This window comes from Zea mays, chromosome 10, assembly GCF_902167145.1.
Source record: "Zea mays cultivar B73 chromosome 10, Zm-B73-REFERENCE-NAM-5.0, whole genome shotgun sequence".
NCBI lineage: Eukaryota > Viridiplantae > Streptophyta > Magnoliopsida > Poales > Poaceae > Zea > Zea mays.
In genome coordinates, this window is record NC_050105.1 from 88470354 (window position 1) to 88542442 (window position 72089).

Consider the following 72089-nt stretch of genomic DNA (forward strand, 5'->3'; position numbering starts at 1 on the left):
TTCTTTTTCTTCTTGATCAAATATGGTGTAGCATCCTTTTTGTTCACCTTTTTGATGTAGGTGTTTGAGATTTTGCTTGATGGCTTTTGCTTGAGCTTTTGTCTTTGTTTATCCCCGGTCATCGCCTTGCATTGGAAAGACTTGTGGCCTTCCTTGTGGCATAGCCTACAAATCACAGTTTCTCCCTCCATAGGCTTGTTCACTCCCGCAGTGGTGTTATCCTGTGGAGGTTGGATTTGTTTGGCTTTGCCTTTCTTGTCATACAAAGCCTTGCCAAGGCGAGCTACTTCTTGCTTTAATTGTTCATTTTCCTTTGCAACCTCATCCGTACATGTCTCTACAACAATATTCTCAACAACGACTTGGTTGCAGGGGTTAGAATCATCAATTAAATCAAAGCAGGAAGTAGAAGCATATTTCTTAATTATTTCAGGTATTTCAACTAAAGATGCTGCTGGGGTGCTACCAATGTTTTCTAGCTTAGTAGTTAGCTCATTGTTGTGTATGCTAAGAATTTCCATTTTCTCTAGCAAATTTTCAATAGCTTCTTGGGAGCTAGCTAACTTAGCCTTAAGTTTTTCATTCTTTTTAATAAGGCTATCATCGGTAGCAGTGGATGGAGCACTAGATTCTAATAGCTCAATTTTAGTTGATAGCTCACTATTTAAGTTTGCAAAAGTTTCAAATTTTTCTAGCAAACCTTTGTAATCATTTTGAGAGCTAACTAACTTATTTTTCAAAGTTTTAAGTTGAGCTTTTTGCTTAGTGCAAACATCCTGGAAAAATTCTACGGCTTCCGCAAGCTCATCTAGAGAGGGCTTTCCCTCACCTTCATCATTACTACTACTTTCATCACTAGAGGATGGAATGCTTTTGTTACCTCTTGCCATAAGGCATTTGTGTGATGACCGTGATGATCGTGATGAGGACCGGTGGCTGCGTGTCCTTGGAGGTTCATCTTCACTTGAAGAATCATCCCAAGTTCTAACACTTGTTAGCGCCTTGCCTTTGCTCCTCTCCTTTTTGGGTTTGGCCATATTTGGACAGTTGTCCCTGAAGTGACCCTTCTCCCCACATGCGAAGCATCCTCTCTTCCTTTGCTTTTTCCTGTCAATGTTAAAGAGAAGATCCTCGACCTGCAGGGGCACACCCATTAGATTAATCTTGCGGATCATCCCCATTACCTTTCCGACGCGTCGGATCGTTTCTTCGTCCTCGGAGGATGATGTGCATGGTTGATTATCTTTATCATCATCACTTTCTTCTTCTTCCTCTTCTTCACTTGAGGAACTTGGAGTGGGAGCCTTCTTTTTGCCCTTCCTTTCATCACATGCAAAAGCATATGGTCTTGAGGAAGTTGGCTCCTCTCCCCGACTCATTTTTCGCGACATCTCAAAGGCCGCGATTTTCCCAATCACAATGGTCGGGGTCATGTTGCTTAAGTCCTCCATGTTGTGAAGGATGGTGATGATGCTCCCATATCTTTGTTGTGGTAGCAGGGAGATAATCTTCCTCACAATGTCCGCATCACCTAGCTTATTAATGCCAATAGAATTGAGCTCATTGATAATTAGATTCAAGCGAGAATACATGTCTCTAACAAGCTCATCATCTTTCATAGCAAAAGAATTATACTCATTTAAGACTAGGCAATGTTTTTGCTCACGGACATTGGATGTGCCGTCATGGAGCTCATGCAATTTTAGCCAAATCTCATTAGCAGTTTTCAGGGAAAATACTTGATTGAAAATACCCATGCTAAGAGATTCATACAAGCAATTTTTGGCTCTAGCATTTAAATGAATTTCTTTTTCTTCACTCGTGGTGGGTTTCTCGGGATTCTTGAGGGGTTTCATCCCGTCACGAGTGACTCTCCAAACACCTAGATCAACGGCCTCTAGGTAACAAGCCATTCTAGCACTATAATATGGGAAGTTAGTGCCGTCGAAGTGTGGTGGCCTATGGGTATCCATCCCTTCCTCTAAAAAGCGTCGGCTCTTTTAGCGGTGAAGCTAAAGCGTTTCAAATGAGCCAAACCGGCCTCTGATACCACTTGTAGGAAACGGGTGACGCCTAAGAGGGGGGGGTGAATTAGGACTTCTAAAACTTTTACTAAACTAGGCCACAATTAAATCCCTAGAGCAAAACCTATGCAAATAATCAAAACTAGAATGTGCAAACTCGGTTTTGTCTAAGTGTTGCTATCTCTACCGCAAAGGCTAAGTTTCAATCTACACTAAATAAGTATGACAATAAGATTGAAACTTAAATGCTTAATATAAATGCGGAATGTAAAGAGCTAAGTAGAGAAGCAAACTCTCGTGGATGACGCCGGTATTTTTACCGAGGTATCCGGAACCACGCAAGGTTCTGACTAATCCTCGTTGGTGCCCCTACGCAAAGGGAAGCCCACGCGAGGGCCAAGCACCACGGTCGAGTAACTCCGTAGAGAACCACGGGCCTTCTCCACGCGCAAGTGGTGCTCCGCTTCCGGCTCCTCTCGGACGCTCCCCGCCGTCTCCACTATCGAGCTTCCGGCCGAAACGCCGCGGGCCTCGTTCCCTCCGGTACACGGTGGCGGCCGTGACACAAACGCGGTTGTCACGGTCTCGCAAGACTCTCGCCCCACTCGGTACAATTACAACGACTCACACAAGAGCCGAGGGGTTGTGTGGTTTTACAAAACTCACTCAACTAACTAGGGTTCACCTAGAGCAAGCGCTAAAGCGGTCTAACTAACCTAAGCACTTCGCAAAGCACCTACGCTAATCACCGAGTGATTCTATTAAGCACTTGGGTGTTTGAGCTCTTGGAAATGTGCACTATATGCCTTGGTATGTTGCTTGGGCTCCCACACATGAGAATGGCCGGTTGGGGTGGTATTTATAGCCTCCATACCCCCAACTAGCCGTTGGACAGAAAGCAGCAGCTTTCTGTCGTCGGGTGCACCGGACAGTCCGGTGCACCACCGGACACTGCACAGTAGATGTCCGGTGCACGCCACGTCAGCCGACCGTTGGCGCCTGTAGCAGTCGACTGTTGGATCCGACCGTTGTCGTCTGCCCGTTGGCACACCGGACAGTCCGGCGCACACCGGACAGTCCGGTGCTACAGCCAGAGAGCGCCTGACCGTGGCCTCTCTGCGCAGACTGTCCGGTGCCTCACCGGACAGTCCGGTGCACACCGGACACCAATGTCCGGTGCGCCACCAGGCGCTGGCGGACAGCCCTTATCTTGGATTTCTTTGCTGATTTCTTCGGGCTTCTTTGTTCTTGAGTATTGGACTCCTATGCATCTTTTTATGTCTTCTTTTGAGGTGTTGCATCCTCATTGCCTTGGTCCAATTCTCTTCGCATCCTGTGAACTACAAACACAAACACTAGAAAACTTATTAGTTCACGGATTGTGTTGTTCATCAAACACCAAAACTCAATTAGCCAAATGGCCCGGGGTCCATTTTCCTTACATGGTGGTTGGGGCTATAAATACCCCCAACCACCCACCATTCATTGCATCCAAGTTTTCACACTTTCAACCACTTACAAGAGCTAGGCATTCAATTTTAGACACAACTCAAGAGATCAAATCCTCTCCCAAATTCCACACAAAGCTTTAGTGACTAGTGAGAGAGATTTGCTTATGTTCTTTCGAGCTCTTGCGCTTGGATTGCTTTCTTCTTTCTTGATTCTTCATTGCGATCAAACTCACTTGTAATTGAGGCAAGAGACACCAATCTTGTGGTGGTCCTTGTAGGAACTTTGTGTTCCAAGTGATTGAGAAGAGAAAGCTCACTCGGTTCGAGGGACCGTTTGAGAGAGGGAAAGGGTTGAAAGAGACCCGGTCTTTGTGACCACCTCAACGGGGAGTAGGTTTGCGAGAACCGAACCTCGGTAAAACAAATCCGCGTGTCACACCTCTTATTTGCTTGCGATTTGTTTTGCACCCTCTCTCGCGGACTTAATTATATTTCTAACGCTAACTCGGCTTGTAGTTGTGATTATTTTTGAGAATTTCAGTTTCGCCCTATTCACCCCCCCTCTAGGCAACTTTCAATTGGTATCAAAGCCTGGTGCTTCATTAGAGCCTAACCGCTCGAAGTGATGTCGGGAGATCACGCCAAGAAGGAGATGGAGACCGGCGAAAAGCCCACTACAAGCAACGAGAAAGCTCTATCGGGAGAGTCCCGCAACAAGGAGAAGCGGAAGGAGAAGAAGAAGGAAAAGAAGACTTCTTCCCACAAGTCGCATCGAAGTGGCGACAAAATTAAGAAGATGAGGAAGGTGGTCTACTACGAGACCGACACTTCATCACCTTCTACCTCCGGCTCCGACGCGCCCTCCATAACTTCGAAGCGCCATGAGCGTAAGAAGTTTAGTAAGATCCCCTTACATTATCCTCGTACCTCTAGACATACTCCATTACTTTCCGTTTCATTAGGCAAACCGCCAACCTTTGACGGTGAAGATTATGCTAGGTGGAGTGATTTAATGAAATTTCATCTAACCTCACTCCACAAAAGTATATGGAATGTTGTTGAGTTTGGTGTACAGGTACCATCCGTAGGGGATGAAGACTATGACTCGGACGAGGTGGCCCAAATCCACCACTTTAACTCCCAAGCCACTACTATACTCCTCGCCTCTCTAAGTCGAGAGGAGCATAATAAAGTGCAAGGGTTAAAAAGTGCGAAGGAAATTTGGGACGTTCTCAAGACCGTGCACGAGGGAGACGAGGTGACAAAGATCACCAAGCGGGAAACGATCGAGGGGGAGCTCGGTCGCTTCATGCTTCACCAAGGGGAGGATCCACAAGCTATGTACAACCGCTTGAAGACCTTGGTGAACCAAGTGCGCAACCTCGGGAGCGAAAAATGGGATGACCATGAGATGGTCAAGGTTATTCTTAGATCCCTCGTATTCCTTAACCCTACACAAGTTCAATTAATTCGAGGTGACCCTAGATATAAGCTAATGTCTCCCGAGGAAGTCATAGGAAAATTTGTGAGCTTTGAGCTAATGATTAAAGGCTCAAAGAAAATCATAGAGCAAGGCACCTCCTCCACACCCGAAGCACAACCGGTCGCATTCAAGGCGACGGAGGAGAAGAAGGAGGAGTCTACATCAAGTAAACAACCAATCGACGCCTCCAAGCTCGACAATGAGGAAATGGCGCTCGTCATCAAGAGCTTCCGCCAAATCCTCAAACAAAGGAGGGGGAAGGACTACAAACCTCACTCCAAGAAAGTGTGCTACAAATGTGGTAAGCCCGGTCATTTTATTGCAAAGTGTCCTATATCTAGTGACAGTGACAGGGGCGACGACAAGAAAGGGAGAAGAAAGGAGAAGAAGAAATACTACAAGAAGAGGGGCGGTGATGCCCATGTTTGTCGGGAGTGGGACTCCGACGAAAGCTCTAGCGACTCCTCCGACGACGAGGACGCCGCCAACATCGCCGTCACCAAAGGCCTTCTCTTCCCAAACATCGGCCACAAGTGTCTCATGGCAAAGGACGGCAAAAAGAAGAAGGTTAAATCTAAATCCTCCACTAGATATGAGTCTTCTAGTGATGAGGAAGATAACTTACGCACTCTTTTTGCCAACCTCAACATGCAACAAAAAGAGAAACTTAATGAATTGATTAGTGCTATTCATGAGAAGGATGATCTCTTGGACACCCAAGAGGACTTCCTTATTAAAGAAAATAAGAAGCATGTTAAGGTCAAAAATGCTTACGCTCTAGAAGTAGAAAAATGTGAAGAACTTTCTAGTGAGCTAAGTTCTTGCCATGAAACTATTGACAACCTTAGAAGTGAAAATGCTAATTTGTTAGCTAAGGTTGATTCTCATGTTTGTAATGTTTCAACTTCCAATCCTAGAGATGATAATGTTGATTTACTTGCTAGGATTGATGAGTTGAATGTTTCTCTTGCTAGCCTTAGGATTGAAAATGAGAAATTGCTTGCTAAGGCTAGAGATTTTGATGTTTGCAATGTTACTATTTCTAACCTTAGAAGTGAAAACGATATATTACATGCTAAGGTTGTAGAATTAAAATCTTGCAAACCCTCTACATCTATCGTTGAGCATGTATCTATTTGTACTAGATGTAGAGATGTTGATGTTAATGCTATTCATGATCACATGGCTTTAATTAAACAACAAAATGATCATATAGCAAAATTAGATGCTAAAATTGCCGAGCATAACTTAGAGAATGAAAAATTTAAATTTGCTCATAGTATGCTGTATAATGGGAGACGCCCTGGCATCAAGGATGGCATTGGCTTCCAAAGGGGAGACAATGTCAAACTTAATGCCCCTCCTAAAAGATTGTCTAATTTTGTGAAGGGCAAGGCTCCCATGCCTCAGGATAACGAGGGTTACATTTTGTACCCTGTCGGTTATCCCGAGAGCAAAATTAGGAGAATTCACTCTAGGAAGTCTCACTCTGGCCCAAATCATGCTTTTATGTATAAGGGTGAGACATCTAGTTCTAGGCAACCAACCCGTGCTAAGTTGTCTAAGAAGAGAACTCCTAATGCATCAAATGATCATGACATTTCATTCAAAACTTTTGATGCATCATATGTTTTACCTAACAAATCCGGCAAGGTAGTTGCCAAGTTTGTTGGGGGCAAGCACAAGGGGTCAAAGTCTTGTGTTTGGGTACCCAAAGTTCTTGTTTCTAATGCCAAAGGACCCAAAACCGTTTAGGTACCTAAAGTAAAGAACTAAACTTGTTTTGTAGGTTTATGCATCCGGGGTCTCAAGTTGGATCATCGATAGCGGGTGCATTAACCACATGACAGGGGAGAAGAAGATGTTCTCCTCCTACGAGAAAAACCTAGATCCCCAACGAGCGATCACATTCGGGGATGGAAACCAAGGTTTGGTCAAAGGATTGGGTAAAATTGCTATATCTCCTGACCATTCTATTTCCAATGTTTTTCTTGTAGATTCATTAGATTACAATTTGCTTTCTGTATCTCAATTATGCAAAATGGGCTACAACTGTCTCTTTACTGATGTAGGTGTCACTTTCTTTAGAAGAAGTGATGATTCAATAGCATTTAAGGGTGTGTTAGAGGGTCAGCTATACTTAGTAGATTTTGATAGAGCTAAACTCGACACATGCTTAATTGCTAAGACTAACATGGGTTGGCTCTGGCACCGCCGACTAGCCCATGTTGGGATGAAGAATCTTCACAAGCTTCTAAAGGGGGAACACATTTTAGGATTAACAAATGTTCATTTTGAGAAAGACAGGATTTGTAGCGCATGCCAAGCAGGGAAGCAAGTTGGTGTCCATCATCCACACAAGAACATCATGACGACCGACAGGCCGCTTGAGCTACTCCACATGGATCTATTTGGCCCGATTGCTTACATAAGCATCGGCGGGAGTAAGTATTGTCTTGTAATAGTGGATGATTATTCTCGCTTCACTTGGGTATTCTTTTTGCAGGAAAAATCTCAAACCCAAGAGACCTTAAAGGGATTCTTGAGACGTGCTCAAAATGAGTTCGGCTTAAGGATCAAGAAAATTAGAAGCGACAACGGGACGGAGTTCAAGAACTCTCAAATTGAAGGCTTCCTTGAGGAGGAGGGCATCAAGCATGAGTTCTCCTCTCCCTACACGCCACAACAAAATGGTGTAGTGGAAAGGAAGAATAGAACTCTATTGGACATGGCAAGAACCATGCTTGATGAGTACAAGACTTCGAATCGGTTTTGGGCCGAGGCGGTCAACACCGCTTGCTACGCCATCAACCGGTTATATCTTCACCGAATCCTCAAGAAGACATCGTATGAACTCCTAACCTGTAAAAAGCCCAATATTTCATATTTTAGAGTCTTTGGTAGCAAATGCTTTATACTTGTTAAAAGAGGTAGAAAATCTAAATTTGCTCCTAAGACTGTAGAAGGCTTTTTACTAGGATATGATTCAAACACAAGGGCATATAGAGTCTTTAACAAGTCCTCGGGACTAGTTGAAGTTTCTTGTGACGTTGTGTTTGATGAAACTAACAGCTCTCAAGTAGAGCAAGTTGATCTTGATGAGATAGGTGATGAAGAGGCTCCGTGCATCGCGCTAAGGAACATGTCCATTGGGATGTGTGTCCTAAGGAATCCAAAGAGCCTCCAAATACACAAGATCAACCATCCTCCTCCACACAAGCATCTCCACCGACTCAAAATGAGGATGAAGCTCAAGTTGATGAAGTAGAAGATCAAGCAAATGAGCCACCTCAAGATGACGGCAATGATCAAGGGGGAGATGCAAACGATCAAGACAAGGAGGATGAAGAATCAAAGCCGCCACACCCAAGAGTCCACCAAGCAATCCAACGAGATCACCCCGTCGACACCATCCTCGGCGACATTCATAAGGGGGTAACTACTAGATCTCGTGTTGCACATTTTTATGAGCATTACTCTTTTGTTTCCTCTATTGAGCCACACAGGGTAGAGGAAGCACTACAAGATTCGGATTGGGTGGTGGCAATGCAAGAGGAGCTCAACAACTTCACTAGGAATGAGGTATGACATTTAGTTCCACATCCTAATCAAAATGTTGTAGGAACCAAATGGGTCTTTCGCAACAAGCAAGATGAGCATGGTGTGGTGACAAGGAACAAAGCACGACTTGTGGCCAAGGGATACTCCCAAGTCGAAGGTTTGGATTTCGGTGAAACCTATGCACCCGTAGCTAGGCTTGAGTCAATTCGCATATTATTGGCCTATGCTACTTACCATGGCTTTAAGCTTTATCAAATGGACGTGAAAAGTGCTTTCCTCAATGGACCAATCAAGGAAGAGGTCTATGTTGAGCAACCTCCCGGCTTTGAAGACAGTGAGTATCCTAACCATGTTTATAAGCTCTCTAAGGCGCTTTATGGGCTCAAGCAAGCCCCAAGAGCATGGTATGAATGCCTTAGGGATTTTCTTATCACTAATGGATTCAAAGTCGGAAAGGCCGATCCTACTTTATTCACTAAAACTCTTGAGAATGACTTGTTCGTATGCCAAATTTATGTTGATGATATTATATTTGGGTCTACTAACGAGTCTACATGTGAAGAATTTAGTAGGATCATGACACAAAAATTCGAGATGTCTATGATGGGGGAGTTGAAGTATTTCTTAGGATTTCAAGTAAAGCAACTCCAAGAGGGCACCTTTCTAAGCCAAACGAAGTATACTCAAGATATTCTAAGCAAGTTTGGAATGAAGGATGCCAAACCCATCAAGACACCCATGGGAACCAATGGGCATCTCGACCTCGACAAGGGAGGTAAATCCGTCGATCAAAAGGTATACCGGTCGATGATAGGTTCTTTACTATATTTATGTGCATCTCGACCGGATATTATGCTTTCTGTATGCATGTGTGCAAGATTCCAAGCCGACCCTAAGGAAGCTCACCTTACAGCCGTAAAACGAATCTTGAGATATTTAGTTTATACTCCTAAGTTTGGGCTTTGGTATCCTAGGGGATCCACATTTGATTTGATTGGTTATTCGGATGCCGATTGGGCGGGGTGTAGAATTAATAGAAAGAGCACATCGGGGACTTACGAGTTCTTGGGAAGATCCTTGGTGTCTTGGGCTTCAAAGAAGCAAAATTTTGTCGCTCTTTCTACCGCCGAAGCCGAGTACATTGCCGCAGGCCATTGTTGCGCGCAACTACTTTGGATGAGGCAAACCCTTAGGGACTATGGTTACAAATTAACCAAAGTTCCTCTTCTATGTGATAATGAGAGTGCAATCAAGATGGCGGATAATCCCGTCGAGCATAGCCGCACTAAACATATAGCCATTCGGCATCATTTTCTTAGGGATCACCAACAAAAGGGAGATATCGAGATTTCTTACATTAATACTAAAGATCAATTAGCCGATATCTTTACCAAGCCACTTGATGAACAAACTTTTAACAAACTTAGGCATGAGCTAAATATTCTTGATTCTAGGAACTTCTTTTGTTGATTTGCACACATAGCTCATTTATATACCTTTGATCATGTCTCTTTCATATGCTATGACTAATGTGTTTTCAAGTCTATTTCAAACCAAGTCATAGGTGTATTAAAAGGGAATTGGAGTCTTCGGCGAAGACAAAAGGCTTCCACTCCGCAACTCATCCTTCGTCGTCGCTCCGCGCATCTCTCCATCTTTTGGGGAGAGTCCACAGCAAAAGGACCCCATCTTTGGTATAATCTTCACTCATTTATTTATAACCAAAGGGGAGAGACTTCTTGAAAGGGCTCTAATGATTCCGTTTTTGGCGATTCATGCCAAAGGGGGAGAGAGTAAGAGCCCAAAGCAAAAGGACCGCACCACCACCAATTTCTAAAATTTTTAGTTTTTCAAAGAGTATTTTCAAATTGGTATCTTACTTATGATACAATTTCAAATTGGTATACCCTCTTCAAAATTAATATCAAAACCCTCTTGAACACTAAGAGGAGGATTTCATTAAGGGGGAGTTTTGTTTAGTCAAAGGAAAAGCATTCGAAACAGGGGGAGAAAATTTCAAATCTTGAAAATGCTTTGCAAAATCTTATTCATTTACCTTTGACTATTTGCAAAAGAACTTTGAAAAGGATTTACAAAAGAATTTGCAAAAACTAAACATGTGGTGCAAGTGTGGTCCAAAATGTTAAAAACAAAGAAACAATCCATGCATATCTTATAAGTATGTATATTGGCTCAATTCCAAGCAACCTTTGCACTTACATTATGCAAGCTAGTTCAATTATGCACTTCTATATTTGCTTTGGTTTGTGTTGGCATCAATCACCAAAAAGGGGGAGATTGAAAGGGAATTAGGCTTACACCTATTTCCTAAATGATTTTGGTGGTTGAATTGCCCAACACAAATAATTGGACTAACTAGTTTGCTCTAGTGTATAAGTTATACAGGTGCCAAAGGTTCACACTTAGCCAATAAAAAGACCAAGTATTGGGTTCAACAAAAGAGCAAAGGGACAGCTGAAGGCACCTCTGGTCTGGCGCACCGGACTGTCCGGTGTGCCACCGGACAGTGTTCGGTGCACCACCGGCAGTGTCTGGTGCACCAGAGGACTCCAAGTCAAACTCGTCACCTTCGGGAAAATCCAGAGGCGCTCCGCTATAATTCACCGGACTGTCCGGTGTACACCGGATAGTGTCCGGTGCTCCAAGGAAGAGCGGCCTCAGGAACTCGCCAGCTTCGGGAAAACGCAACGTCTAGTCCGCTATAATTCACCGGACATGTCCGGTGTACACCGGACTGTCCGGTGTGCCATCGAAGCAACGGATACTTCAGCGCCAACGGCTACCTGCAGCGCATTGAATGCGTGCCAGCGCGCGCAGAAGTCAGGCACGCCCATACTGGCGCACCGGACACTCTACAGTACCTGTCCGGTGCGCCACCGGACATCCAGGCGGGCCCAGAAGACAGTGCTCCAACGGTCGAATCCCAACGGCTTTGGTGACATGGCTGGCGCACCGGACATGTCCGGTGTGCACCGGACTGTCCAGTGCACCATACGACAGACAGCCCCACCAAACGGCTAGTTTGGTGGTTGGGGCTATAAATAGGGCTGGACAAAATGCTCGTGGCTCGTCGGCTCGCTCGGTTCGTGGCCAGCTCGGCTCGGCTCGGATCGGCTCGTTTGAATTTTTTCGCGAGCTGAGCTGACATCCTAGCTCGGTTCGTTAACGAGCCAGCTCGGTTTGTTAACGAGCCAGCTCGTGAGCTAAACGAGCTATCACATTTCAGCAAAACAAAACTATATACATATCATTTATGTAACAATTGATGAATATGTTATATGTATGTGTGGTGTTTATAACCTATAAGTTAAACTAATGATTGATGAATTATGTCTATGTATGAAATTGGTCTATACGAATATAAGTGTGGGTTAAACTGCTGAATATGTGTGTGAATAGTGAATTGATGAGTGATGAGTTGTGTTAATTTGGTGTTATATTGATATGGTCTGTGAAACTATGAGTATAATTACTATTTTCTGTTTTAAATTAGTTTGAAATTAACTAGAAATTGATTATTATACATATATTATTTTTTTCTGCTCTGGCTCGCGAGCTAAACGAGCCAGCTCGAGCTCGTAAACGAGTCGAGCCGAGCTGACTCTGTGGCTCGCTACCTTAACGAGCCGAGTCGAGCCAGCTCGTTAGCTTAACGAGCCAGCTCGAGCTCGAACGAGCCGAGCCGAGCTGGCTCGATATCCAGCCCTAGCTATAAATACCCCCAACCACCCACCATTCATTGCATCCAAGTTTTCACACTTCCAACCACTTACAAGAGCTAGGCATTCAATTTTAGACACAACTCAAGAGATCAAATCCTCTCCCAAATTCCACACAAAGCTTTAGTGACTAGTGAGAGAGATTTGCTTGTGTTCTTTCGAGCTCTTGCGCTTGGATTGCTTTCTTCTTTCTTGATTCTTCATTGCGATCAAACTCACTTGTAATTGAGGCAAGAGACACCAATCTTGTGGTGGTCCTTGTAGGAACTTTGTGTTCCAAGTGATTGAGAAGAGAAAGCTCACTCGGTCCGAGGGACCGTTTGAGAGAGAGAAAGGGTTGAAAGAGACCCGGTTTTTGTGACCACCTCAACGGGGAGTAGGTTTGCGAGAACCGAACCTCGGTAAAACAAATCCGCGTGTCACACCTCTTATTTGCTTGCGATTTGTTTTGCACCCTCTCTCGCGGACTTAATTATATTTCTAACGCTAACTCGGCTTGTAGTTGTGATTATTTTTGAGAATTTCAGTTTCGCCCTATTCACCCCCCCCTCTAGGCGACTTTCAGATCTCACATATATCGAATCGGTACGCAATCAGGGCCCCATGATCCTGGATCGACGCTCGCGATCCAACACCCCAGTCATTAATTCACACCCGCGGAACCCCGGATCGACGACCACGATTTAAAGCGCCAAGGGTTACACACTGGATCTAATCACGCCCGCCAAACTCCGGATCAACGGTGGACATGACTCCTCCCCAAGCCCGGCCGGATGCAGCAGCGTCGCTTGCGCCGAATGGCGGTGGCCCACCGGTGCACGAAGCCCAAGCGATTTAGCGCACCAAATTCCAATCCTACCGACGCCAGACGATGAATGGACGAAGACAAACAACATGGGGTCGCACTCACCTGGGACCCGGGTGAAAGTGAGACCCGTTGACAAGTATGGCGGCTCCATGACAGACCGCAGCCAAGGGAGCTACGCTGAGTACCACAGATGGCGAAGGCCTAGCGCGCGCGGCCATAGAGCTCGCGAGGGCACCCTGCACTTGGGCTTGAGGGAGCTCACAGGGGAAGGTCGGAGGCTCGTCCATGGAGGGAGCTCCGCTCGGTCGCCAAGGAAGAGGAGCAGGGGCATTGGGTGCCGAGCGCCATGGATGGGCATAAGGATAGGAGGTCGTGCGTCCTTGATTTATATGGCCCCGAGTCCCAGGGATCCGCAATAATCGGGTATGGCTGGCCGAGGAGGGTACTGGGGTCCGGCCTGTAGGGAGCCGTGAGAGAGATGACTGGAGGGAGCAGCAGAGTCGCCGGACCTATGCGCCATGGAAGAGCAACTCGGTGACCTGGGAGCTGCTGCGCCGGGGAAGAGCTCGGTCATGGGGAGAGGAATGGAGAGGAGAGAGAGGCAGCCGACGCGGTAGTTAATCACTAGAGCCGCGGATTTCGCAGAGTTTGGCGTTGAGGGACTCGACCGATCTCAACAACCCCGACGATCACGACTCAGTTTCCCGTGTCCACATTCTGTGGAGTTCACAGGCGCTAGAACAGAAGCCCATCGGCTTGAGGCAAAGAGGTGGTGCTGACTAAAGGGCCCCACACGCCATACACATAGGAGAAAAAGAAAAGCACGTGGGAATGATGGGCCGGCGGGGAAACAATTTTGAAGCTAGGCCGATTCTAGGCGATTTGGCCCAGGTGCCAACTGACTCCATTTTTACATTTTTTCAATTTATTTTCAGATTTCTTATTTTGAATACCCATTTAAATCTGAATTCAAAATTCAAGTTCATATGCACAAGTACAACAAAACTCCAGCATGTGATGTCACTATTGTTTTACCAATTTTCTCACCCTATTATTTGTGAAATTATTTCAAATATGCAATGCACCCATGAAATGTTTAAGGAGATATGGTGTTAGGTATTGTAGTTAAAATTTCATTTAAAGGTGAATATTCATTACTTAATTATTTTAGGAGAAAATATTGTATATTTGTTTTCTATATGAGTCACTTTACCACATAAAGGAATATTTTATATATAGCCTTAGAAGGGGTTAATCCATTCTAATAAATTGAAGCTATTCTCATTATTTCTTGAAATTTATAACTAAACTTATTATTTTAACTGTCATAAAAAAATCCATATTATAATTATTTATTAGGACACTTTTCTTTGATTTCTTTTACTAATTTCAAAAATCATAATTTTAGGTGTTACACCACTTAAGAAAACCGTCAGTGAAAATTTTGTTTTCAGATACGATTTTATTAAGTACCCCGCCAGTGCTTGTGTTATTTCCACTGTCGGACCGCTTAAGAAAACTACAAGTGAAAATATTGTTTCCACAGGTGGTTTTCTTAAGCAGCCCGACAGTGCTAATGTTATTTCCACTGGCGGGCTATTTAAGAAAACCGCCAGTGAAAATCTTGTTTCCACAGACGGTTTTCTTAAGCAGCCCGCTAGTGCTAATATTATTTCTACTGGCGGTTTGCTTTAGAAAACCGCCAGTGAAAATCTTGTTTCCACAGGCGGTTTTCTTAAGCAGACTGCCAGTGCTAATGTTATTTGCACTGACAGTTGCAAAACAACCGTCAGTGAAAAGGACGATTTCTACTGACCCTGGTGGCACTGAAAAACGTTAGTACAAATAGCTCTAGTACCACCACTATAGAGCTTCTGTGTACTGGATAAACGATTTATTTCTTAGATTTTACATTCAGTTTTACATCGGTGGCTACTACCACTTTATTTACATTGGAGCATGATCCTACACGTGTACGGCTACACTCTTTTACCTTGTCCTCTATTTCTGGGAGGGATCACACAACCGTTCCGAGCTGCGTTGCAGCTGAACTGCTTCGTCGTCACTAAATAATCTGACGCTACAAACATCACGGTCAGGGGGGCCGGCGGGGGCAGCCTTTCGTCACAACGCAACCAAAGGCGTCGCAGATCGTCTCTCCAACGCCAAGGCCAAGCCCGCGAGATCGTCGGCGACCGGCGGCCTCGTCCCAAAGATCTGGTCCATCTCGAGCACACCTAGGTCACCGCAGATCCTCTGACAGAGCTGCGGAGCACGTTTCAAGAAGCAGGCGGACCACTTAGTCGCTGGAACTGCTAGCCATGGCAGTGAGTCATTGACAAGTGCATGCATGCAGCTGTTCTTACCTGCCTGTACAGTGCAGGGTCGCCATGGGACTTGTTGAGCTCCACGACATACAAAGAGGGGCTAAGCTCAAAAACCTGGGATCACAGATGGCACAGCACTCCATCGTTAGCTCAAAAACCTGGGGGTGCATGCAGTTTAATTGCTGCGTTTTACCTCGGTGCAGACTAGAAACGACGACGACGACGACGACATAGGGTTCTTCTGATTCTTCGACCGGTCGCAGTTTCGCGTCAGCCTAAGCTGAAGAACCGGCCACACACGTCAACGTTGAATGTAATGGCAGTGCTGCGGTCGATGGAAAAGTCTGTACTGACTGACCTTACTATGCCCTCTGTGAACATGGAAGCCCATGTCAGTCGCAGAGCGTTCGATCTCGGCGAACAAATCCTCAGGCGGTTGTGCGGACGTGAACCTGATCTTCCTTTGGGACACGTCCTGCAGCAGAGAGTTAGAAGAACAGTTTACTCTGAGCTCAATTCAGTCAGTGTGTGATCTATGTATCAGTAGTAGTGCAGCGAATTGTTTTGAGCACACAAGAGGCAAATCGCTGTGCTGGAGGAGGAAAAAAAAAGAAAAAAAAGAAAAGGAAGTTCCCAAGATGTTGTCCACACACCACACCGTACCTCTTCCTCAAAAAACCCTGAGAGGTCTAGGGACGACGCCATTCCGATCAACTGAAACGCGTTGATGTGATGAGTGGTTTTACTACCCGCACCGATTTGCTTCACTGAATCGTGGTCGTCGTCGTCGTCGTACGGAGGAAGGACAGGGACGTAGTGCTCCTGGAACCATGGGTGCGCCTTGATCTCTGCCATGGCGATCCGCTCCGCCGGGTCGGGCTCAAGGATCCTCCGGAGAAGGTTCCGTGCGCCGGGAGAGAGCCACTCCGGGATCTGAGCATCGCCCTTGAAAATCTAGACCCGGCAAATTAAATTGTAAAGTAGCAAGAGCTACAAAACGATTTATCTGATTGATCCAGTACCTTCTGGTAGAGAACGACGATGTTCCGGTCGTCGAACGGGAGGTGCCCTACGAGCATCACGTAGAGAATCACCCCGCATGACCAGATGTCCGATAGCGACCCGTCGTACCCTCTGTTCTGCAGAACCTGCAGGCATTCGGCACAAGGAATTAGCACCTGGGGAGCTGTTTGGCCGCCTGGGAGTGATGAGTGAGTGAGTAGAGTAGTCAGGATTTCTTCACCTCAGGGGCAATGTAGTTGGGGCTACCGCAGGTCGTGTGCAGCAACCCATCGTTCTGGAAGTAAGTAAGAAAGAAAGAAAGACATCAGGCAGCACGATGAGCGATTTTGATGTTGCGAAAACCATTTGACAGAGAACTGTTTATCATATAGTAGTACCTACCCCGAGATGTTGCGGTAAAGCGCTGAGCCCGAAATCAGAGATCTTGATGTTTCCCTTCCGGTCGACAAGAACGTTCTCCAGCTGTGAACAGGTGGAACGTGGATTAGGGGAAAGGACCAGGGCCACGGACACAGCAAAACTTAACTGATAGGAGCGGAGCGGGATGAGGAACGTCCGGCCGGCACTGCACCTTGAGGTCTCTGTGACAGACGCCCTTTTCATGGCAGTAGCTTACACCATCAACCAGCTGCTGGAAGAGCCTCCTTGCCTCCTGCTCCGGGAGCTTTCCCTCACTGGCCGCCTGCTGGTCAGTTGCCGTTGCAGCAAAAGGGAAGCAATGGGAGGGGGATCAGACGCGTATGGGAGTGGTAACGGCATCGGACAAGGAGTGTAGCCTGACTGATCACAAGGGAGGAAGAACGAACGGCCGGGGCGGCTTACAATCCTGTCCAGCAGCTCGCCGCCGTTGACGAGCTCAAGCACCATGTAGATCTTCGTCTTGCTGGCAGCCACCTGGATCAAGAACACACGGTCAGGAACACTTTTGAAACTCAGTGGCAAAGAGATTTGAGACAGAGAGAAAGCGAGAAAGTGACTGTTGTGTATCTTTATTGCAGAGGGGATTCCCTTATATACAAGATTAAACAGTGTTCCACCTTTTAAAAATACGAATCATGTTTGCGATATGTCATTGTGGGGATCAGATAAATAGCATCGGTATACCCAATTAAACTAGGATCATTACTTCTTTTTGTAAAAAAGTCCTAGATCCTTTGTGCCATTTAGATATAGTAAAATATTCTTAATGCCAGCCCAGTGTCGTTTTATTAGAGCAGAGCTGTGTCTTGCTAGCAAATTTACTGCAAAAGCAATATCCTGCCGGGTATTGTTAGCAAAATACATCAATGCACCAACGACACTGAGATATGGGAACTCAGGTCCCAATATCTATTCTTCATCATCCCGTGGTCTGAATGGATCTTTCTCTAAATCCAAAAATCTGACCACCATAGGAGTCTTTCAAGGATAAGACATATTCATATTGAACTTTTCCAATATCTTTTGGGTATTTGAACTTTGATGTACTAGGATTTCAGAAGGTAAATGCTCAAGTTGAAGATCTAAGCAAAATTTGGTTTTACCCAAATCCTTCATCTCAAATTCCGTCGTTAAATGATGATGTGCTTCATCAATATCAAGTTTATTTACTATGATGTTGAGGTCATCAATATAAATCGATATGATACAGAATCCCACTTTGGATCTTTTGATGAAGACGCACGGGCAATCATCATTTTTAGTGTATCCTTTACGTAAAAGGAATCCACTCAATCGGTTGTACCACATTCTGCCCGATTGTTTTAAGCCATATAATGACTTCTGCAACTTTACGTAATACATGTTGTGTTTTGCCTTTGGATTCGGTATATCTATTCCATCAGGAACTTTCATGTATATATCAGAATCCAGTGACCCATAGAGATATGCGGTCACTACGTCCATCAACTACAAAGATAAACGAATTTGTACTACCAAAGATATTCAATATCGGAATGTTATTGCACTCATATCGGAATTTGTACGTCCATCAACTGCAAAGATAAACGAATTTGAAATCAACGCCGGGTCTTTGCGTAAACCCTTGTGGCTTGTGCTACAAGCCTTTCTTCATATCTCACTACCTACATTTTCATTTTGTTTTCGAATGAAAACCCACTTATATCCCACAGGGAAGATATTACGTGGTGTAGGCATTACAGCCGAGAAAACTTCTCTTTTGTAAAGCGAGGCTAACTCCGCTTCAATTGCTGCCTTCCACTTGATCCAATCCGAGCGCTTAGTGCACTCTGCCATGGTCTTAGGATCTAGATCATTTTAAAGGTCCTTAGCAATTTTCTCGGAGAAATATATATCGACATTGGTAGCTTTTCTATCATAGGTTTCACCGGTCTCAACATAGTTGATGGCAATTTCATCACCCTATAGAGACTCATCATAATTTCCCAAATTGATGTGTCTAGGGTTTTCCGATGTCCTAGTCTCGACAATGTGCTCATCCGAGCTAGGTCGCGGATCATCACAATCCACTTGATACATTGTATCCTCTTGATGTCTGTTTGCATTCATTATTGTTCTTTGCTTCTTAGCAACAGAATAGCGTTTATTCACCATACTTCTCCTCTTTATGAGTTGAGTGGTTTATTCGGTATTTCCACTCATTCTGGTGCATTCCTAGCAGGAATGAATGATTTAGTGACACCTTTATAATTAGTGAATGCATCTGGTAGTTCATTTGCAAGTCTTTGCAAATGTATAATCTTCTGAACTTGCAGTTCAGTTTCTGTAGTATGTGGATCGGTACCTGGAACACATTTAGTATTCCAATTTATTTCTTGACATTCCTTTGGGTACTTAAAGTCTCCCCCTAATGTCGGGAAATGTCCTCATCAAAAATAGAATCAGCAAACCGAGCCGTAAATAGATCCCCTGTCAAGGGTTCTAAGTACTTAATGATCGACGGAGATTGAAATCCCACATAGATCCCCACTTTTCTGTGTGGGCCCATGGTTGTTCTCTAAGGTGGTGAAATTAGAATGTATACACAACATCCAAATTTACGCAAATGAGAAATACTTGGAGGATTTCCACCTACCATTTGTATTGGGAAGTAAAATGATATGCAGTAGGTCGAAGTTGTATAAGGTCTGCAGCGTGCAGAATTGCATGACCCCAACACGACGAAGGTGATTTGCAATTCATCAATAATAATGGCCTTGCAATGAGTTTAATCCTCTTGATTAGTGACTCAACCAAACCATTCTGGGTGTGGACATATGGTACCGAGTGTTGTACTTGAATACCCAGCGCCATACAATAATCATTGAATGCCTGAGATGTAAATTCAGCAATATTGTCCATCCAGATTGAATTAATTCGATGTTCAGGAAAATTTGCCTTTAACTTGATAATTTGAGACATTATCTTGGCAAATGCATGGTTATGTGTTGATAGTAAACACACATGTGACCTTCTTGTAGATGCGTCAATTAATACCATGAAGTATCTGAACGGGCCAGAAGTTGGTGTAATTGGCCCACAAATATCTCCTTGAATTCTTTCAAAGAATTTAAGCGGTTCAGCTTTAATTTTGAGATGTGATGGTCTCAAAATCAGTTTCCGAGTTGCACATGCAGTGCAAATAAAATCTTTAGATTTGGGAAAATTTGTAGGGAAATTACGACCATAGAATTCCCTGTGATTTTTCTCATCATCCGTATGGCTGGATGACCAAGTCGATCATGCCAAACCTAGAATGGATCAACATTTTGGAAAATCACCTTATATGCAACATGTGCAATGGTCTTAATGTATGTATAGTACAACCCAGACGTGAGTGATGGAATTTTCTCGCATATGTGTTTGCCATATTTGTTCGGCTTGGTCAAGAAGAGAAAGAGAAACTCTTCTTGATTTTTATCATGGTTTTCAATATAAAATCTATTTTGCCGGATATCTCTAAAACTTAGGAGGGTATGAGTGGAATCAGGATACAATAATGCATCCTCGATAACAATTTCAGTACCCATGGGGAGCGTAATAGTTGCTCATACAGAGCCAATTATCACCGCATCGCGTCCAGCGATGGTCAAAATACTATGAAGAGCATGGTTATATTCTGCAACAGATTTAAAATCTTGCAGGCGAAGGTGATTCCACTCATGGTTGGCAGAGTGCCATATGAGTTCCTTCTACTGTTCATAGCGCTCTTTAAGAGCTTTCCAAAAGTTATGAGGGCATCTTTCCATAAGGTACTCCTGCTTCAGATCCTTATGGATGTAAAGCCTAAAAAGGAAAAGTGCAGTGTTCTTTTTAACTTCATTAACTAGAGCAGTACCAGTGATAAGTGCTGCTATAGCATCAATGATCCCACGAGAAACAAAAGTTATTTCAATATCTGAAGCCCAAGTTGGGTAATTATGCCCATCAAGGGTGAGTTCCTCGAACTCTTTAGTTGACATGTCCCTACAGTCATGACCATGGACATCCATTAATTTATGTATAAATTAATCGTCACAATGGTGATGTTGTAAGCTCAAATGCAAAAACCTTAAAATTACATGTGATATGAGTTGCCTAAAGGTTCCAAACCTTCCAATTGAAAAAAAATAATTTGAATATTAGTGAACAATTTATAGATAATCCTCAAATTAATGAGGTAGATCTCCTAGTAGTGGGCAAGAAACTTGCTGCCTAAAAGCACGGTCTCAGGGCTGATAAGTTCATGAATGAACAAACCGCAGTCAATGCTTAGGTCTCCACTACCCATGCTCGACTAATTATCAAAATAATATTCAAGAACTCCATATCCTGTTACTTTGGATAGCACGTATAGGTAATCATCCCGAAAGATGTAGACCTCATAGAGATAGTCATTTAAAATGCTGCCAGAAGCACGGTTTCTAGGCTACTAAACTCTATAAAAAATTCAGTGTGGCCAGTGCTTAGGACTCTAATCACTCTATGCTCTAATTCCAAAATAATGTAATTTTATTTTGCATGAATATTATTAAGTTTGAACTTAATAATTGCTATATTTGATTGCAAACATAAAAGAATGCGAAAATAATAGCAAGTAGAGATGTGAATTATAAATGTAAAAACAAAAATAATTCACGAACTAAAGTCTGCTATATTCATAATAAAACAGACAAATATGTACAATATATATAGCAATTTGCAGTCTAAATGCCAAATTTAGACATCCTAACACAAATTAAGACTGAATGTGCATATAAAACAGAGTCTTATACTAAAACTCTGAATTTAAAAATGATAAACAGACCATTCTGGGCCCATGGGACCAGCCCAGGCGGCCTGCCAGGCGGGCCAGCCAGCGGCCTGGTGGCTAGCACGTCGGCCCAGGCGTCCCACCAGGAGGCCATGGTGCCTATTAGAAAAGGGGGCGGTTAGGGTTGCGGCTAGGGTTTGCAACCCTAACCGCCCTAGCCACCAGAGAGCCGCCATCGCCATGCCTGAGCGCCGGCCGCTAGGAATAGTGCCCATCAGCCGCAGGTATGCCTCCCGAGGGCGGATCCGACCGGGCCCTCGCCTGCGTAGAGGGGCTGCACCCGTGTTCGCTGTTTGTCGCGCCCTGGCCAGGTCTAGCAGCACCCACGGCTGGCCGGACGCGCCGCCGCCAGGGGGGCGGATCCGGCCGCGCCCTTCTCGTCAGGGCCGCCACGACCGCGCCGTTGCTGTGCCGGCCGGCTGGCCGTTCGCTAGGGCCGCGTCCGTGGCCGTGGCAGCGCGTCCGCGCGCCGGGGAGTCGGTCGCGCCAAGGAGGGGGCGGGGGGCACCCACGCCTGGGCCAGTGGCCGACCGCACCCATCGCTAGGGCCGCGCCCGACCGCGGTCGCGCGCCGGGCCGAGGACCCTCGTCGGGAAGGCTCCGAGCCGCGCCGCGCAGGGGCCACGTCCGTGACCTTGCTGCTCCCCTCCCCCAACCGGCCGTCGTGGTGGCAACCGCGACCGACCGGATCGAGGGCCATTAGGCCCTCCCATTGGAGGAGGAAGATGGGGCCACCCCATTTGGGCGGTGGCCGGTGAAGATGACACGTTCGCGCGGGGCGTCGAAGGTGCGAGGGGGCTGTCCATGACGAGCAGCGATGGTCCCAACGACCACCGACACCGGCGGAGTTGGGGAACGACGACCAACTGCCGCTGCAGTGGGTGGAGGAGGCGGTGGTGCCTCCAGATCGACGTCCATCGGTGCGATTGCCGACGACTCCGCGTCTCCCATCGGCACCGGTGGTGACGGGGACGCAGTGGGGAGGCCACACTCAACCACCGGCAGCGGCACCACTGTTGTCCACCCGTAGATCACACAAATGTGCACATTTTGCACGTGAACACGGCGTTCAGGGATGACGTTCATCCGCGGGATCGCTGCGTCTTGCCCAGCAGCGAATGCCTCCAACAGTGTGTCATCAACAACATGGAGAACTTCACGCATACGACGGATGTGAAGGGAAATGGTTTGCTCCATACCTTTCCTGTTGATTTGGAGACCGCTGCCTCTGTTCTTGTCAAGAACAACAAGTGTTCTTCTTCTTCCTCTATTTTCTTTGAGCAGTGCTGATAACGTGTTGAAACTCAGTGGCAAAGAGATTTGAAACCGAGAGAAAGTGACTGTTGTGTGTCTTTATTGCAAAGGGGGTTCCGTTATATACAAGATTAAACAGTGTTTTCCAATGGGTGTGTCCCTTGGGAAGTAATTGTCAAATGGAGGGATTTAATCACATTGTAACATGTTTTGTAACAAACACTACAATCACTGGGGTGTTGCAAGTTGGATTAATTAAGCAATAATTGTATACTACTACTACTTGGGTAGTTGGGTGGGTCGTGCCAATAATTGGTGGACCCGGAGCAGCGCGACATGGAGCACCGTGTCCACCAGCTCAGCCTCACTATGGTGGGACTGGGATAGGCCGAGGCGGACCCACACGCCTGTCTCTGCCAACGGGTGTGCATGCCATGTGCACCAGCAGCATTGATTCACTACTGCTACTCTCCCTCATTCCGAAAAAAGTAGCAAGTACACCGAGAAGACAAATGTTTTAAAATTATATATAAAAAATAATCGATTTATTCGATAATAAATTTAATAATAAATTTATTCGAAGATATAAATACTTATACTAGAATTTCTTTACATATAAGTTAATATTATCTTTTTTAAAAATGCTGACTCTCTGATACGTGAGGTGCGTCGTTATCCCGAGACCGAAAAAGTACAGAAAGACATCGACAATATTTACAAATATTATTAATTTATCGCTGTCCAGATCTATGGGCTCAACCTTTGCTAAGTAGAGTGTACATGCTAGTAGTACTAATTAGTAATTATACTAAGTATTGAAAGTCTGGACTTTTACGTTCCAAAATTTGTATGGGTGAAAATTGTGGCTGAGAGGGTGGTGTGGTGCACCGTGCACGTGCGGTAGACGAAGACGAGCGAGAGCCAGTAGACAAAAGTCTTGCAGCAGTGGACAGTGGCCAAGTTGCAGTGCAGGCTTGCAGCTGAGCTGCGGCCAGGCAAATCGATCAAAAAAACTGCGATACTTACCAGTAATACTCAAATCGATCAAAAAAAAAAACAACTGGGGTAGAGATGGGTGGAATTTTCGAGAAGCAAATCTAGGAACGGCGAAGGCGTCTCAACACGCAACGAATCTATGTTAACAAATCTAGGAATTCGGAGATGGAAGACGAGCGGACCGACACCGACCTCGTGGAGGCGGACGACGTTGGGGTGCGCGAGCAGCTTGAGCGTGGCGATCTCGCGGCATATCTGCTCGTCCGCGCGCTGCGACAGCACCCTGGCGCGCTCCATGATCTTCACGGCAAACTGCCCGCCGCTGCCGCGGTGCCGCGCCTGCTTCACCTTCCCGAAGTTGCCCTCCCCGAGCGTCCGCCCGAGCTCGTACGCGCCCAGCAGCCCGCGCGCGCCGTCGCTCACCATGTCCGGTTGGCTTGGCGACGGGCTGCTCGATCAGCTCATCTCTGGAACAGAATACAGGGGAATCTTATTCAGCGCCGGGCGAGTCGGGGAAGAAGGGGATTGGGAACGGAAACCAGATCGTATTTATACGGGTCTCCTGCAGCCGTCGTGCCCGCTCCTCTCCTTTATCCGCTTTTTTATTAGCCTATCTAGAACCACAACAAACTTCATTTTATAATGTAATCTGCGTTAATAAGGCTTTGTTTTGTAGTCACTAGACTAGACTTTAGTGAAAAGTTTAGTCGCTAAAGTACACCGTTTGGTCCCATTTGTTTTCAGTGACTAAACAGGACTAAAGAGCATTAATTACTGTGAATAATGACTATATTACCTTTATTAAATAGTATATGTTTGTTGTAACAAGAAAATAGAGAGGGTTAATACGGTAAAAATTATACTTTAGTCACCCCTTGTTGACTAAAGAACTAAAGTTTAGTCACCTTATTTTAGTCACCATATTTACTTCTTTAGGGACTAAAGTGACTAAGCTTTAGAACTTTAGTCACCCTAAATCAAACGGGACCTTATAAATAATCTATAAACGGTGCATTCTACAATATAATATAATATTTTTACATGGTTATATATATATATATATATATATATATAATTTATTGGCCATAACCTTAGAGTTCTTCGGTCCCTTTATACTTGGGCTATGTGCACCCAACTAAAAAACAGCGAAGAAGCCCACACATGTACTAAAATCTGAATTAAATCTTCGAACTTAATTTCAGGAATCAACGTAGCGTCCTAAAATTGCGGGGTTAAGGTCTTGTTTTTGAATTACATTAATCTGGATTGCTATAATTCAATGATCTAGGATGTTTGGATCGCCTAGAGATTATTTTACGTAACTACTATAATCCAAAGGTAATACAAATATGTCAATACAGACCCTAATAGATCTGAACCCCATTGATTTTACAAATAACATGTGAGATGCAGCAAGCCAGGAACCATGGAGACGGAGGGATGCTGACAATGGAAGAGGAGACACTGTTCAATCTTCGGTACATGCACCTTCACCGGTCCGGTATAACCTTCGGTGCACCACTAGAATGTGTTTTCATGTTTCTTTACTTGGGCTTCTTTTGTTGTGTGTCTTGGACTCTTACATGATCTTTTAAGGTCTTCAATGAGTCTTGTAATTCCTTTGCTTTAAGGCGATGATCTTGGTGATCACCTCGTTGTTAATGCTAAATAGCACAAGCCATGTGGGCTATGCCCAATATATGTGCTTTGCAAGAAACCGCACGCCGTAGAAGTAAAATTTAAGGAGCACTACATGGATTCTCTTAAGAAGATACTCAGGTGATGCTTGATTCTACTTAGCAATGACATGAAGATTCAAGAAAACTTCAAAGTTCACCCACAAAGAACTTGTGATGCTTGACAGATCAAGATGCTAGCGATTCCCCATAGAGACAACTACCTGGTAAGGAGATGGGCCAATCCATATATTGCTACTAAGGAGACATAGCATAAGATGGCATGGATTTCACAACAAGCAAACTGATATATAGTCGACTAAGGAAAGTTCATCTTTATAATAGAATTATAATTATTTTATCCTAACATACTAGGATTAGAATCATGAATGGACTATATAAAGAGATGTAGGACTAGTATTCCCCTTCTAACAGGTTATACAGAAACAATCCAAAACAAGATAATTCAACTCATATCACATAGAATATTTTGTTATCCATTCACCGTCGAGTTTGGTTTTATACATATGTATTTGAAAATATTAAATTTATTATAACATTTTGGATACCCGCTTCTATCCCAGGAGCAACAGATGGTCGGGAACAGGACGTCGATCTCACCGACAGGGCCCAGCAACCGTCCTGGCCTACAAACCACGTGGCCGAATCAGATGCCCCCAAGCGGGCGGAGGAGGCCGGACGGCGGGTCAAAAAGGTGGGCTTCTCCCGTGTGAAATAAGGCCCACCAGACCAGGACTCACCAACCACTCGTCGTCGCGTCGTCAGTCGTCACGGAACGACGCAGGGGGGCTTGTCGCTCGGTGACACTTGACAGCACAGCACACAAGAAGGATCTCCGCAGGGGCAGTTTAGGCAAAGAAATTGCTGTGGCTAGGGACGATCGATGGATGATAAGAAGACGTGCACGGACAGGCACACGTAGCAGGTTGTTACCGTGTTGTTTTGTGTCCATGGAGTGGGGCTCCGCGTCGGCGCCTCGCTTTATCTTCTTCCACTGCCGCTAGCTAATCCACTAGCTTGGCCGGCTCAACTCAAGAGGTTGTTTATATTATTAATTAATTTGATTATTTGAAGTGGTGGCCACTCCCATGTGCCTTGTGGTAGTACAACCATCTCTAGCTAGCTAGGAGCATCCGGCCAATGCAAGCACTAATATGGATTATATTGGTAGGCTTTTTAACATATGTATATATATGTCTAACATCCTTACCCAGCCACTTATTGGCTAGACAAATATTGGGTTGGGGGGGGAGGGGGGGTGGAAGAGAGTAAGTGTGTCGATAAGGTCATTGTGTATTTTCATATATAATCACATGATCTGAAATCAAGAGACATCAGAGGGTTACAAGCAGCTCGTAGCTACCTAAATACAGATCGAGTGCACCAAAAGGTCTAAAGCACAACCAAAAAACATAGACCGAAAGTTTGGAACAACCTACAGGACAGGAGAGCTAGTGCACATGTATTGCTCCCGAGAGGCAATCAGAAGTCTGAGACTCAATTCTCCTCAGCTCATCCTCTTCATTTATCTTCATCATCGCTAAAACAACTATCCTATTTAGTGGCGTTAAACAACGCTAGCATATATGCTGTTAATTTGGGGGTTTTTTTCCTTTATTAAAAAAAATTTGTTTGCTATTTTACTGAGCTGGTCTTCCCACGTAGACAATCTACGTGTTGTGAGTTGCTTGTTGCCTCACTTTATTTACTGTTTAATTTTGTGCAATCTGCTAGTATTAAATACTTGGGTGTGATTGCACTATTGTGGGTGGATTTGTTTGCTCAATGATAATAGCGGTGTAGTGAGACAACGTGACAGTCTGAGTTTTAGTGTGTTATTAATTTCAGCATCAAGTATATATTTGTGCCTAATTATATCTCTATTTGTTGAGGCTGTTTACCTGTGTTAAATTCTGTTATTTTATTTAGTACATAGCTCCTTACTATTTGTGTTTATGCTTGATTTACTAGGCTTATTGCATTTGATCTAAAACTCTAATTTGGTAAGATAGGACTGTCACATTAGTCAAGGATCTCTGATCACCATTTAGCGTTGGAGGGCTATTTATTACATCAACCCGCTATTTTGAGAGCAATATTGTCGGCGTTTCGACCCCGGGGGGTCCCTGGACCGACGAGTAAATTGTCGCCGCGTGCCCCAGCCCAGATGGGTCGGCGCGAGACAGAACACGAAGGGGGAAAAGACAGCAAAGGGGAACCTGCAGCCTCCGTGTTGTCCTGCGCCCAGGTCGGGTGCACTTGCAGTAGGGGGTTACAAGCGTTCGCGTGGGAGAGAGAGAGAGAGGGGCCCGTTCTCCCGCGCGGCCAACCTTCTCGTACGAGAGCCCTGGACCTTCCTTTTATAGGCGTAAGGAGAGGGCCCAGGTGTACAATGGGGGGTGTAGCAATGTGCTAACGTGTCTAGCTGAGAGGAGCCAGCGCCCTAAGTACATGCCGTCGTGGCTGTCGGAGAGGTTTTGGCGCCCTGTTCATGTGATGTCGTGGCCGTGGAAGGACAGCTGTCGGGGCTGTTGGATCCTTGCTGACGTCTCCTTGCTTCTGTAAGGGGCTGAGAGCCGCCGTCGTCATGGAGCACGCGGGGTGCCATCATTACTTGTTCACCGGGGCGAGCCAGATGGGACGCCGGTCTTGTTCCCCGTAGCCTGAGCTAGCTAGGGGTAGGGTAATGATGGCCCTCCTGTGACGTGGTCGGTCCGAGCCCGGGGTCGGGCGAGGCGGTGACTCCTCCGAGGTCGAGGCTGAGTCCGAGCCCTGGGGTCGGGCGAGGCAGAGTCCGTCTTCCGAGGTCGAGGCTGAGTCCGAGCCCTAGGGTCGGGCGAGGCGGAGTCCGTCTTCCGAGGTCGAGACTAAGTCCGAGCCCTAGGGTCGGGCGAGGCGGAGCTTCCTATGGTGCCCGAGGCTGGACTTAGCTGCTGTCAGCCTCACTCTGTCGAGTGGCATAGCAGTCGGAGCGGGGCAGGTGGCGCTGTTTTCCTGTCAGGTCGGTCAGTGGAGCGGCGAAGTGACTGCAGTCACTTCGGCCCTGTCGACGCGGCGAAGTGACTGCGGTCACTTCGGCCCTGTCGACTGAGAAGCGCGCGTCAGGATAAGGTGTCAGTCGATCCTTGCATTAAATGCTCTTGCGATACGGTCGGTTGGCGTGGCGATCTGGCCAAGGTTGCTTCTCCATGAAGCCTGGGCCTCGGGCGAGCCGAAGGTGCGTCCGTTGCTTGAGGGGACCCTCGGGCGAGACGTGAATCCTCCTGGGTCGGCTGCCTTTGCCCGAGGCTGGGCTCGGGCGAGGCGAGATCATGTCCCTTGAGTGGACCGAGCCTCAACCTTAATCGCGCCCATCAGGCCTTTGCGGCTTTGTGCTGATGGGGGTTAGCTGTCGGTGTTTTGGGTCCGACCGCACACCCGGGGTTGCCCCTCGAGGTGTTTTTAGGAGTAGGACGATGTCAACGACTGTAGCAAAATGGTTCGTGCCGATCGCACGAGGGACAATGGACAAGATTTGCAGGTTCGGGCCGCTTGGAAGTGCGTAATACCCTACGTCCTGGTGAGTATATGAGCGTGGTTACAAGAGGACTCTCTGGATTGAGGGCGCAGAGAGTTTACGTGGGTGGCTAAGTAAAATCGGATCGATCGTTCTGAAGGGGTGCCCCCTAGGCCTTATATACTCGACCGTGGGGCAGTACACGTGGATATGATAGCTACAAGTAGCTGAAAGATAGTAAACCTCTTGAGTTTATCCCTACGTAACCCTTGCCGACTTATCCTCGCATGGCTCTGTTGCATGGGGGCTTCAGCGCGGGAAAGTCGGGTCTCTGTTGCGATTTACTCGTTCGACGTTGTAGGTCGTCCGGGTTTGCTCCAATCCAGTCTTACGTCTTCTCCGCTTCGTTGATTGTCTTTCCCTAGGCCCACGAAAGAACGACCTTACGATTTATTGGGCCTTTGGGCCTGTCGTGAGGTCTTTTATCTCTTTAGTGGACCCAGGGGATATCTATCCCCCACAAGCCCCCGATCTTTGGGTTGATTTAGAGGTAATCAACTCAAAGATCCAAGGTCCGAAAAATGACTTCCTGCTGTCTTCTCTTGCTCCGATCACTCGTTCGACCAAAGTTTAGTTTTGTGCTTGTGCCTTAGAGGTCGGCATTTTGAATTGTAGGATTCTGGACTTCATTGGGTGCACCGGAGGTGCACCCAATGGTTGTAGCCCCCGACCTTTGAGTAGATTTTAGAAGATAATCTACTCGAAGGTCTTCCCCAAAGATTATCTCCCTTCGCGCTCCTGCATCTCGGTTGAGAATTGGTCTTTTCAATCTTGTCCCACGCCTTAGAAGTCGGCGCTATATCGGTTTAGAATGATAATCCATGGGGCTATATCCCATTGGAGGTCAGCATTATGTCATCAATATTTTGTTGCAGAGGTCAGCATATATTTTGTCTTTAGCAGCCGAGTTTGCAATCCATCCATATCTTGCTAGGTAGTGCAATTTATTTGCTTCTGCGACTGATTAGACGTTTGATGGACGTTCTCTGTCTAGTCCTCACATCGCTTCTGTCGGTCATATCTTGTACTTTGCTGGCTATATTTGGCTTTCCTCTGATCCTTACTGATGTCTCATTTTTGTCTTGAGGTATTTACTGCGTGCCCTGCACGGATGTGACCGTTTTGAAAAATATACTGATAATTCCTGGGCGTCCCCCCCCAATGGGTGTGGGCAAGGGACGGCTTGGTATGCTAAGTGTTTTAGCCGGCTGCTTCTGAGTAGTAATGTGATGGGACGGCTAGTGTAATCATATCCTTTGTGCTGTTGACTGGAGTCCCAATGGGTGTAGTGCTGCATGAAACGGCGTTTGCCGTCTGACGTGTCTTCGGATGGGTGGGAGTGCTTATTGAATGCTTTGCGACTGTTCAGTGACCGCGGTTGGAAGTGAGCGGTTGCCTTTCCTTTCTATAAATAACGCCCTTGCTCCTCTGGTTTTTCACATCTCTTCGCTGTTCTTTACCGCGTCCTTCTTCTCCCCTCTGTCTGCTTCCACCATGGGCAAGGGTACCAAGCGCAAGCGTGAGCCCACTCCTCCGTCGGATGATTTCGGTGACTCGGAATACTCGGAGGAGGAGTTCTCCTCCGAGTCCGAGGGATCTCCGGCTCCCGTCTCTCCCCCGGCGTCGTCTGATGATTCAGACGACTCCCAGGGGATTGCCGCGGAGGTCTGGACGTATATCCGGGCCGTCGAGCGCTCCGGGCTCGAGGGCTCGGATGAGTCTGAGTTCTCCTCGGACGAGGAGGACTCGAACGGCGGCGAGGACGAAGATGACGACGACGACGACGGCAACGGCGACGACGGTGGCGACGGCGATGGTGACGGCAGCAACGGCGGCGGGGCGACGACGACAAGGGCAGTACCAGAGGCGGCAGCAGTACGGGCAGCACCAGAGGCGGCGGCAGCAAAGGCGGCACCAAGGGCGGCGGCGGCGGTAGCAGCAGCAAGGCCAGTGGCTAAACGCCACTGGTCTTTAGATATTAGTATAGTTAGAATAATGTAGTAGTAATGTAGAGTAGTATAGTGTAGTTTAGTAGTAGTAGTAATGTAGAGTAGAAGTAGGGAAGCACCAACTCGCGAAGAGTTGGTTTGTAAACTTATTAACTTCCCCTTAATGAAGAACTGTTGTTGGCCTTATCTCGATGATTCGCTTTCTCTGATTGTTGAACTGGTTCTTTTGATATAGTAGATGAATAACTTGCGCATCATATTGACGCTTCCAGAAGTAGCTGCCGAGTAATATTGTAGTCGGTATCGGCATTTTAGAAGCAACACCGAGCGATTGAAAGTTGACATCAGCGTTTTAGAAGTAACACCGAGCAATCGGACACGAGATCGGCTTTTTAGAGGCCACGCCGAGTGACTGAAGGTCGGTATTGGCATTTTAGAAGTAATGCCAAGTGATAGAATGCAAGTTCAGCGTTTTGGAGGCAACGCCGAATGATTGGAGGTCGGCGTCGGCGTTTTAGAAGTAACGTCGAGCGATTGAACACGAGGTCGGCGTGTTAGAAACCGCGCCAAGTGATTGAAGGTCAGCATCGGCGTTTTAGAAGTAATGCCGAGCGATAGAATACAGGGTCAGCGTTTTAGAGGCAACACCGAGTGATTTGAAGATCGGCGTCGGCATTTTAGAAGTAATGCCGAGCGGTTGAATACGGGGTCAGCGTCTTAGAAGCAACGCCGAGTGGTTTGAAGGTCTGCGTCGGTATTTTAGAAGTAATGCCGAGCGATTGAATACGAAGTCAGCGTCTTAGAGGCGACGCCGAGTGGTTTGAAGGTCTGCGTCGGCATTTTAGAAGTAATGCCGAGCGATAGAATACGAAGTCAGCGTCTTAGAGGCAACGCCGAGTGGTTTGAAGGTCGGCGTCGGCATTTTAGAAGTAATGCCGAGCGATAGAATACAGGGTCAGCGTTTTAGAGGCAACGCTGAGTACTAGCCAGCCGCGCGGGTTATTTTGAGGATAATATCCGAGTGATGAGGTGGCACGCCGACTTTTTCGGAAATAACTGCCAGATGTCCATGTGGCATGCTGAGGTTTCGGAAATAACCGCCGGGTGATGACTGGGCGCTTTTTGAAAAGGTATCTGGCTCAAGAATATCCCATAAGAGTTGCGCTTTTAGCCGCCTTTGCTTTTCGTGCCCTAGTTCTTGCATTTCCGCATCTGAATCTTCTCTGCCACTCGTCTCCTACTCTGTTCGCCAGTGAGAAGCAAGATGGCGCCCAAGATGAAAACTGCGAACTCGTCTGCTGCAGTGATCCCCGTAATCGACCCCAACAGTCAGTTACCCTTCGCAGGTAACCATATGTCTGTTATTTCCGAAGCTGAGCTTCTCCGTCTTGTCTCCATCGGGGTTCTTCTTCCGCGGGAACTCTGTTCTTGGCGGATTTGCCACGGGACTACTGTCCCAACCGAAGATACCCACGAGTCATTAGTTTATGCTCCTTTCCTTCTCCGCGGCCTCGGCCTTCCCATCTCTCCTTTTTTCCGCGGCCTCCTTGATTTTTATCACATCAACTTGACTCATTTGAACCCTAATTCCATTCTCCAAATCTCCATTTTCGTTCACCTATGCGAAGCCTACCTCGGTGTGCTGCCGCATTTCGGTTTATGGAAGTATCTGTATCACTGCCGTCCTGGGATGGCCGGGGGCAACATCAGCTGGTCGGAGGTGCCAGTTTGGAGATGCGCCGTGGGCGGAAGTGAAAGTTCCCTTTGCCCGGGAACAGGATCTGGATGTCGCCTAGAGGGGGGGTGAATAGGCGAATAAAAAATTATCACTTTAAAACTTTAGTTCTTACTCTACTCAAAGACCAGATCGCAGTGGAATGAAAGATCCTTTGAGTAGGTTGCAGCGGAATAGAAGATCCTGTCTCAAAATGCCCTGCACTTCAAATATAACTTGTACCACAGATAAGTGTTGAAGTGCAGATATAAAAAGTGAGTAAGATAGAGAGTCAGCACTCAATACAGAGCGAAGCACACAGACGCAGGAATTTATCCCGAGGTTCGGCCAAGCCTGAAATGCTTGCCTAGTCCTCGTTGGAGTTAGCCACACCTGGGCTTGGAGTCTATTTCAACTCCTTCCTCCATTTGCTCAGATCTGTCAGTATGACAGATAGAGCCTTCCACTATGTTGAGTTGGGTTACAACAAAGCCGCGGCTGCTTACAATCTTCTTGACAGCACTCCGGCGGAGTAACAATGCGCTCAAGACTTTGCTCTAGCTCTTTGCAGCACCTCTCCACTCTCTAAAGGCTTATAACTTTGCCTTCACACAAACTAGAGAGATTTACACAAGAGGGAGAGAGAGAATCGATCCGAGTGATGTATACAATTGTTGGCTGCACTTGTGTTGTTGTTTGAGGCGCCTAGGGGTCCCTTTTATAGCCCCAAATGGCCTAGGAGCCGTTAGAGCTTCATTTGGAAGCTCCCAGCCTTCCCTGGTTGCGGGTGCACCGGACTGTCCGGTGGCGCACCGGACAGTGAACAGTAACGGATCTGATTGACAGTTTCCTTCTCTGGAACAGCTAGCCGTTGGTGCACCGGACAGATTACTATTCACTGTCCTGTGCACCGGACAGGTCACTATTCACTGTCCTGTGCACCGGACGCTGCGACTATTCACTGTCCTGTGCACCGGACGCTGCGACTATTCACTGTCCTGTGCACCGGACGCTGCGACTATTCACTGTCCTGTGCACCGGACACAGTTACTATTCACTGTCCTGTGCACCGGACAGAGTTACTATTCACTGTCCTGTGCACCGGACAGCTACTATTCACTGTCCTGTGCACCAGCCAACAGCACACTAAGTGCTTTTTCCTCCGTTCTTTCTCCGTTTGACTTCAACTTTTGGGAGGATTTTCCTGAGACTTAAACAAACACATTTAGAGTATAATCCAATTGATTTAGTCCTAGAAACTTACATCTTTCTTGTTCTTCTCCTAGCTTTTCTGTTTCTCCTCCAGCAGAGCTCAGAATGGTACTTTCTCCAATTTGGCTTGTTTGAGGTCGATGTTGGACTCTAAACCATCAAGTCAACTTGACTTGATCTAGATTGACATATCTGAGCCCCAACCCCCGTTCACTTCTCGAGCTTGATCTTGAGCCTTATGTAGTGATCCTTGATGCACCATAAGTCTTCTTAACTCGATCAACCTTGACTTTGCAAGTCTTCTTCTTCACCCCTGGCTTTGGGTTCCTGGTCTCCTTGACCTTCTCCCGTGCACTCGATACCTCGAAGCTCTTCTTGCCTCCATCCTTGGCTTGATCGGTTGTCTCTGAGTTACGCACACCAAGTCTCACTTAAGCAATGTCCATCTTACTTGTGATGTCCATTATCTATAGATAATCCAGTCTTTGGACCATCACACTTGTTCACTTGTGTTGAACCCTGTTAGCTTTGCATTAAGCACCTGTTCAACACTTAGCACACTTGTTAGTCCTTTAATTGGGTTGTCATCCAAACCACCAAAACCCACAAGAGAGCTTTCAATCTCCCCCTTTTTGGTGATTGATGGCAACACAATTAAAGCTTACACAACAATAAGATTTAAAGCACAAATTTTGAATTCTAAGTTTATAGAATGCTCCCCCTAAATATGTGCTTACATTAAAATCTTAACTTTGGCCTTAAATGCCAACATGCACATACTTAGGCTAATTCGAAGCATTGCTACACCTTAGCACCTGTGGGATGCATTGTGTGAAGAATCAAACCGTGATGCATATAACACACAAATGCACAGAATCAGAGTTAAACACCAATTAAATAAATATACCATAGGAATATCAACCTACCACTATTCACCATTAAGATACCGATTTAAAGCGCCAGAACCACATGAATATCTATCACAGGATAAACACAGTAGATACCAATTGATTCATATCAATGGAAGCACTAATTTTGCATTATCACCATATAATACAACAAGAAGCATATGATAAGTATTATCAACAAACTAACACGTTTTTCTTTAAGATCAAAGGAACTCAAGGAAACCCCTTTGAGTCCTTTAGCACACAAAAAATTAATCTTCACCCTTAAGATAAGCTTTCCTCTCAGGTCGAGGTAAGCTTTAATGCACAAATTCTCAGATAAGCTTTCCTCTCAGGTCGAGGTAAGCTTTAATGCACAAATTCTCCCCCTTTGACATCAAACACCAAAACCATATTCAAGCAAGAACATAGGATGATGTCAAGGGACAGTAGGGTATTAAGCAGGGAAAATGCAACACTCTAACATTACTCCCCCTTACACATTAAACATATGCAACACAAGCATTGGAGAAAAATTAAGGTACAAATACGCAAAAAGGTCAATACCTCCTTTTGTACCTTTACCATGTTATGGTGTACTTTCCATCTAAGTAGGCGGAGTTCCTTTTGTCATCAATTCAAGATTTCCATCTTGAAAGTTTTATCTCTAGGGAGCTCCTTTACACTTATGTCTGATCCTTTATCCTGACCTTTTCTTGTTGCTAAGATACAAAACTTAGAACAAGTTATAGTATTGTGGCACAAGATGAAGCTTCTATTCTAGTGATTACCAAAAGATACCAATTGAAGCACACTACCAAGGCTACCAATTGAAAAATCATCACTGTCATAGCTCCATGATATTTAAAGATAAGCATCTAGGATCACCAACTATTATAGAGCACGAGCAACCTTTAAATACGTAATTACTCACAACTTTAGATACCAATTACTCGACTTGTGGAGGTACCCAAGTCCTGATCGCTCCATTTCTTGCTCATCTTCCCTTTTCCACCTTGAGACTATATAGGATCACTCAAAAAACAGTTAGTCTCAAAAGACACAAGTTATGTGTGCTCCCCCTAAAGTTGTGCATCAAGTATTTGAATGACTTGCACCTTGCACATTCTAGCATCCTCAGAAGTAAAGGGGAAACATACCTTGGTCTAGGCATAATATATCAATTACATCACAAAAAGATACCAATTGAATAGATGAGATAATACAACTTATGACTAGTGGAAACAATGCATGCCTCATGATATATAACATTTAAAAACACCAAGGCACGCTTCACACATGATGATCATTGCAACACATATACCAATTGAAAAACGACAAGATCATACATATAAAGCACAATGTCTAAGCACACCATGATTAAGAAGTATTTTCTTAGGTACACCAAAGGAAACAACATTTTAAAGCATAAAGCACCTAAGCCAAGATACTACCAATTGAAAGGCAAGAACATAGCTATGATCACAATCAACGGAACTTCAAGATATTCAATGAAATTGCATAGTTCCATTCTCCATACCTTTGCCTTTTACCTGAATGCCATGAGATTCATTCTTTTAGGTAGTGTGTAGTGAGAGCACCTGTTGTCACCAATTTAGGGCTCCTTTTGCTCATGCACCTCATAGCTCGAGAGGGTGCATTAGAGACACAACATGGATTTCTTGTTTTGGTATACACAGAGTACCAAGACAAAGTAATCATGTGAACATGGACTAAACAAAACTATCATGCTTGCACATAGGTTAATCATTAAAAAACACATAGCATGACTTACAAAAAGATACATGTTTATCCACATACACTAAGAGAGTTAATCATGGTGGATATATCAAATGAAAAGCTACCCATTGAATGATTCAAGATATATTCCCTATAAAGCACACAGTTACGATTAAGCAAGCATGATTATGATCTTGAAAATCATGGATCATTAATTGAAAGATATTCAACACAAGCAATCTCAAAAGCATAACTACTCCAAGGATAGGTATAGCACGACAATCCAACTTAAAAGCAATGCTGATTAGAAATAATGCACTTAAGATACACGGGTACCGTCCTTTGGAGAGCAAGTTGCAGATTCTCATCAAAGTCCTTCGCTTGATTCACCAATAATGATCAAGGACATCTACAACTTATTTAACTCGAGATGAACATGGGATTAGTATTGCACAATAATTCAACCTTGGGTCAATAAATAGACATTAAAATTGATAGCTTAAGCATAGAGTTTGAATTAACCATCTTAAGCTCTCCCAGGGTCTCCAGTCCATCTCGAGGCACCTGCATGGTCTAGTTGGCACGGTTTGGTACCCATCTCGAGATGGGTCCATAACGTTCATCTAAAAGGGCCTTTGGTACCCAAATAGCAGTTGTGCTAGTTCTAGGTGATCTCATTACTGATCTAGCACAAGTGTATGATTTGGGTCTCCTAAGCGAATAAGATTGAGATAAATTTACTTGTTTAGGAACCTTACCCTTCTTACATACCTTAGGTAGATGACCATGCTCACCACACATGTAGCAGAAGCGTCGCTCAACCTGACTTGACACTTGTTGTTTGTCTTTTTGCTTAGTGAGGGTCATCTTGGAGGGTGCACGTCTTTGATTCTTCATGAGCGGACATGAAGTGATCATATGGTCCTTATCGTTGCATCCAAAGCATCTCCTCATTCCTTCATCCTTGTCTTTGTGTGGACAAGACGTAATGAAGTGACCTAATTCCTTGCACTTGAAGCACCTCCTTTTTCCTCTTCCCTTTTTGCTCTTGGATGACATAGAGAGATGATCAGTGCAAACAACATGACTAATTGAATTTTTACCTTTTTCCTTGTTCATGTTGATTTCTTCATTTATTGCTTTAGGAACATCCTTCTTATGGAGTTTAACACTTGCTGCGGTTTCTCCCGTCTCAAGCTTCTTCACCACGCGTCCGTGGATATCTTGAGGAGGTTGAGCAATGCGTCTTCTCCTTAGTTGCTTTGCTTTCTTGTTCCTTTCTTTTGATCCTGCAGCTTGATGCTCATTCAAAAATTTGCTTTCTATTGAGCAACAGGGGTTAGCACATGGTGATATATTATCTAAATGTGCACATGTGCAAGAATGAGGTTCACATGAATTTAAGTTTGAAATTACAACCTCATGAGCAACATTAAGCATGATATGGTCATCAACTAATTCATTATGAGAATAAGATAGCATATCATATTTTTCACTTAGAGCAAGTTTTTCTAAATTTATCATTTCTACTTGACTCTTAAGCATAGAATTCTCAGTTTTAAGTTGAGCAACATCAGATAATACATCATGATTATTTCTTTGCTCAAATAAAATAGATTCATACCGTTGGACCAAATTATCATGAGAGCACTTTAGCTCCTCATGTTCTTTGGTCATCTTCTCCAGGCTGTCGTTGGTTTTGATGAGAGTCTCCTCTAGCCTGAGAAGCGTCTCGCCTTGTTCCTTGTTCCTACTCAACAACTTAACCAAGAGCACTTTGTCTTCTTTGTTGAGATTGGTGTAGAACCGGCGAATCTCCTCTTCTTCCACATCACCGGTCTCATTTTCCCTGTCATTATTATTAGTGGAAGCAATACAGGAAAATGTACCTTGGGGTGATGAAGACTCATCCTCGCTATCATCCTCATATTCCTCCTCATCATCGCTTTCATCTCCACTATCATTGTTAGCAATAAGACATTTATAACTAGTGGAAGACAAACCTGTCGGTGAGGTGGATTCATCGTTTGGTTGCCATCGTTTTTCTTCTCCCTTTGAAAGGTTAGTACCACAAGCAACATAGGGAGTAGAAGTAGTACAATTGGCCACAAAATATTTTTCTTTAATCCTATTCCATAAATCATGAGCATCAACAAATAAATCATTATCACTACTCATGATGGCAAAATAAGCACCTCTAGAAAGAGATTCAACTAAGATGTTGCAAGCACGGTGATTGAGAGATAAACATCTTAGTTCATCATTAGAGGGATTTTTACTAATATCAGATGGAAAAATACTTCTACTAAAGATCTGTCTCAAATCAGAATCAACACTCATGAAAGCATTATAAATAGAGACAGACCAAGATTTGTAATTAGAGCCATCGCCTAAAAGAATTTCTACAGTTACCTCTTGTGACGACATCGTTATCTCCGGACGGCTAAGCCCACACTGGAGAGGCCTAGCTCCGATACCAATTGAAAGTTCCCTTTGCCCGGGAACAGGATCTGGATGTCGCCTAGAGGGGGGGGGGGGTGAATAGGCGAATAAAAAATTATCACTTTAAAACTTTAGTTCTTACTCTACTCAAAGACCAGATCGCAGTGGAATGAAAGATCCTTTGAGTAGGTTGCAGCGGAATAGAAGATCCTGTCTCAAAATGCCCTGCACTTCAAATATAACTTGTACCACAGATAAGTGTTGAAGTGCAGATATAAAAAGTGAGTAAGACAGAGAGTCAGCACTCAATACAGAGCGAAGCACACAGACGCAGGAATTTATCCCGAGGTTCGGCCAAGCCTGAAATGCTTGCCTAGTCCTCGTTGGAGTTAGCCACACCTGGGCTTGGAGTCTATTTCAACTCCTTCCTCCGTTTGCTCAGATCTGTCAGTATGACAGATAGAGCCTTCCACTATGTTGAGTTGGGTTACAACAAAGCCGCGGCTGCTTACAATCTTCTTGACAGCACTCCGGCGGAGTAACAATGCGCTCAAGACTTTGCTCTAGCTCTTTGCAGCACCTCTCCACTCTCTAAAGGCTTATAACTTTGCCTTCACACAAACTAGAGAGATTTACACAAGAGGGAGAGAGAGAATCGATCCGAGTGATGTATACAATTGTTGGCTGCACTTGTGTTGTTGTTTGAGGCGCCTAGGGGTCCCTTTTATAGCCCCAAATGGCCTAGGAGCCGTTAGAGCTTCATTTGGAAGCTCCCAGCCTTCCCTGGTTGCGGGTGCACCGGACTGTCCGGTGGCGCACCGGACAGTGAACAGTAACGGATCTGATTGACAGTTTCCTTCTCTGGAACAGCTAGCCGTTGGTGCACCGGACAGGTTACTATTCACTGTCCTGTGCACCGGACAGGTCACTATTCACTGTCCTGTGCACCGGACGCTGCGACTATTCACTGTCCTGTGCACCGGACGCTGCGACTATTCACTGTCCTGTGCACCGGACGCTGCGACTATTCACTGTCCTGTGCACCGGACACAGTTACTATTCACTGTCCTGTGCACCGGACAGAGTTACTATTCACTGTCCTGTGCACCGGACAGCTACTATTCACTGTCCTGTGCACCAGCCAACAGCACACTAAGTGCTTTTTCCTCCGTTCTTTCTCCGTTTGACTTCAACTTTTGGGAGGATTTTCCTGAGACTTAAACAAACACATTTAGAGTATAATCCAATTGATTTAGTCCTAGAAACTTACATCTTTCTTGTTCTTCTCCTAGCTTTTCTGTTTCTCCTCCAGCAGAGCTCAGAATGGTACTTTCTCCAATTTGGCTTGTTTGAGGTCGATGTTGGACTCTAAACCATCAAGTCAACTTGACTTGATCTAGATTGACATATCTGAGCCCCAACCCCCGTTCACTTCTCGAGCTTGATCTTGAGCCTTATGTAGTGATCCTTGATGCACCATAAGTCTTCTTAACTCGATCAACCTTGACTTTGCAAGTCTTCTTCTTCACCCCTGGCTTTGGGTTCCTGGTCTCCTTGACCTTCTCCCGTGCACTCGATACCTCGAAGCTCTTCTTGCCTCCATCCTTGGCTTGATCGGTTGTCTCTGAGTTACGCACACCAAGTCTCACTTAAGCAATGTCCATCTTACTTGTGATGTCCATTATCTATAGATAATCCAGTCTTTGGACCATCACACTTGTTCACTTGTGTTGAACCCTGTTAGCTTTGCATTAAGCACCTGTTCAACACTTAGCACACTTGTTAGTCCTTTAATTGGGTTGTCATCCAAACCACCAAAACCCACAAGAGAGCTTTCAGGAAGACCGAGTATCTCGAGATTCCCCTCAAAGATAGCATTAAAGGTTGGCGTCTGGAGTGGTTTATAGTTGATAATTATGGAAATTCTCTCCCCTCCCGGTCAGGAAGACAGCCAGACGTTCGTACTCCGAGTTGGACTGAGTCTCCCACGGATCAGGAAGTGGCCGAGGCAGGCGTGTTGCTTACTGAAGTCGGATTACTGAAAGAGAGAGGTCTGACTGCCGAAGCTGTGGTAACAGATTTTGTTTTCAAGAACATTCAGCCGCTAAAAGACAGGGCCTATCCGGCATATCTGTATCGAGGGCTGGCCGACTCAACCCGGGTTACCAATAGGAGAATTCCTTCTGTTGACTTGGTAAGCCGACTTGAGATGATCCTCAGGGGTAAAGTTTCAAATGTTGGTGCTCCCGTTGCATACTCGGCTTGGAACCTACCTCCTCCCAAAGCTTTCACCCTTTTTGTGTCCAATCCGCCCGTGACTGATAGCAATTTGGGTCTTAGAGTGCGACCCTCTGCTGAAGAGGTCTGTACTTTGGTTGCTTCACTCGGGGAGATTCTTGATGATGAACGGCAGGTTTATTTTGAAGTGCCCCTGAACCCTAGTGATGCAGACATAAATGACATGCTTGATCTGTTAGCTGAAGATTCGTCCGACGCTGCTCCTGTTGGTACGTTGGCAGTGGTGCCCCTTCTAGAGGTTGATACAGCTTTGGATGTCCCGAAACATGTCAGTACTCGCCCGAGGCGCCCCAGCCGGACCAGTCAGCCTGAGCCTTCCGCTGACGAGCAAAAGAAGAAGAGAAGACGCCTCCGGCGAGTATCCAGTTTTGATGAGGATGCCAGTACCTTAGCTCCTGCTGCTGAAGAAATGACTGCAACTGGGCTTGCTGACATTGACCCCAATGGGTGTGCTCCACCTGCTGCTGACCCCAATGGGGATGCTGCTTGCGCTGTTGCTGTGGAAGATGAGGAGGAAGAAAATGAAGCTCCATTAACTCAGAAAAACAGTCGGCAGTTCGTCGCCAGCGGTGGAAGTAGTGGAGTTCCTTCTCCTGCTTTGTCTGCCCTTATTGGTTTGCAAGAACTGTCCATGGCCAATTTTGATCAAACTCTAGAGGATATGGTCCCGAAGAATTTGTTGTCAGAGCCTGTGGATGTTGATGCAACAGAGACTTGTGCTGCCGCGCCTGATGTTGGGCTGAGGTCATCCCGTGCCTCGTCGACCTTAGAGCGCGATCTCGAGGGTCAGGATGCTGACTTGGATTGTCCTGGTCCCATGGAAGTGGCTGAGGGCCTGTCAACCTTAGAGGTGGTTACTGCAGAGAGCATGGGCCCCAAGAATGGTGCTGACACATGCCCAGCCCCCGAGGATGTCGCCAGGGATGACTTAGCTCGAGCGAAGAATGTAAGCCACTACCCAGCCCCCGAGGGTGTTGCCGGGGATGATCCGGCTCAAGTGGGCAGTGCCAACTGTGTCCCAGCCCCCGAGGGTGCCCGAGCAGGGTCTCCTTCCTGCACTTCCATGGACGTTCATGCGGGTTCGCCTCCACACTCTGGCTGCATGGTTGTAGCCCAAACTCCGGACCTGGGAGTCGCTTTAGAGGGCAGCGTCCCCGCTGATCTGGCGTCTGGCTCTGTTGAAGGCATTGAGCTGATTCCTACTGGTCTGTTGCAAGCTACTTCGGATGGTGGTCTTGCACCTGGTTATCAGCTGATTTCTCCTGATTTGGGGATCTCTTCGTTCTTTTCCAACCTCTAGGTACTGTGTTGTACTTTAGCTTAATCTTTACGTTGCATGAATTTTTGTCATTATGCTCATCCGCGCTTCTCATCAGGCTTTGGTGGATGGGATGGCCAGCCAGCTGAGATCGCAGGGTGCTTTCATCCCAGAAGTGGCTTCATCTCTTGAGCGTTGGAATCCGGTGTCGCTTCATTGTCGTGTATCCGAGTTGGAGGCAACTAACGCTGGTTAGTGCTCTTATTCTTCTTCCTTGCCTTTATTCGTAGATTGTTTTACCTTCTGACCTCCTTTCGTTTGATTACCTCTTGATAGGAATGACTCGGCAGATTGCAGCTCTTGAAGAGAAACATTCCCGAGATCGAACTGAAATGGCTCAACGGTGTGCTGACTTCGAAGAGAAGTATTATCAGAGCCAGACTGAACTGAATCAGGTCTCCGCTGCTTTGGATGACGCCAATGCTCTGAGCTCTTCTCTTCATGCTCGGCTTGACTCTGAAAAGGTAACTTACAAAACCGTGCTTTGCCTTATTACATGCTTGAATTCTGAATGAGTTGATTTTTGTTTGTAGGAAGAAAAACGTATCCTTGCTGCCTCTCGCGACAATCTGGACAGATTGTATCGAGACTCTAGCAACTCGCTAACCATCTTGGAGAGGAGCCACCGTTTTACGATGGAAGAACTGGACAATCAGCGCTGTAGGTTGCAAGAATCCGTGGATGAAGTGACCAGTCTTAGGCGATTGCTATCAGCGAAGGATGCCACCATCAAGGAACTCCGAACTTCTAAGAAATCCATTGCTCAGGAGTTAGAAACTGCTCAGCTGGCTGCTAAAGTTGCCGAGGAAACTGCTATTACTCTCAAAGCTCAGCGTGATAAAGCCCTGGACAAGGCTATTCGGGCAGGACGAATCTTGATGAGAAGACCCGGCGTGGTTGTCCCTGAAGACATAAGAGCCGATGTGAATGCTGCCCCCGATTCTTCGAATCGGCCTTCTTTGTCAGTCGTTCCTGAGAAAGACATTGGAAAATAGAGAAACATTTCGCGTGCTATGAGCGCGCTGTTAGTATGATCAAGTACTTATTTAGAGGATATCAGCTTATCGTTCGAATGTCATGATTACTTTCTTATCGTATCAGAATTTATTAGTTCGCAAGTTTGTGGTAATGCTGCACGATAATTATGAAGTTTGTTTGTGGGATATGGAAGTCATCCCCTGAATTGCATAAGCGCGAGTATGCTATATCGGCTTAAGTCATCAATGACTTTAGCCGATAACTCCGTTAGTAGGGCATAGTGGTCGCCCTGGGTTTGAGTAAGCATGAGCATGTTGCACCACCTTAAGTCGTCGCCGACTTAAGTCGATTGCTCCGTTTGTAGGGCATAGTGGTCACCCTGGGTTAAGTAAGCGTGAGCATGTTGCACCGCCTTAAGTCGTCGCCGACTTAAGTCGATTGCTCCGTTTGTAGGGCATAGTGGTCACCCTGGGTTAAGTAAGCGTGAGCATGTTGCACCGCCTTAAGTCGTCGCCGACTTAAGTCGATTGCTCCGTTTGTAGGGCATAGTGGTCACCCTGGGTTAAGTAAGCGTGAGCATGTTGCACCGCCTTAAGTCGTCGCCGACTTAAGTCGATTGCTCCGTTTGTAGGGCATAGTGGTCACCCTGGGTTAAGTAAGCGTGAGCATGTTGCACCGCCTTAAGTCGTCGCCGACTTAAGTCGATTGCTCCGTTTGTAGGGCATAGTGGTCACCCTGGGTTAAGTAAGCGTGAGCATGTTGCACCGCCTTAAGTCGTCGCCGACTTAAGTCGATTGCTCCGTTTGTAGGGCATAGTGGTCACCCTGGGTTAAGCAAGCGTGCAAGTCAATCGTAAACGAGCCGAGTATCTTTGAAATCTCTCTTTATTGATGACGTATTTCCATTTTACAGAATACATGGTCGCCCTAGCTGTTTTAAAATACGGCTAGGGGTAAAACTTTCTGAGGTGCTCTATGTTCCAGGAGTTCCCAACTTCTGTGCCATCCATCTGGGTGAGGCGATACGATCCGGGCCGAGTGACCTCTGCTACTATGAAAGGCCCTTCCCATAAGGGTGATAACTTGTGCCGTCCCTCCCCCGTTAGAATTCGGCGGAGGACGAGGTCTCCTATCGAAAAGAAACGTTGCCGCACAGCCTTGTCGTGATAGCGCCTTAGAGTCTGCTGGTACCGTGCTGATTGGATTACTGCATTCAGTCGTTCTTCCTCAAGTACATCAATATCCTCCAGCCTGGTGGCCTCGGCTTCTGCTATGCTTTCGAAAATCAACCTTGGCGCCCCAAACTTGAGATCAGCAGGTAGCACTGCCTCCGACCCATAGACCATGAAGAAAGGAGTGTTTCCATGCAGGGCTCGGCTAGGTTGGGTTCTCAGGCTCCAAACAACATAAGGCAGTTCTCTTATCCATTTTCCTGCGAATTTTTCATTCTTATCAAAGACCCTTTTCCTGAGTGCCTCCAATATCATTCCGTTGGCTCGCTCGACCTGCCCGTTGGCTCTTGGATGTGCTACAGATGCGTACTTGATCTGAATGCTCTTTTGCTCGCAGAAGTCAAAGAATTCTGAACTGGTGAAGTTGGATCCCAAGTCAGTGATGATACTGTTTGGTATCCCGAATCTGAATATTATGCTTTGTATGAATTCTACGGCTTTAGCAGAGGTTAAAGAAGCAATGGGCTGGAACTCTATCCATTTAGTGAATTTGTCAATTGCCACCAATACATGGGTATATCCCCCTTGAGCTTTCTTGAAAGGTCCAATCATATCCAATCCCCAGCATGCGAAAGGCCAAGTTACTGGTATGGTCTGTAGCTGCTGTGCTGGCATGTGCTGTTGCTTTGACAGGTACTGGCAAGCTTCGCATCTCTGAACTAACTCGGCTGCATCGTTCTTCGCCGTCGGCCAATAGAATCCTGACCTGAAAACCTTCCTGACTAGTGTTCTGGATGCTGCATGTACTCCACACTGTCCTGCATGGACTTCCTCCAGAAGTTGCTTCCCGGTGGACGGGAGAACGCACTTCATGAGGACGCCTGACGCGCCCCTCCTGTATAATACCTCCCCAATGAGTGTATAGTGAGCTGATTGTCTGGCAATGCGTTCTGCCGAGTTCTTGTCATCTGGTTCTTCTTCATTCTTTATATACTTAATAATCGGCTGTCTCCAATCGTCAGAGTCTGACTCGGGTTGATCTATGATGTTGCACTCTTCTATTTGATCCGTCGAGATACTCGGCTGGAGAATTTCTTGTACGAAGACCCCGGGCGGGACCTGAGTCCGACCGGATCCGAGTTTGGACAGTACATCGGCCGCCGTGTTCCGATCTCTTTCTATATGATGAAACTCCAGACCCTCGAATTTATCTTCCAGTTTTCGGACGGCGGCGCAGTATTTTCCCATTGAATCACTTGAACAATCCCATTCCTTGTTTATCTGGCTGATGACTACCAGAGAATCTCCATATACCATCAGTCTCTTGACACCCAGTGATATGGCGATGTTTAATCCATGTATCAAAGCTTCATACTCGGCTGCGTTGTTAGAGGCCGGGAATAGCAGCTGGAGAGCGTACTTAAGGTGTTCGCCTCCAGGTGCGGTGAAGAGAATTCCTGCTCCTGCTCCCTGCAGCTTTAGCGAGCCATCGAAATACATTCGCCATACTTCTGCAGTTTCTGGATTGTCTGGTACTTGCTGTTCTGTCCATTCCGATACGAAATCAACCAGTGCTTGAGTTTTGATGGCGATGCGAGGTCGGAACTCGATATCATGGGATCCCAACTCGCAAGCCCACTTGGCTATTCGGCCAATGACTTCCTTGTTGTGAAGAATGTCCCCTATTGGAAAACCAGTAACTATTATGACTTTGTGGTCGTCAAAGTAGTGACGCAGCTTGCGGGCAGTTAGAAGTACTGCATATAATAGCTTCTGAACCTGAGGATACTTTTTCTTCGAGGGACCTAGAACCTCACTGATGAAGTAAACAGGATGTTGTACTGGATAGGCATGTCCTTCTTCTACTCGCTCGACTACCAACGCAGTGCTTACCACGTGAGTCGTGCAAGAGATATACAGCAACAAATCTTCAGCCGGTTGAGTTGGCGTAGCTCGCCGGGGTGGTTTCAATACTGGCGGTGTTGTCAAGAATTTCTTCAGTGCGTCTAGAGCTTCTTGTGCTTCTGAAGTCCACTGAAACTTATCCACCTTCTTGAGTAGTTTGTAAAATGGCAAACCTTTTTCTCTTAGCCGGGATATAAATCTGCTCAGGGCTGCCATACATCCAGTGAGTCGCTGAACCTTCTTTTGTGACCGAGGAGCTTCCATTTTCATGATAGCCTCAATCTTATCTGGATTAGCCTCAATTCCCCGGTGGCTGACGATAAATCCGAGCAACTTTCCTGCTGGTACCCCGAAAACACATTTTTTAGGATTGAGCTTCCATCTATATCTTCTCAGGCTATTGAAAACTAGCTGTAAATCTTCGATGAAGTTTTCCGGATTCTCTGTTTTGATCACCACGTCATCTACGTAAGCCTCCACACGCTTGCCCCAGTGATCGGCTAAGCATGTTTGAATGGCTCTCTGGTAAGTCGCTCCAGCGTTTTTGAGGCCGAACGGCATGGAGGTATAACAGAAAGCACCAAACGGGGTGATGAACGCCGTTTTTTCCTCGTCTTCTTTTGCCAAACTAATCTGATGATACCCGGAATAGCAATCCAAGAAAGACAGCACAGAACATCCAGCGGTGGAATCCACCACTTGATCTATCCTCGGGAGCCCGAAGGGATCCTTCGGACAGTGTTTGTTGAGATCAGTATAGTCGACGCACATGCGCCAATCCACTTTATTCTTTTTGAGTACAAGAACAGGGTTGGCTAACCACTCGGGGTGTAATACTTCTCTAATAAATCCAGCCGCGACCAAGCGAGCTAACTCGGCACGAATGGCCTCTCTCTTGTCGGGCGTGAAACGACGTAGCTTTTGCCGGATCGGCCTCGCCTGGGGATAGACCTTCAATTTGTGCTCGGCCAGTTCTCTAGGGACTCCCGGCATATCCGCAGGTTGCCATGCGAATACGTCTCGGTTATCTTGCAGGAACTGGACGAGCGCGCTTTCCTATTTGTCATTCAAACTGGAGCTGATGATGGCCGTCTTGCGCTCATCAGCAAACCCCAGGTTGATCCGCTTAGTTTCTTCAGTCGGCCGCATAGAGGTCACGACCTGAGCTTCGTTTGCCGGTACGGCGAGGTCTTCCTCAGGCTTAGAGTTCGCCGGCGTAGAAGGAACTGTTGACATCTTGGTGGTGAGGGCTGCTTGGATGGCCACTCGGAAACATTCTGCGGCGCCTTGGAAGTCGGCGCGCACAGTTATGATTCCTTGCGGTCCTGGCATCTTTAGTATCATGTATGTATAGTGCGGAATGGCCATGAATTTGGCCAGCCCTGGCCTCCCGATGATGGCGTTGTACCCGCAGTCGAAGTTCGCCACCTCGAACCTCAGGAACTCGGTTCTGTAGTTCTCCGGAGTCCCGAAGGTGACCGGCATGTAGATGTGGCCCAGCGGGTATTCCCCTTCCGTCGGCACGATGCCGAAGAAAGGAGTGTCTGACTTGTGGAGCTCTTTGAGATGAACTTCCAAGCCTTGGAGCGTACGGGGGAAGGTGACGTTGATGCTGCTCCCCCCGTCCACTAACACCTTCTTTACCCGGCTCTCTCGGATCACCGGATCGACGAGGAGCGGGTACTTGCCTGGATGGTCGAAGTTGAGCCATTGATCCTCCCGAGTGAAAGTGATCGGGTGCTCCGACCACCGGTATGGGCCGGGCGGTCCGGTGGTCGCCACCAGTATCTGGCGGTCGTTGAGTTTTTGTTGTCTTTTGTTCTCCTGCGACCCATGTCCACCGAAGATGACGTTGACCTCCCTGTCAACGCGTGGGAAAGCTCCTCCTCTCCCCTCCTCCGGCTGATGGGGCTGTCGCGGTTCATCTGGTCCTCCCCTCGGCGGAGGAGGCGGTAGAGGTTGGAAGGGTCGGCCGTGCCCGACGGAGTGCTTGAAGTCCCGGCAGTTACGGAGAGTATGGCGCATGTCCTTGTGGTATGGGCACTGGGCGTCGAGGATGTCGTCCAGCGTGCGCTCGCCTCCACGAGGCCCTCCTCGGGCACGAGAGGCAGGTGGTCCGGCGGCGTGCACTTCTTCGCGAGGCCTCTTCTCCCAGCGTTTGTCGGTCGGCTGGTTCGTGTCACGTCGCGGTGCTGCTGGTGCGGGCTTCGCTCCTCCGATGAGGTCCTGAGCTCGCTCATCGGCGGTGATGTAGAGGTCGGCTTCCCGGAACAGCTCCTCGGAGGTAGTCGGCGCCTTTTGTAGTATGGCTCGGACGAAAGCCGAGTCATTGGATCCTCTGTAGAAGTCCTCAATCACGGCCGCTTCCGTGACCTCGGGGATGCGATTTCTCATGGTCTGGAACCTTTTGAGGTACGACCGGAGAGTCTCATCCCCTCGGCGCTTGATGGATTTGAGGTCCCATGGTTGCGCCGGTTTGTCGGAGAGGGACTGGAAGTTGGCGGTGAAGCATCGACTGAAGTCTCCCCAGTCGTCGATGCAGTGTCGGGGTAGGTGTCGCAGCCACTGCAGCGCATCTTGCCCAAGGACAATGGGCAAATACGTGGTCATGACGTCCTCGGATGCTCCGGCAGCTCGAGCAGCGGTGGTGTAGACGGCTAGCCAACCCCCTGGATCCTGCTTAGGTTCATATTTGTCGACATTGGATACCTTGAAGTTGGGAGGCCATTGGATGGCCCTAAGGCGCGGAGTAAGAGCGGATACTCCGCACGTGTCCTCCTGTCGTCGGGGATGTCGTCTGTCCCGGGGAGGGGAGTGGTGATGGTGGTTCCTCGACCGTCCCCGGGTGGTACCGCCAGTTGAAGCTGTTGCCGACTCAGTCCTGGTGGCCTGGCTTTGAGTCGGAAAGCCATGATCTCGGTCATACTCCTCCCGACGGCGAATTTCGTTTTCATGCCGCCGTTCGCGCGAAGCATTGATAGAGCTTCGCGCGTCTCGGCGACTGTTGATGGCGTGTCGCAGATCGTTCGGCGGGTGAGCGAGCGGCAGAAGATGGTTGGCTGCCTGTGTGAACAGGCGTCGGTATCCCTCGGCGTCGGGAGTCCGAGGAAGTCCGTCAGCTATCCAAGCCAGAACGCCTCCGACTTCGCTCGGCGTGTTCATAGCTCGGGCGAAGTCGGGGTTCAGGTTGCGCCCGAAGAGCGGATTCTCCCGGCGTTGCCTTGCGTCTTGCTCGGCCTGCTCCTGAATCCGTCGGCGATCACGTCGTCGGGAGTTCCTTCGTTCCCTGAAGACGCATTCTTCCGGAGTTTCTCCTACCTCCGAGACCTCGTCTCGCGAGACAGGCTGCTCCGGATCCCGTTCCCCGGCCGCGTGATGTCGTCGAACGTTCCTGCGTCGATTCCTCCGTCGGCGGGATTCTCGTTGAGGTGGTTCTTCTCCAGGTGCGGTCGGTTCGTCGTCAGAGACGGCGGGTGACTCCACTCTCCCGATGAAGAGGACGTCGGGGTAGAATGGTGCTGCTGTCGCGGCGAATTTCTTTCCGTTCTCCTTTGAGGCCGGAGGAACGGAAAGAACAACTTGCCTTTCCCTGGTCTCCTTCTTCCTCGCGATCCGTGTCCATTCCTTTGTCGGGGAAGTAGACAGCGGAGTTTTCCGGGTCAGCGAGCTTCCAGCTCCAGCCTTCCCGGAGATAATCTTTTTCCGAAGAGCCGGAGGTAGCGTCTTTCCAGCGTTTTTGGAGTTTGTTGGAGGAGACTTCTTTTCTGGTAGATCTGCGAGGCGGTGTAGAATTCCTTCTTCATCCGCTACAGATGAGATTGTCCCGAAGCAGAATACAGATCCGGGACGCACGGTGATCTTGCTGTGGAAGGTAACGGCCATTGAGCTAGCTTGGATCGTCGACACACCCCCTACCTGGCGCGCCAGCTGTCGGTGTTTTGGGTCCGACCGCACACCCGGGGTTGCCCCTCGAGGTGTTTTTAGGAGTAGGACGGTGTCAACGACTGTAGCAAAATGGTTCGTGCCGATCGCACGAGGGACAATGGACAAGATTTGCAGGTTCGGGCCGCTTGGAAGTGCGTAATACCCTACGTCCTGGTGAGTATATGAGCGTGGTTACAAGAGGACTCTCTGGATTGAGGGCGCAGAGAGTTTACGTGGGTGGCTAAGTAAAATCGGATCGATCGTTCTGAAGGGGTGCCCCCTAGGCCTTATATACTCGACCGTGGGGCAGTACACGTGGATATGATAGCTACAAGTAGCTGAAAGATAGTAAACCTCTTGAGTTTATCCCTACGTAACCCTTGCCGACTTATCCTCGCATGGCTCTGTTGCATGGGGGCTTCAGCGCGGGAAAGTCGGGTCTCTGTTGCGATTTACTCGTTCGACGTTGTAGGTCGTCCGGGTTTGCTCCAATCCAGTCTTACGTCTTCTCCGCTTCGTTGATTGTCTTTCCCCAGGCCCACGAAAGAACGACCTTACGATTTATTGGGCCTTTGGGCCTGCCGTGAGGTCTTTTATCTCTTTAGTGGACCCAAGGGATATCTATCCCCCACAAGCTGAGATTAGGAGTCTTGGGGATACCCCTAATTATGGTCCCGACAAATATCAAAAGATAAATAATAATGTTTATGTGCATAATCTGACTTCTTCATATACTAGCCATGTTTATTGTTGAAATGAACCTAAGTAGCTATTTTATATGTTTTCATGTCTTAGAATTGCTACTGTTCATTACCGTTATATTTACATATAATATTTATTTAAGTTATATGCTTGTTTTATTCGGAATTAAAATATTTATTATATTTAAATATGTTAGAAGCATGTCACTTATTTCTATAAAACTTCAACAATTTATAGCGGTCTTAATTAATAACTGTGACTTCTCTATTGATAGCCATCGGTACGGTAGAGACACCATTTCTTCCATTGTGACTTCTCTAGACCTGTCTAGTTTCCTGCAGCTGACCCTCCTTCTCAGATTTACCTCATGAAATCGATGTCGTCCATAAAAAATTCTGTCCATTATCCTGACAAATGGATGTACGTTGTTACACTGTTATCTCGCACAGGGCCCTCAAAATTCCCGAGACACCTCTGGACGACTCCTTTCTATTTTTATAGAGAAGCCGGTACAAGAGCCTGTCGTTCGGTACATTATATAAAAGAGCTGTTGAGAAAGCTTTTTAAAGAACCCTACAAAGGGGACCAATAGTGGGACTGAAAATTAGTTCTAAAAACCAAACATCCCCTAAAACATCATTAAAGATTTCATGTATTGATTGTAATAGTGATTGAGTCTAAAATATACTAGAGAAGATTGGCTACGAAAACATCATTACAGATTTCATGTCATATATACATATATACCGTTAATCTTGCACAGGGCCTTCAAAATTCTCGAGACACCTCTGGACGACTCCTTCCTATTTTTATAGAGAAGACGGTTGTTCGGTAGATTATATAAAAGCTGTTCGGTAGATTATATAAAAGAGTTGTTGTACTGGTATTTCTAAGAAAGCTTAATCAAATCTATAACGGTAAGTTTTTTTTGGCAGGGAATACCTAGTATACTAGAACGTTTTTTCTAAAGAAAAGATCTCAAAAATAGATGCCGGCGTCTTCTTCTAATCCTACATTGCTGTGTTGAAGCAGTTGCTCTCGCTGTTGGCCACTAAAGGGTGTTTAGTTTGTAGAGACTAATTTTTAGTCACTTTATTTCATTTTAATTTAGTCCCTAAATTATCAGTTTTAGTTTCTATATTTATTAATTTATGAATTAAAATGGAATAAAATAGTGTGATTAAAAATTAGTTCTAGAAATCAAACATCCCCTAAAACATGTTACATGTTGCTATATCGGCAGAGCAACTGACATTGCACCAGGGAAGACCTTTACTGCCGCTTCAAGAATCCTCGTCGCCATGGTTTCTGAAAAGGGTATTTAAAATGCGTGCCCTTAAACCAGTTACTTTTTTTATTAAAGATTGGGCCTCGTGAGCTACGATTTATGCACAGCCCACCTACATGTGTTTGCAGTTTGTGTTGGAAACATTATACGACGTGGGCCGGTAATATGTAAGTACTAGTAGCCGGAGACCACGGCCCCTCACTCACACACATTCCTTACCGTGCGCAGATGAATGGGCCGAGTCCATAGGAGAATCAGTGAATCACAGTGAGAAGGCCGTAGCCCATAGGCATAGCGGATTACATGATGGGGGAAAAAAATCTACGTGACCTTGTGTAGGTTTGATTTTATCTAATAGGGTGTTTAACATGACTCTAGAGGTGTAAATGTTTTGGAGCTACATTACAAGTTTTTAGAGTACCTCCTTCGTTGGTACAAAATCTTTTAAAAAAAACTTTAGAACCGCTTTATCCTAGAATTAAAGAGCAGAGTAGAACGGAGCTATGACACCTCCTTAGATTTCTCCGACCCTTAAAACTGTCTGATTTGCCTAATGCCTCGTTTGGATCCTGGAATTAAATTTCATTCTATAATAGTAATTTAGACACATATCAATTAATCACATACATTTTTATACAGAATATATTTATATACTATTATTAGAAAGAAGCAAGAGATATTTATGTGCACATTTTTATAATAGAGGAGTGAGCCGAATAGCGTCTTATAAGTTGCAAGTAGAAACATATTATACTGATACATAGAATCATTCTCATCCTCCACCCTATAAATTTGAGATAACTTTATATTTGAACTTTGGAAAGTGGTGAAATATAAAATTCTAAACTAAATAGGTTATTTTATTAAAAAATTCTAATTTCTATAAAATGAATGGATCCAAACGTCCTATACGTGTTAAAAGCGGTTTTAATTGACTTAGCATTACATCACCCGTTTTACGTAGCGTCGAGTCAGTCAATCACGAGAAAGGTCAAACATACTCACGATAGTTCAGGAAAGTCAATCAAGTTTCATGTTTCGCTCGAAAAAAACATGAAACCGGTTTCATATTATCTAAGGTTAGTCTTAGGTTATGTTTCTTTACCCTATATATTATATAATCTAGCTTAAATAAGTTAAAAGTCAAACAAACAACATGAAGCATGTCATTAAGTGGTTATTTGAGATTATTGCTTGTCTTTTAGCCACTAATAATTTATGTAAATAAATATCTCTCACATGATTATATAAACTGGATTATATAATCCGAATTATATAATTTATATAAAATAAACTGGATTATATAATCTTGCAAGGAAACAAATAGGCTCATTGAAACACATGAGCTTTATTTGTATTTAATAAGCTGCCACATAGGTGTTTTTAGTGACATGACAACTTTTTAAGAAGATAGAAGAAGTAAAATTCATTTAGATAAAACTTTTATATTATAATTACCAACTCTTTATGAGTCATAAAATTAAATGTCTATAAAGGCATAGTTTTTTTCTATTAAGAGTGGATGCTTTATCCATATTCTATCTTATTTTATATGACATATTAGTTTTGAAAACAATGTCATTAAACTCGTCACTGTAACTAGCCTAAAATCATGGTCTTATATCCACATAGTCAACCACTGCTTAGGAGAAGATGAAGGCAATGTGGAGGACTTTCAGGAGTTCCTGGACTTCGAGGAGTTTTGGACTATATTAGTGGCAACCCCCAGCCAACTGCCTGTGAAGCCCTTATCTTTAATGTGTTTCTTAGCACTTTGATTTATCTGTTAAGTAGATGACTATGTGGATGTCTTCAACATCATGATGTAATAAGTTAATACTGCTTTATGTTATTATTCAAGCACTGTGTGATAATGTTTATTTATGTAATCGCTGTTTACGTGATTTCTGATCCTGACACGTACATGATTCGTATTCAGTCTGCCTTCTAAAACCGGGTGTGATAATAATCTAGAGCAATCATAATTAATCGTTGTAACTAATTAACCCAAGTACTTTGTAAAGCACATATGCTAATCACTGAGTGACTCTATTAGCATTTGTTGTTTTGAGATAATTGATTTGTGTCTCAATATATGAACTATGTTTCTTGGCTCTCCACACTTGAGAATGACCGATTGGGTGGGTATATATAGAGCCTGAAAGGGAAATGTGCCCTTGGGCCATTTCTAAGTATTTTGGTGATTGAGTGTCAACACAAGTGTTTAAATGTGAATCAACGCCCATGGATGAACAAAGTGCAAATCTAGAGCAAAGGTATGATTCTAAGTCTTAGTACATTGGTTTTATGTACTAATACATTTGTCTAAGTGTTAGAATCAGAAAGAAGAAGAGAAGAGAAGACTTGGCTGTGTACAGCCAAGAGGCTGTTTCGGTCTGGGGCACCGGACTGTCCAGTGGTGCACCGGACAGTGTCCGGTGGTGCACCGGACAGTGTCCGGTGCGCCAGGTTGCCTCGGCCGAAGAGGCCGCTCTCGGGAATTGGCTGACGGCGTACGACTAAAATTCACCGGACTGTCCGGTGTGCACCGGACTGTCCGGTGAGCCAACGGTCGGTCAGGGCCAACGGTCGGCCGCGCGATCAGCGCGGGACACGTGGCCGAGCCAACGGTCGGAAGGGGGCACCGGACTGTCCGGTGTGCACCGGACATGTCCGGTGCGCCAACGGCTCTCGCTTCTGCAACGGTCGGCTTCGCCATTTAAGGAAAGGAATCGGGCACCGGACACTGTCCGGTGTGCACCGGACTGTCCGGTGCGCCCGACGACAGAAGGCAAAGATGGCCTTCCAGATTTGTTCTCAACGGCTCCTAGCTGCCTTGGGGCTATAAAAGGGACCCCTAGGCGCATGGAGGGAACACCAAGCAACTCTTGAGCATTCCTGATCATCCACACTAAGTCTTTGCGCATCCGTTTGTGATTCTAAGTGATTCGAGCTCCGTTCTTGTGAGAAACTGTGAGATAGTCTTTGAGCTCGATTCTTGGCCGTGTGTGTGCGCATTTCGCTGTGGATTTGTGTGTGTTGCTTCCCTTCCTTACTCCGTGTTTCTTTGTGAATCTTAAGTGTAAGGGCGAGAGACTCCAATCTGTGGAGATTCCTCGCGAGTGGGATAAAGATAAGCAAGGCAAAAACACCGTGGTATTCAAGTGGGTCTTTGGACCGCTTGAGAGGGGTTGATTGCAACCCTCGTCCGTTGGGACGCCACAACGTGGAAGTAGGCAAGTTTTGTACTTGGCCGAACCACGAGATAAATCTCTGTGTCTTCTCTGTGATTGTCGTATTGTGCAAGATTTCCTCTTTAGCCACTTGGCAATTATTGTGCTAACTCTTAACAAGTTTTTGTGGCTATAAGTTAAGTTTTTACAGGATCACCTATTCACCCCCCCTCTAGGTGCTCTCAATTGGTATCAGAGCCGTTCTCTTCACAAAGGGACTTACCGCCCGAAGAGATGGATCCTAAGGGGAAGGGAATCGTGATCAACGACAAAGAGAAGGAATCCTTCGTCAACGAGCCGAAGGACGACAAGCCTACCGACTCCGGCTCGTGGCAAAGGCGGAAGGAAGGGAAGAAGAAGAAGACAAGGCGCATCAAGGAGATCATCTACTACGACGATAGTGATGAATCTACTTCTTCCCAAAAGGATGATGACAACGACTACAAAAAGACGGTCAATTCGAACTTTTCATTTGATTATTCTCGTATTCAACATAGTTCGAATTCGCATTTGCTTTCCATTCCTCTTGGCAAACCCCCACACTTTGATGGGGAGGACTACGGATTTTGGAGTCACAAAATGCGTAGTCACTTATTCTCTCTCCATCCAAGCATATGGGAGATTGTGGAGAATGGAATGAAATTTGATAGCTCGGATAGCCCTATGCTTATAAATGAACAAATTCATAGAAATGCACAAGCTACTACTGTTCTCTTAGCATCTTTGTGCAGGGAAGAATACAATAAGGTGAGCGGCTTGGACAATGCCAAGCAGATATGGGACACCCTCAAGATCTCTCACGAGGGGAACGACATCACCATGCTCACCAAGATGGAATTGGTGGAGGGCGAGCTTGGACGATTCGCCATGATAAGGGGAGAGGAGCCAACTCAAACTTACAACCGGCTCAAGACCCTTATCAACAAAATAAGGAGCTACGGAAGCATGCGTTGGACGGATCACGACGTCGTCCGCCTAATGCTCAGGTCATTTACCGTTCTTGATCCTCATCTCGTGAACAATATTCGTGAGAATCCCAGGTACACGATGATGACGCCCGAGGAAGTACTTGGAAAATTCGTGAGCGGGCGGATGATGATCAAGGAGGCAAGATACGTCGACGACGCGTTGAACGGTCCACTCCACGAGCCTCAACCCATTGCTCTAAAGGCAACGAGGAGCAAGGAGTCGCTACCTAGCAAGGTGGCGCAAGTTGAGGCGGCCGGGCTCAATGATGAAGAGATGGCTCTCATCATCAAGAGATTCAAGACGGCGCTAAAAGGTCGAAAGGGACAGCCAAGCAAGGCCAAGACCAAGGGAAAGCGATCATGCTTCAAATGCGGTAAGCTTGGTCATTTTATTGCTAACTGTCCCGAAAATGATAGTGACCAGGAGCAAGGGAAAAATGGGAAGAGAGAGAACAAGAAGGTGTACAAGAAGGCCAAAGGCGAAGCACACCTTGGAAAGGAGTGGGATTCGGATTGCTCTTCGTCCGACTCCGACGACGAAGGACTCGCCGCCACTGCCTTCAACAAATCGGCTCTCTTCCCCAACGAGCATCACACTTGCCTCATGGCAAGGGAAAAGAAGGTAATCACTCGTAATGCTAATACTTATGATTCTTCTAGTGATGATGAATCTAGTGAGGATGAAATTGATTACTCTAGTTTATTCAAGGGATTGGATAGAACTAAGATAGCTAAGATTAATGAGTTGATTGATGCCTTAAATGAAAAGGATAGAATCTTAGAGAAACAAGAAGACCTTTTATATGAAGAACATGATAAATTTGTTAGTGCACAAAATTCACTCGCTCTAGAAGTTAAAAGAAATGGAATACTTTCTTGTGAACTTTCTACTTGTAATAAAACCATTTCTTCTTTAAAAGGTGAAATTAATGTTTTAACTGCTAAACTAGAAGTAGCAAGTAACTCGTGTGTTGAAAATATTACAATTTGCACTAGGTGTAAGGATTTTGATGTTAATGCTTGTAGTGAACACTTAGTTTCAATTTCAAAACTAAATGATGAAGTGGCTAGTCTTAATGCTCAACTTAAGACTAGCAAGAGTGAAGTTGATAAAATAAAATTTGCAAGGGATGCCTACACAGTGGGTAGACACCCCTCAATTAAGGATGGTCTTGGCTTCAAGAGAGAGGCCAAGAACTTAACAAGCCATAAGGCTCCCATCTTCGTCAAGGAGAAAGGGAAGGCCCCTATGGCTAGTAGTGCTAAAAGGAACCATGCTTTCTTGTACCATGATAGGAGACATGCTAGAAATGCTTATAATGATTTTGATTCACATGTTTATGATTCTCATGCCATGTTTGCTTCTAGTTCTTCCTATAAGCATGATAGAGATATGTGTAGGAGAAATGATGTGCATATGCCTAGGAGAAATTTTGCTCATGTTCCTAGAAAAGTTGTGAACAAACCTTCTACCATTTATTATGCTTGCAATGCTCCCTTTGCTATTTGTAGAAAGGGTAAGAAGGTAATTGCTAGGAAGTTAGGGGCAAAATGCAAGGAAGACAAAACTTGCATTTGGGTCCCTAAGGAAATTTGCACTAACCTTGTAGGACCCAACAAGAGTTGGGTACCTAAGTCCCAAGCCTAAATTTGCCTTGCAGGTTTATGCATCCGGGGGATCAAGCTGGATTATCGACAGCGGATGCACAAACCATATGATGGGGGAGAAGAAGATGTTCACTTCCTACGTCGAGAATAAGGATTCCCAGGATTCAATTATATTCGGTGATGGGAATCAAGGCAAGGTAAAAGGGTTAGGTAAAATTGCAATTTCTAATGAGCATTCTATCTCTAATGTATTTTTAGTAGAGAGTCTTGGATATAATTTGCTATCTGTTAGTCAATTATGTCATATGGGGTATAACTGTCTATTTACAAATGTAGATGTGTCTGTCTTTAGAAGAAGTGATGGTTCACTAGCTTTTAAGGGTGTATTAGACGACAAACTTTATTTAGTTGATTTTGCAAAAGAAGAGGCCGGTCTAGATGCATGCTTAATAGCTAAGACTAGCATGGGCTGGCTGTGGCATCGCCGCTTAGCACATGTGGGGATGAAGAACCTTCACAAGCTTCTAAAGGGAGAACATGTGATAGGTTTGACTAACGTGCATTTCGAAAAAGATAGACCTTGTGCAGCTTGTCAAGCAGGTAAACAAGTGGGAGGAGCGCATCACGGTAAGAACGTGATGACCACTTCAAGACCCCTAGAGCTGCTGCACATGGACCTCTTCGGACCTGTCGCCTATCTGAGCATAGGAGGGAGTAAGTATGGTTTAGTTATTGTTGATGATTTTTCCCGCTTCACTTGGGTGTTCTTTTTGCAGGATAAGTCTGAAACCCAAGGGACCCTCAAGCGCTTCCTCAGGAGAGCTCAAAATGAGTTTGAGCTCAAGGTGAAGAAGATAAGGAGCGACAACAGGTCCGAATTCAAGAACCTTCAAGTGGAGGAATTTCTTGAGGAGGAAGGAATCAAGCACGAGTTCTCCGCTCCCTACACACCACAGCAAAATGGTGTGGTAGAGAGGAAGAACAGGACGCTAATCGATATGGCGAGGACAATGCTTGGAGAATTCAAGACCCCCGAGTGTTTCTGGTCGGAAGCCGTGAACACGGCTTGCCACGCCATCAACAGGGTCTACCTTCATCGCCTCCTCAAGAAGACTTCGTATGAGCTACTAACCGGTAACAAACCCAATGTATCTTACTTTCGTGTATTTGGGAGCAAGTGCTACATTCTAGTGAAGAAAGGTAGAAATTCTAAGTTTGCTCCCAAAGCTGTAGAAGGGTTTTTGTTAGGTTATGACTCAAATACAAAGGCGTATAGAGTCTTCAACAAATCATCGGGTTTGGTTGAAGTCTCTAGCGACGTTGTATTTGATGAGACTAATGGCTCTCCAAGAGAGCAAGTTGTTGATTGTGATGATGTAGATGAAGAAGATGTTCCGACGGCCGCTATACGAACCATGGCGATTGGAGAAGTACGGCCACAGGAACAAGATGAACGAGATCAACCTTCTTCCTCAACTATGGTGCATCCCCCAACCAAAGATGACGAACAGGTACCTCAAGTGGAGGCGCTTGATCAAGGGGGAGCACAAGATGATCAAGAGATGGAGGAAGAAGCGCAACCAGCACCTCCAACCCAAGTTCGAGCGATGATTCAAAGGGATCATCCCGTCGATCAAATTCTGGGTGACATTAGCAAGGGAGTAACTACTCGATCCCGATTAGCTAATTTTTGTGAGCATTACTCCTTTGTCTCTTCTATTGAGCCTTTCAGGGTAGAGGAGGCCTTGCTAGATCCAGACTGGGTGTTGGCCATGCAAGAGGAGCTCAACAACTTCAAGCGCAATGAAGTTTGGACACTGGTGCCTCGTCCGAAGCAAAATGTTGTGGGAACCAAGTGGGTGTTCCGCAACAAACAGGACGAGCACGGGGTGGTGACGAGGAACAAGGCTCGACTTGTGGCAAAAGGTTATGCCCAAGTCGCAGGTTTGGACTTTGAGGAGACTTTCGCTCCTGTGGCTAGGCTAGAGTCCATTCGTATCTTGCTAGCATATGCCACTCACCATTCTTTCAGGTTGTACCAAATGGATGTGAAGAGCGCTTTCCTCAACGGGCCAATCAAGGAGGAGGTGTACGTGGAGCAACCCCCTGGCTTCGAGGATGAATGGTACCCCGACCATGTGTGTAAGCTCTCTAAGGCGCTCTATGGACTTAAGCAAGCCCCAAGAGCATGGTATGAATGCCTTAGAGACTTTTTAATTGCTAATGCTTTCAAGGTTGGGAAAGCCGATCCAACTCTTTTTACAAAGACATGTGATGGTGATTTGTTTGTGTGCCAAATTTATGTCGATGACATAATATTTGGTTCTACTAACCAAAAGTCTTGTGAAGAGTTTAGCAGGGTGATGACGCAGAAATTCGAGATGTCGATGATGGGCGAGTTGAACTACTTCCTTGGGTTCCAAGTGAAGCAACTCAAGGACGGCACCTTCATTTCCCAAATGAAGTACACGCAAGATCTGCTAAAGCGGTTTGGGATGAAGGACGCCAAGCCCGCAAAGACTCCGATGGGGACCGACGGACACACCGACCTCAACAAAGGAGGTAAGTCCGTTGATCAAAAAGCATACCGGTCAATGATATGTTCTTTGCTTTACTTATGTGCTAGTAGACCGGATATTATGCTTAGCGTATGCATGTGTGCTAGATTTCAATCCGATCCTAAGGAGTGTCACTTAGTGGCGGTAAAGCGAATTTTTAGATATTTGGTTGCTACGCCTTGCTTCGGGCTCTGGTATCCAAAGGGGTCTACCTTTGACTTAGTTGGATACTCAGACTCCGACTATGCTGGATGTAAGGTCGATAGGAAGAGTACATCGGGGACGTGCCAATTCTTAGGAAGGTCCCTGGTGTCATGGAACTCTAAGAAACAAACTTCCGTTGCCCTATCCACCGCTGAGGCCGAGTACGTTGCCGCAGGTCAGTGTTGCGCGCAACTACTTTGGATGAGGCAAACCCTCCGGGACTTTGGCTACAATCTGAGCAAAGTCCCACTCCTATGTGATAATGAGAGTGCTATCCGCATGGCGGAGAATCCTGTTGAGCACAGCCGCACAAAGCACATAGACATCCGGCATCACTTTTTAAGAGACCTAAAGCCCGCTGCTATACGTGCGGGCGCGTGTGTCGTGGCCCGACAGTCTGGGTGGGCGCGCCGTGTGTGCGGGCGGCCCCGACGGACACGCCGTGTGTCGGCGGTCCGGTTCCAACAATTGGTATCAGTCCCAGGTTGGCCCAGTGCACTCTCAAAACAAATCTCGGCTCACAATGTGTGAGGGGGAGATTGTTGGGAATAGTCCCACATTGTCTGATGAGAGTGGAAATGCATGGTTTATATGGTTGAGGGTGCAACCCTTATAAGGCTAGCTTTTTGGGGGGAGTGTTGGCCCAAGAGACCTAAAGCCCGCTGCTATACGTACGGACGCGTGTGTCGCGGCCCGACAGCCTGGGTGGGTGCGCCGTGTGTGCGAGCGGCCCCGACGGACACGCCGTGTGTCGGCGGTCCGGTTCCAACAATTGGTATCAGAGCACCAGCAAAAGGGAGATATCGAAGTGTTTCATGTTAGCACCGAGAACCAGCTAGCCGATATCTTCACTAAGCCTCTAGATGAGAAGACCTTTTGCAGGTTGCGTAGTGAGCTAAATGTCATAGATTCGCGGAACCTGGATTGAATTGTAGCATACATGTACTTATGCTTTTGATCATGTTCCTTTTTTGCATTTTGTTGCTTATATTGGTGCTCAAGTTGTACAAACACTCCCTGGACCTCACAAGTCCGTTGCAAAGTGATGCACATGTTTAGGGGGAGATGTGTTACAACTTGACCCTTTGAGACTAACCATGTGCTTGAGTTTGATGATTTAGTCTCGAAGGAGGATTGAAAGGGAAAAGGTGGACTTGGACCATGAAAGACTTCCACTGCACTCCGATGAGAGGGTAACTAATTCCAAGTTCATCTCATGCAATCTTATTGCCTTTGTATTCTTATTGAAGATCTTGGTGAGGCAATGGGGTTAGAAGGCCAAGATTGATCCCGTTTTGGTGCTCGATGCCAAAGGGGGAGAAAATAAAGGCCAAAGTGATAAATGGATCAGCTACCACTTGAGAGATTTTGAAAATAGTAAAATAGAGTTTTTGTTTTGTCAAAAGTTTTTATTGTCTCTTATTGTCTCTATTGTCAAAAGATGGCTTCTTGTGGGGAGAAGTGTGAAATAGGGGGAGTTTTTGAAATCTTTGACAATCTCTTTTGGAATGACTCTCTTTATGCTTCAACATGTGTGTTTGACATAGAAATAGAGATTTGAGTTTGATTTGCAAAAACAAACCAAGTGGTGGCAAAGGATGATCCATATATGCCAAAATTGAATCAAAACCAATTTGAGTTTTTATTTGAAGTGATTTTGCACTTGTTCTATCTGCTTTATGTTGTGTTGGCATAAATCACCAAAAAGGGGGAGATTGAAAGGGAAATGTGCCCTTGGGCCATTTCTAAGTATTTTGGTGATTGAGTGTCAACACAAGTGTTTAAATGTGAATCAACGCCCATGGATGAACAAAGTGCAAATCTAGAGCAAAGGTATGATTCTAAGTCTTAGTACATTGGTTTTATGTACTAATACATTTGTCTAAGTGTTAGAATCAGAAAGAAGAAGAAAAGAGAAGACTTGGCTGTGTACAGCCAAGAGGCTGTTTCGGTCTGGGGCACCGGACTGTCCGGTGGTGCACCGGACAGTGTCCGGTGGTGCACCGGACAGTGTCCGGTGCGCCAGGTTGCCTCGGCCGAAGAGGCCGCTCTCGGGAATTGGCTGACGGCGTACGGCTAAAATTCACCGGACTGTCCGGTGAGCCAACGGTCGGTCAGGGCCAACGGTCGGCCGCGCGATCAGCGCGGGACACGTGGCCGAGCCAACGGTCGGAAGGGGGCACCGGACTGTCCGGTGTGCACCGGACATGTCCGGTGCGCCAACTGCTCTCGCTTCTGCAACGGTCGGCTTCGCCATTTAAGGAAAGGAATCGGGCACCGGACACTGTCCGGTGTGCACTGGACTGTCCGGTGCGCCCGACGACAGAAGGCAAAGATGGCCTTCCAGATTTGTTCTCAACGGCTCCTAGCTGCCTTGGGGCTATAAAAGGGACCCCTAGGCGCATGGAGGGAACACCAAGCAACTCTTGAGCATTCCTGATCATCCACACTAAGTCTTTGCGCATCCGTTTGTGATTCTAAGTGATTCGAGCTCCGTTCTTGTGAGAAACTGTGAGATAGTCTTTGAGCTCGATTCTTGGCCGTGTGTGTGCGCATTTCGCTGTGGATTTGTGTGTGTTGCTTCCCTTCCTTACTCCGTGTTTCTTTGTGAATCTTAAGTGTAAGGGCGAGAGACTCCAATCTGTGGAGATTCCTCGCGAGTGGGATAAAGATAAGCAAGGCAAAAACACCGTGGTATTCAAGTGGGTCTTTGGACCGCTTGAGAGGGGTTGATTGCAACCCTCGTCCGTTGGGACGCCACAACGTGGAAGTAGGCAAGTTTTGTACTTGGCCGAACCACGGGATAAATCTCTGTGTCTTCTCTGTGATTGTCGTATTGTGCAAGATTTCCTCTTTAGCCACTTGGCAATTATTGTGCTAACTCTTAACAAGTTTTTGTGGCTATAAGTTAAGTTTTTACAGGATCACCTATTCACCCCCCCCTCTAGGTGCTCTTAGAGCCCCAAGCCCAAATGATATGTTAGAAAGAAACAAACTTTTCAGTGTCACACCGGACTGATCTGGAGCGCTATCTATATACATCAGACCGAGTCGGCGCGTCATCTATGTACACGAGACCGACTCCGATTCCTTCCACGCCAGTGCCATGTCAGCTAGCCATTGGAGCTAGTCGTTGCTGACTGTTGGAGCAATGTGTGTCTGGTGCACCAGACTAGATCCAGTGTGCCATATGCTTCTGGATGCGTGTTGCACCATCTTTGTATGTGTGTCGAATTCGATGCTAGGTCAGGTATACTCCACAGTGTTAGAGATGCCTTGCTGTTGTGGTAGACATACCTACCACATGGCAGATATGTTTTGTCATTTTGACGAACACTAGATTCTATGGTGTTGGGTACATCGTAGTTGGTAACTGATGGAGTAATATTTATCTTATAATCCTTCTTAGTACACTAGTGGGTCGAGTGTGGCTACATGGTCAATGCAATTTCAAATCATGGTCTTTTACCTAAGTTGTGGTGACAGTTCAATTGTCCAACCATAACATTGCACGTCATATTTAGTATGATGTACCAAAACCATATCTAAAGCACCAACATCATGAGCCTGTCAGGAGTAGAATTCGAATATTGCATCATGCCTGGTTTATTGCCTAAGTTGTGGTGACAGTTCAATTGTGAAAGGGAAATAGGCTTTAAACCTTTTCCTAAATGATTTTGGTGGTTGAATGACCAACATAACTAATTGGACTAACTAGTTTGCTCTAGATCATATATTCTACAGGTGTCAAAGATTCAACATAAAACCAATAGAAAGAACAAGACAAGGGTCAAGAGAAAGGAGCAAAGAGGCAACCGAAGGCACTCCTGGTCTGGCGCACCGGACTGTCCGGTGTGCCACCGGACAGTGAACAGTACCTGTCCGGTGCACCAGGGGACTAAGACTCAAACTCGCCACCTTCGGGAATTTCCAGGGCGACTCGGCTATAATTCACCGGACTGTCCGGTGTACACCGGACAGTGTCCGGTGCGCCAAGGGAGGTCGGCCTCAGGAACTCGGCAGCCTCGGGATTTCACGAAGGCTGCTCCGCTAAAATTCACCGGACTGTCCGGTGTGCACCGGACTGTCCGGTGTGCCAGCGGAGCAACGGTCATCTGCGCGCAACGGTCGACTCTGCAAAGTGTACAGTTGAATTCAGAATGTCAGAGCAGAAGTCAGAGGGGCACCGGACTGTCCGGTGCTGCACCGGACTGTCCGGTGCCACATGAGGACAAAGCCTCCAACGGTCGACCAGCTCCAATCTCAACGGCTAGGATGACGTGGCTGGCGCACCGGACATGTCCGGTGTGCACCGGACTGTCCGGTGCGCCCATCGCCAGCAGCTTCTCCAACGGCTACAAAATTGGATGGTGGCTATAAATACCACCCCAACCGGCCACTTCAATGTGTGGGAGTCCAAGCAACATTCCAAGTCATCTAGTTGACATACTCAAGCCCTCCCAACCACCTATATTCATTGATCCATCCTATACACAAGATTTAGTCCACTACAACCAACACAAGTGCCACAAAAGAGAGAGCAAGCAATTGAGAGCTACTCAATTGAGTTTAGCCCTAGCGCCTTGTGAGATTCATTGAGAGATAGTGTGTGCTACATCTTTGTGTTCATTTGCGCGTGGAGTTTTTGACTCCCATTCGAACTTCCTCCAAAGTGTTGGAGGCTTGTAAAAGCTAGCAAGAGACACCAAAGATTGTGGTGGTCCTTGTGGGATCGAGAGTGATCCTTGAGAAGAAGAAGAGCTCGCCGATCCTTGTGTGATCGGGAGAGAGGGAAAGGGTTGAAAAAGACCCGTCCTTAAGTGGACTCCTCAACGGGGACTAGGCCTTCGAGGGCCGAACCTCGGTAAAACAAATCACCCGTGTTCATTGTGCTTTTGCTTGTGATTTGTTTGCTTTCTATTACTCTAAGTTCTCTTGCACTATTCTTTGCTCATATCATTTGGTGTTGCTTCAAGTTAAAATATCATTTAAGTGAAGCAACACTCCGCAAGAAAAGAACTTGAGTTAGTGCTCTTTTTTCATCTAAGCTTTCTTGCTTTGTTATCATAGAATTATTAGTTGTATTGATTTATCACTTCCGCATTATTTGAAAGCTATACTCTTTACTAGCAAGAACTTAGTTTTTATACTTCAATAATTGTTCATCTTGTTCTAACCACTAATCAAAGGATCTAGTTGGGGGATAAAGTTTTAATTTTCAGGTTTCGCCTATCCACCCCCCCTCTAGGCGACTTTCAATTGGTATCAGAGCTAGGCACTTCATCTTGAGTCTAACAACTCGAAGTGATGGCTCGTAGAAGATCCCAAAAGAACAAGAAGACCCACGAGAACAAGGAGGTAACTCTTGAGATATTACTTTCCGATTGTTCTAATTATGTTTCTTGGTCTACTAGAGTGATAAATGCCTTTAGAGCAGTAGACCCACAATTAGAACAAATTTTAGACAAGAGTATTATTCCTCCTAACTATGCTAGGGAAAATGCCTCCGAAGAAGATTTAAGATGTATACGCTTAAACTATCTAGCTTATGACATCTTAAGTAAATCCCTTAGCAAAGAAGATTATCATGCCTTCATAATAAAATATGATAAACCCATTTGTGATGTGCATGATATTTGGATTAGAATTAAAAGCAAATTTAATAAGTCCAAACATGAAAGTTCATTTTGTACTTCTACTTCCCTTGGTATTCGTGATACTAACCCTTGCAAGGAAGAAGAAGAGAATGAACGGTGGAGACCAAACGATGAATCCACCTCTCCAAAAGGTTTGTCTTCCCATTTTAATTCCCACATGTGTTGTGTGGCTAACACAAATGATAGTGGAAGCACAAATGAGGATGAGGAGGAAGAAAGAAGCTTTGTGCAACTCTACGCTCGCCTAAGCCAAGAAGATAAGGCGGGCATGCTCAAACTGCTAGAAAGAGCGAGAGAGCAAGGTGAAGCTCGTCAAAGGATAGAAAGTATTCTCTCCATGAAGATGCAATGCTTTGACGAGTTGACTAAAGAACATGAGGAGCTAAAGTGCTCTCATGTTGATTTGGTCCAAAGGTATGAAACTATTTCAATTGAGCAAGATAACGCGTTACATTGTATCGCTCAATTAGTAAATAAGAATACCTTGCTAAAGGACCAAGTAGAAAAGCTAAAAATTGAAAATCTAGCTTTTCAAGAAAAATATGATATGCTCCTATGCTCTCATGAAAATCTTAGAGATGATCATATCATATTAAGCATTGCTCATGAGGTTGTGATAGAAAACTTAAAATCCCAACAACCTCACTCATGCACATGTATTCAAATTGATACTATATTACCATGTGCTAATGCTTGTTGTCCGTCGACAAGCAAATCTTCCTTTGAGCTAGAATTTGCAGGAACAAACGATGATTCATATCAAAAGCTCAAGGAAGAAAATGAGAGGCTAAAGATGAGCTTGACACAACTAAAAGGGAAATGCATTGCCCAACCTTCTCAAGATAACCGTGATCTCATGGTGAAGAAGCTTGAGACGGGAACAACCGTGGCATGCACTACATCCCTTGAAGAAAATGTCAAGGATTTGAGGATTGCCGAGAGGAAGAAACAAAAGAAGAAATTCAACACCTCCTCCAAAAGCCTCAATCACGCCTCCACAAAAGGTAACATCCAAGGTAATGATCAAGCCACAATTCACATTAAGAGGTGTAGTGAATGCTTTGAAAAGGGGCACTTGATTAGGTCATGTCCCTACATTAAAAATGGCTTGATTATTAACAAGGATGATAGACTTTGTTTTAAATGCTCCAAGAAGGGACACTTGCTTAGATCTTGTCCCCATTTAAAACAAAAAGGCATAAGGTTAGAAAAGAAAGTTTTTACTAACCATGTAGCAAGCAACAAACAAGGAAGGAAGAAAGTTTCAAAACTTGGAAAACGCCTATGCTACACATGCCGAAAGAAGGGACATCAATGCAAGGATTGTCCCATTGGTAACAATTCCACTCCTAGCTTGTCAATTAATTCTCATATAACTAGGCAACCCAAAATTGCAACTTGTGCTAGAAAGGAAATTTTACCTAGTGCTAACACAAAGGACTTTTGGGTTCCTAGATCTTTGTTAACTAACCATGATGGACCCATCAAGCGATGGGTACCAAAATATGCTTGACAAGATTTGTAGGAGAAGGAGATGGTATGAACCTTTGGAGTGCTTGAGGGAGTCAATTCAATTCTTATCAACTCAAGCTATCAATCTTCAAATGATCTACATATTCAAGATTGACCCAAGGTTATTTTAAATTGTTATACCTTAAACTCATATCATCTCTAGGGAAGTTGTTGATGTTGTAGGAAATAAAGAATTATCCTATGCTGAAAAGTCAAAACCTACAATATGGAGGAATGCCAAAGGATGGTAACATCTATGCTTTTAAATGCAAGTGTCTTAACTTATCATTTCTCATGTGTCTTGTGTAGTCACATAGAAAAAGGAAGCACTTAAGATATTCTTAAATTTATGTCACCATTCTTTGAAGAAAATCCTCCCATATGGTAGATTGCATACTCATCATTCCCATCCCATGGCAATCTACATACTTTAAATTGTTGGAAGTATCACATGGCATGTTTTTCGCCTAGTTATTCTATTATTGCCATGATTCTAGATATAGAGAGATATTTCATGTTCTTAAGAGAATGAGGTGTCATGTAAGGAATTCAAATACTTAGGACACTTGTAAAAGGAAAAACTCTCTCTATAACTAGAATAGTGAGACTAATGTTTTTATCTAAGGAATTTAAGTAGTCTCAATTATGAGAATAAGTTTCTCTTTGGAAGCATGTAATCTAACATGAAAAGAAAAATCAATCCAATGTTTTATGATGTATTTCTACTTGCTCAAATTGGATATGATTCTTTCACATTTATCGCTTTCCAAATCATGATTTAGATTTATTCCTATAACCTCAAAGGATTATTTATGCTTGTTTTATGAGTTAAAATTGAGCATAACATCATCTATGGATAATCTAGTTCATGCTATGGAGTTTCCATGTTAATCTAACTTCTCATTCCTTACCAAAATGATTACAAAAAAAATGGAAACTAGTGCTTGTGTTGCTACTAACATTTCTTTTAAGTTCAATTATGAAAATCTACAAGAGAGAAAGTACACAAGCCTCATGGGTTGAGCTACACCCAAAGGAAGAAAGGTAAAAGCAAAGGTATGGAAACTCATCTTCTTAAGTTTGGTTCCCGTCTCAATGGGTGTTTAATCTAAATTATCATACTCTACTCTTGAGAGGAATAGATTCTTTATTGGACCGAAATTAACTAAGTGTGCATTCAAATATCATTTTCTTAATGCTTATGTCCATTAGAATCTATTTAATGCCTTTGCGATATTTATATATATGTTATCATATTGATTTGCTTCCAAGTGATGATTAACTAACTTCAATATGATAAAGTAAAATCTCCAATGATTATTAAAATGCTTAAAAGGTGCTCACTCATTTTTCTCAAATAAAATGCACTAATGTTAAGGATTTTACTTCATGTCTGTGTGACTTGTGGATGATAAATTTTGTATGCTAATTATCTAAAGTAATCATCCTTCACCATATACTCCCTTGCGCTATTAACATGTCTCTTGAGTATTTTCAATAAGTTTGGAAGGAAAAAGAGACAAATATAAAGGGAGGACACTCAAATGAAAAAGAAAGAACATCAAGGACAACAACACCTACTTGGACAATAAGGTTTTCACAACAATCAATGGTGTGGTTGTAAGCATTCTAAATCCTTTTTCATTATGAGGTTGCAAGGCTTAAGTTGTTTATTGCTAAATTTATGAGCCTTGATCAAAATGTATAATGCTTCTCCCTTTATGTTCTTAAAAGTGAATGCATCGAAATCAATTCTTTCAATTACTTGATGCATATCTTTAGGGGGAGTCCATTATTATATTTTGATTATGTTGAGACTATTGCTTTGTCTTAGTAATTTCATATAGTCTCTTGCATGAGAATAATGTTTCTCATATAGTATGCTACTTCACATCAATCAAACTTGTTAAAATAATATCGCTTTTATCAAGGATTGTTGCTTTCATTTCTAAAAGTAGCATGCTTATTGGATTCTCCTATTTTTAAGCTTGATTGAAAATTTAATGCCTTTGTTGTTTTCTTGATCGCGTATTGGTTGATCATTGAACAACTTCAATTATCACTTATGCTTCTTAGTGCCTCATGTAATTTGAATTTAATTTCTATTGGTATGCACTAAGGAAAAAGGAGAATTCATGATTCATTTATGCAACTTGTGATCCATTTGATATATGCTAACAATAACTTAAAAAGATCACTAGTTGTAGAACTCTCTCTTGTGCAAAGTATTTCCACATATTGTCATTAAGTATAGGTCTTAAGCAACCAAGACTAAAGACAAAGCACAATGAAGAGAGCGTCTCTATGTGAAGGTACAAAAGGGTAAAACCACTTCCTTTCATTCAAACTTGTACCTAAATCTTCCTTTTTCTATACTTTCTTTACATATCTTGTATAAAAGGAAGAGAAAGCATGTCCATGCATATCCCTGCTTCATATCTAGTTTAACTTCTCAAAAATTCATTCATACTTTAATGCATCCTTGTTGAAACTAGATGAAGTAATTTAATTGTCAAAAGGGCTTAAAGCTTGACCTTGTAACGAGGATAAGCTGCCTTTGTCTCAAAGGTGGATGGTCCTTAAGCCTCTTTGAAATCCTTAAGGGAAAATGCTTAAAATATTTGTAACATGCTTTCAGTAGTGCATAAACTGTCATGAGCATCATGCTTATCCTATGACACAATGCACTTCACTTTCTCTATGATATAGACTTGTTCTCATTAACCTAATTATGTGCAATTGGCATTTTAGGCCAAAACATGTGTTCTTTCTCTCCATGCACATATTTAGGGGGAACAATCTATGTTGTATAGAACTATGATCATGCTTAATTTAATAATCTTCTGATCATATCTCTTTATGTCTACGACTAATGTGCTTTCAAGTGATCTCTCTAATTAAGTCGTAGATTGAAAGGGAAATGGAGTCTTCGGCGAAGTCAAGGCTTCCACTAAACTCTATCGGTATTATCTACCCTTCGCCATCACTCCACACTAGCTCTCCAATTATGGTATAATCTTCACTCATATATTTTTGCCAAAGGGAGAGAGAGAAAAGTTATCAATGGGCTCTGCTGACTCCGTTTTTGGCGATTCATGCCAAAGGGGGAGAGAGTATTAGCCCAAAGCAAAAGGACCGCACCACCGCCCAATTTCAAAAACTTAGTCTTTCAAAGAGAAAATTTCAATTGGTATCCTATTATGTTCAAGAAGGGGGAGAAAGTAGTATTTCAAAAATGATATATCAAAACCCTCTTGAACACTAAGAGGTGGATCTCATTTAGGGGGAGTTTTGTTAAGCCAAAGGAAAAGCATTTGAAACAGGGGGAGAAAATTTCAAATCTTGAAAATGCTTTGTAAACTCTTATTCATTTACCTTTGACTATTCGCAAAAGAAATTTGAAAAGATTTACAAAAGATTTTGCAAAAACAAAACATGTGGTGCAAGTGTGGTCCAAAATGTTAAAAACAAAGAAAACCATTCATGCATATCTTATGAAATCAATATTGGTTTAATTCCAAGCAATCTTTGCACCTACCGTAGGCAAACTAGTTCAATTATGCTCTTATATTTTTGCTTTGGTTTGTGTTGGCATCAATCACCAAAAAGGGGGAGATTGAAAGGGAAATAGGCTTTAAACCTTTTCCTAAATGATTTTGGTGGTTGAATGA

General features: G+C 45.2%; 1 protein-coding gene across 5 annotated transcripts; it reads right to left on the minus strand.

The window, feature by feature from the left end:
* Window positions 1-14903: 14903 nt before the first annotated feature.
* LOC100274837 (Putative CBL-interacting protein kinase family protein) lies at window positions 14904-24507 on the minus strand. 5 transcript variants are annotated; one of them, XM_035962978.1, is made up of 12 exons: window positions 24453-24507; window positions 24090-24364; window positions 17240-17311; window positions 16989-17099; window positions 16799-16879; window positions 16638-16691; window positions 16417-16542; window positions 16058-16348; window positions 15753-15869; window positions 15588-15674; window positions 15434-15508; window positions 14904-15332 (listed from the first exon to the last, which is right to left on the minus strand). In XM_035962978.1, the coding sequence occupies exons 2-12, from the start codon at window positions 24321-24323 to the stop codon at window positions 15192-15194; spliced, it is 1389 nt and encodes a 462-aa protein (XP_035818871.1). In that variant the 5' UTR covers window positions 24324-24364; window positions 24453-24507; the 3' UTR covers window positions 14904-15191. The 5 variants fall into 5 exon arrangements, 3 of the variants coding, with proteins under 3 accessions (XP_035818871.1, XP_008661679.1, NP_001352792.1); XM_008663457.4 differs by having other exon boundaries at window positions 16989-17102; window positions 24453-24504; XR_002265438.2 differs by having other exon boundaries at window positions 15588-15669; window positions 16989-17102; window positions 24090-24499.
* Between the last annotated feature and the right edge of the window lie 47582 nt (window positions 24508-72089).

What these genes read in the sequence shown, in the direction of transcription:
- LOC100274837 (XM_008663457.4), bottom strand. Translation starts at nt 24,323, where the DNA reads ATGGTGAGCGACGGCGCGCGCGGGCTGCTGGGCGCGTACGAGCTCGGG. An exon ending in ACGTCGTCCGCCTCCACGAG is followed by an intron (nt 17,312 to 24,089) that starts GTCGGTGTCGGT and finishes TTCTTGATCCAG; the next exon opens with GTGGCTGCCAGCAAGACGAA. An exon ending in ACCCTGCACTGTACAGGCAG is followed by an intron (nt 15,333 to 15,433) that starts GTAAGAACAGCT and finishes CGTGCTCCGCAG; the next exon opens with CTCTGTCAGAGGATCTGCGG.